We start from the raw sequence: 57,278 nt of genomic DNA, 5'->3' as shown, positions 1-57,278 counted from the left end.
TGTAAAGGTATAGCTGAAACCTGGATTAAGATCAGAAATATCTATTGTTGTGTAAGTTGTTGTGTCACTTCCAATATGATCATCGTTGGGCTGCAAGTTTGAAGGAAAAAAAGAAGACACAAAGAGATAATCAGGACATGCATAATATTCAGGTGGTATAAAGTAGAAGCAGATGATAATGAAAGTACATGATAATGAGACAGCTATTAAAAGTGAACTGAAATATTGCAGATACACAATACTACGGCATGTTCTTGTTTGCCACATGACTTGAATAGGAAAAATTTTTCAGGTGTTTCTCATGGTGTTTGATTTTCCCCTCATTGAAAGAATGCCTTTGTCTCGCATCCTTGTACACTGAAGCACACTCTTTTTCAAAATGTCATATTATCTATACATTGACATACTAAAAAAGAAAACAAAAATATGACCATAAATCATACAAAGCTTTAATCACTGCAGACTATCAAATTTCATGTATTGTTAAAGTTGCACAAATATCAGGAATTCATGGTGTAATATTCTTACAAATATGGCTGTTGCTTCAAAAAACACCCAATTCTTTTTTCTTTCGAAGCACTATATCATGAGGAGGAAAACTTCAAAGATTTCTCATGAATCTACCAAGAATGGTTGACATACCTCTTTTGTACCAACATATTCTATCCGGTACTCCGTGATTTCCCCGTTTGGTTGTGCTGGCTGCTCCCATATCACACGGATTGTGTTCTTGTCGACGGCCTCTGCCACTGGATTCTGCACCTGACTCGGTTCTATGTGTCATCAAAGCAAGTGGAAGAGAAGAACACAGAGTGCTTCAGACAAAAGTCAGCACTATGTTGACAGCACAAGAAATATGGAGAGAAAATTTTTCCGTCATTCTGCATCAACAAACAAAACTTCTAATTATTCAGATCTCGAATGAATGGACTGTTTTCATGGGATTAATCAGGCCTATTTTTTCATCTTTCTTCTTGACTTTCTCTATGTCTTTCTTTAAACAAATTACAACTATGAGATCCTAACTTCCATCATGAACATGGCACACATCATATTGTATAAATGACATAAAGGTGTAATTTATACTATCATCATTTGGTGATGCATATTTTGCTACCCTGATATGCATCACCAAATGATGCAGCTTCTCTTAGAACATGAAAAATCACTGCAACAACATTTTAGTCATCTTAGTCATCTCTCATTAGTTTTTGCATCATCACAATAAGACAGTTAATTCGCTTGCGGTCGTAGGATAAGATGACAGTTTCCTGCACAGCTTGGATAATCGTTCAATCATGTTTCAAACTTTATATCCTCATTCCATCACAACTACTTTTGTATTCTATTGTGCAATGTAAGCAAGTTTGATTTCTCACAAAAAAGCTCAAACTTCAAAAAACTGAACAAGGCCAATGCAAAGTCAGCAATTCCTGTGTTTCTTCCCATTTTGTTCATTACATGCTATAACTAGAAATGTCGCTATGGTGACTGATGCCTCCGCCATAATGCATGATTCTCCCAATAGGTGTATAGTACAATATCTTCACAATGTGTGATGACAGTTTCACATAACTGGCAAAACATTGATATGACAGGTTTGTCAGAAATGTCTTGAATGTTCACTTTCCTCAAACTGGGTTTGCTATAATTGTCTAAGAGTGCAGGTACAAATATTTGGGGAATTGAGAATTTTTACTTGACTTCTGACCGACCCCATTATAAGTTTATGCATTGAGTAATTTTCAAGGTATGAAGAAAGAATGTAATTACGGTACAAAATAGATTTATTTTTTTCATTTAAACCTGACCTTTGACCCTCAACCTTTGACCTTCTGGCTGGAAATTTCCCAGAGAATCTCCATTAGGTAATACATGTATGATATTATGTTTCAAAACTAATAATGCAAGCATTGCATTATATACTAGTATATGAGGGAAACAGTAAAATTTTGAGGAGTTGACCTTGACATTTGACCCCTGACTATTGACCCATGACCCCTAAATTCCCTAGATAATCCCTGCCAGTCAGTACATGCATATGTACCAAGTTCCATGAACATACAATGTACAGTGTACATCAAACCATTTGCGAGATAAGTGCAATTGCAACATTTTCACCTAACCTTTGACCTTTTGATCTTGGACCTTATGACATGAAACTCTCTCTGGAAATTTTTTACGCAGAAGTACATGTCTACACTAAGTTTCAATAAAATACCTTTGGGCATTGCATAGATATGGGGGAAATAGCAATATTTTTAGCATTTGACCTTGACCTTTTGACCTTTGACCTCTTGCCAATGTCACTAAAATCTCCTCAACTAATTGCCCCATCATACATCATCCTTGGACCAAGTTTGGTGAAGGCTGCTTCATCCAGTTTTGCATTATCACGTAAACAGATAAATTTTAGGATTTGACCTTGATCTTTGACCTTTGACCTCTATCCAATTTCACTAAAAAACTTATCATGTAATTGTCCCATCATACATCATCCACGGACAAAGTTTGGTGAAATTTGCTCTACCAAGTCTTGAGTTATCGCGTAAATGCATACAATTTCATGATTTGACCTTGACCTTTGACCTTTGGCCGATTTCACCCAAAATCTAATCAAGTAATTGCCCCATCATACTATATACTTGGACCAAGTTTGGTAAAATTCCAGTCAATATTTCTCAAGTTATCGCGTAAATGAATGCGGACGGACGTACGGACGTACATTGTACGGACGGATGTTATTACAGACGGACGGACAACCCCAAAAACATAAAAAGTATTTTACTATCATTAAATGGAGCATTTAACAATACATCTTTCATTGTAATTACCAACTGTTCGGGTTGATTGGGACAAGTTTGGTATCAGGTTTGGTGGATAAAGTTAGCAAATATTACTGAAAATGTGGATCTACAAGTAAAAGTAGATCAGAATTTTGATGTAGAATTTATAAGTTACCCAACACTAAAGAGTAAGACGCATTTTACCAACATGTTATTTTAAGGTCTAGTCTCAGATCTACTTGTATGTTAGATATAGACTTAGTACCATGTGAACTTTGACATAATGATGATTTATTAAATGACAAGGATCAGCATCATCATTTAATAAAACAAAAAATACACATCATTTTGTTTGGGCATTAGTGTAAGACCCCGTTTACAGTGCGAGGCTCGGCCACGGCCGTGCCCAGACCTGCTTCAGTGTAAACGCGCAAAAGACCAAATGCGAGGCCAAAATTGGCCTCGCATTTGGCCTCGCTCTGGAGGTGGTCAAGCCGCGGCCGAGCCCGGCCTTTTCTTGGTGTAAACGCAAACTGGGCCAAATGCGCGGCCAATTTTAGTCTGGCTTCCAAACCCTCTGCCTGTATCTTTCGCTATTCAGGATATTAACCCCCTCAACGTCGAAAACTAGTATAGTTTAAGGTGGTTTTGTCCTGCAAAGGATTCTTTCCTTCGGCAAGGGCCTTTGCCCTTTTGTCGCCACAGAATTCATTTGGCAAAGGGTCTGAAAACCAGACAATACCAAATTGCATTTGTTTACAAGCAGAACGCCACTACGACAAAATATTGAAAGGTTTGAATCAAATGCGCAGCCTAGCCCGGCAGTGTAAACGGACAAAATTGCGGGGGCCCGGCCTCGCAATTGAGGCCGGGCTCGGCCGCGGCTCGGCCGCGGCTCGGCCCAGCCCCGCACTGTAAACAGGGTCTAATTACCAACACTCTTTACCTTCAGAATAGTCCAAATGCTCTCAGCTATTAAGGGTGCTATGCAATTCACAAGGTACCCTGTGTGGGTAATTCTTACCTTCACTTATGTGTATCATTTAGATAATGTTGTATATCATTAAATCTAAAGATTCATACGCCAGCACTTGAAGCACAAATGAGAGTAATGACTTTGAAATCCTGAACTCACTGTCTGTAAGTGTTCTGGATGACTCCACTCTGCCTTCACTCCTCTCATCTTGACTGACTGTCACCACGGTAACAGTATAGTCTGTCCCTGGAGTCAAGCCCGACACGGTCCCACCAGGGTGTGTCAGATTCCCGTTAACCGTGGCTTGTCCCTCGCTGGGATCCACCATGATGTCATAGCCACTAGACTCCCCATCTGCCCTGGTCCACTTCAGGTCCAACTGTCTCTGGTTAGGTGTTATAACCAGGTTTGTGGCCATGGCAGGAACTATGGAGAACAAATGATGTCATTTAGTTGAATTACCCCCTTAATGGAAATGGTTGGCACAGGGTAAGAGTACCAGTATTCGGTCAGCTACCGGTATTTGGTCACTTATCACTAGTCACCAGCCAGCAAGTTCAACTGTCACAACACACGCAAATCACATCAATTCATATACTTGCACACTCATTCACAACAGGAAACGCCCTTAGATTTTCAAGGTGATATATTTTGGGATTTTGTGAAATTCTGTGTGACATTTGACAAAATGAAAACTGAGATAAAAATTAAAAAATTGATATATTTCACATACACTGTTGTAGATATGATGTATGTATGTATCATTTTAGTTTGAAAAATATTGCAAAAAAGGTTAAGTGACCGAATACTGGGGGTGTTACCCTACATGTACATCATTAACCAGTATCAGGGAGAAGGGTGTTCCTTGAACCATGAATGCTGTGTGATCCAAAAGATTGGAGACCGGAGATTGGAAGAATTACAGTGCTTTTGACCTTGACCTTTGACCTATTGCCACTATCATGTTCATGCAAATTTTTGTCATCATTTACATTATATTCAGACACTCCTAGCTGAAATAGGAACTGGAAATAATATTGTATTTACATGTTTGTTTGCATATTTTTTTTTGCAGTGATCTTCTATCTTGACCACTGTCACTCAATGGTTTAACACCCAAGTACAACTGGACATTACAACTGGACATTACAACTGGACATTCCAAGATTCAGCAGGCTTTGAGTTTTGACCATGAGAGATATTGCCTAAAATCTAATCAGTGAATTTACACCTCTTCTGGGCCAGGTACCAATAATATCCATTGCGAGTTTCTCCTTAAAGTGCCATGACAAGACAAGGAACAGATGGTCAGTGAGAGGGACGATAATTTCGGACAGGGGAATCTGAATGTAAGGAAACTTTCAACTTTCAACTGTTTTTTTTTTTTCTTTCTAATAAATTCACCTTGAACCTGAAGTGCAGATACACTTAAGTATGTGCAAGAAAAAAAAAAAAAAAAAAAAGGCTAGCTCCATATTGTAGTTATCTAATAACATCTAGAAAACATGAATACAGCATAGAATATGCAGAAACATGTTTTAACGCAGGATATCAAGGAGCCATATACTTTAGATTCAGAGTTCAATTGGCGAGACCCGTAGACATCATAAAGGATTCCCATTCAACCATTAAAGATGTTTTTCACTGTACAATATTTGGAATCCTGGGGGGTGTTTCATCAATGTTTGTCAGCGCTGACAATTTCAGCAAAATCCTTGGTTTTGATTGGCTGAGATGCTCTGGTCACTGACTGTTACTATGGTGATTCAAGTTGTCAGCACTGACAAACGTTGATGAAACACCCCCCTGATCACCAATACAAAGACAAACTTGGTAAAAAAATAGCCACTAGATGAGCAGGATCATGGATTATCAGCAACAATAAGGCAAACCATCAAGCATGTAGACTATGATCATCGATAATCATTATTGCACAGTTTTCTTAATTTCTTTCACTCACTTGTCCTTTGTTGAACAGTTTTTTCTTCGCTTGTTTGAATGCTTGGACCACTGGCACCATCTCCACTTATTGTGACCACTGTGAAAATATACTGACGACCCTGGGTCAGACCTGTTACTTCAGCAAAATACGTCATTTGATTGCTGTGTGCTACAATGATTGGATCAGAGCCATCCGGTTCATAGGTCAGGTTGAATTCATCATAGACGCAATCACAATTCTTCAAGGTCCATTCCACAATGACAGCAGTGGTATTGTAGTCTCTGGTGGTCACACTTTCAACACTCTCCGGAACTGTAAGAAATTAATGTGAACATGTTGATGGTATCCATCAAAATACAAATTTGTAGTGACTGTTCCTGACACTATTATTAAAGGACTATACAGTACTAGTTGAGGTGGGGATTCATGTTTTGAGCATTCCTAAGTGAGATGAGAAACCTCTTATGAAATATGAAAGAGCATGTAATTTTAAGAAGGATTCAACGTTTATTTGATGAAAATTGGTTTTCGAATGGCTGAGATATCCCAAACAGTGATAATTTAAGGATCTCTTTGTTTCACCTTGTTTATGGACATCTCAGCCATTTCAAAGCCGATTTTCATCAAATGAACTTTTGATACCCCTTAGAATTGCATCCTCTTTGACATCTTATACATGTAGTATGGTTTCTGAATCTCTCTCAAAATGTTAAAAGCTAAATTCTCATCTCGACCAGAACTGTACGCACCCTTTAAGGGGAAAAAATGGAAATGGCCAGCTACTTGTCTCCTGCATATGAATCACTCTACATATATCATATACTGTATACGCCATATATTTCGAGAGTCTAAATTTTCGCGAATCAGGGATTCCCGAAGATTTCGCGAGTGGTTAAATTCGCGACCGTGGAGCCTTGCACTGAACGGAGAAGTGCACACGCGCATGTCACATTCACATTGGGATCAGAGTCAATATTTTCGCATGTCTTTAATTTCGCAAATAGCACCTGACTCGCGAAATTCGCGAAATATTCAGCGTATATAGTATTCATATATTATGTGTATGTGTAACATACAATTTTTTGATGTGTGAAACCACTTCCTTCGGGGCCTCTAGAGTAATGCAATATGAGACTACCTCCTCCTCCATACACACACACACAAATTTCAGGACTACGTTGAATAGACAAGTTGGTTTATGTGCTTTAACAAACTGAAACACTGCAGTAGTTTAAAAAGACACTGAAATTTGGACAGAAGAGAATCAGAAAATGGTTGATTTCTTAAAATAATTTGATTTTGACATTTCCACCTCGAGCAAGTAACTCATTGCTCACTGGACTCTGTGAGTTCATCGTAGTAATGTGGTGATGGTTCAAATAACAATCTTACTGCATCTCGGCCTGATACTTGAACTCCTGTATTCTAAAACAAGTTGTTGGGCTGCTTTGACTGCCGCTCAAGCTGAAAACAGCCAAACTACGGAATAGTAGGAGTCTGTGAGGGGATTCTGCCTGCAAAGCTTAGTAGAGCAGAGGAACATACTGTACCTGCTCTGAGATGGATCGTTGAGGAGCTGTTGCTAGTTCCCCCAACAAGACTGTAGACAATCATAGTGTAGACTGCCCCTGGCCTTGGGAGGTTCACACAGGATGCATTGAAGAGCCCCAAATCCCCTTCTGTTACTGAGATACTAGGTGGAGATGCGTTTCCTTCGCTACATGATATTGTGTAGTTATCAACAGTTCCATTCTGCTTTTCCCACAGGGCACTGACAGAGGAAGTGGTTGAGTCACCCTCACGCAGCTCCACTCCATTTGGCACTGAAATACATGTATGAGTGTTTATGATTGTGAGAAAAAAGAATCATGCACACATATGTGCACACGCACTCAGAGAGTGTGGTCACGTACAAGTACACACTGTATTTGAAGTCGCTGGTATCCACATGAAATCAAAAACAATAAAAACAACAAAATACTAGAAATGTTGTTAATAACACTGCTATTACAATTATGACACTAAAATGTTTGATGGTGTAAAGGCAACAACAAGATAACTATCAGACTTACATGCAATGATTCCAAGTGAGCTTGGCGCACTTTCTTTGCCACTACTGCGAGACACAACAGTAATGGTATATTCTTCTCCAGGAGTGGGCAAATCAATGCAGGAAGCTGTCAAGGTTTGACCCCTCTGATCATCGGTGACAGAGATTTCACTTGGTGATGCACTACCATTAGAGCATGTGATGATGAAGGTATCCAAGACACTGTCTGGTACCATCCAGGAGGCTGTTATTGATGTAGTGTTTGATGCTTCTTCCCTCAGAGTCACTTCTCCTGGCACTGAGTTGAAAAATGAAATTCCAGGGAGACAAAATTATAGACAGGTATAACGATGTTTCGGTTTTAAACAAATTAGGCTGCGTGGAACTGGACCCAACTATCATCTCTGATATCTTGCAAGAATTATAATCTTGGGACTTGAAAGTTTGAATCATCTTGGGAACAGGTGGCTTGGTAGTACTCTACCCCTCTATTGGGAAGAGCTCATGCTGCTTGACGGTATGGACTACTGGTATGCATAATGTATTCACATGTAGGGCACATTTACACAAGCACAGTAACAGCAACTGTCATGTTTTATGATATGGTGCGCCAAAAGGAATCATGTCTGGTTCTGTTTAAAAAAAAAAATCAGTAATTTGGTACAAAATTACCCAATATGTTATTCTTACGTCAAAATCAAGAGCAACAAAATCACCAGTTGATGAATAATTTTGTAACAAAATTATTAGTGGGGAAGTGATATTGTAACAGAACCAGACATACAGTTGTAGTTCCTTGTAGTGCACCATAGCAAAAAAAAAAAAAAAAAAAAAAAAAAAAAACTGGACCGTTGACGTAACCCTGCTTGGTGTAAACCGGCCTTAAGACAAGTGTGTACAAGTCAGCAACCTAATTATGACCTTGAGTATTGACAAAATAATCCTTATAGCAGATGCAACACAGCTGGAATAGGATAGGTCTAAATATACAAAATACCTTTGACCCTATAAAAGACGGTGCACTGAGGGCATCATCACCAAAAACAGCAGGAGTCTACATTTCACTTTCACAAACTTGAGTATAAAGTTTCTACAATATCCATTCCAAAATGTCAATTGCGCACAGCAGACATCCACCAAAATATAGCTTTTGACCATAAAGAGGCAGAACACATGATCGAGCACCATTACCGGAAACAGGGGTATATCTATGGAACGCCATTAAGGAAACAATACAAAATTCATTTCACTCCAGCCAATATTCATTTCACTTTTAACAAATACATTTCACTCACAAACATTGATTTTACTTTTTATAAAATTACATTTCACTTTTAACAATAATACATTCACTTTTAAATTAAAATTCATCTCACTTTTCACAAAAATACATTTCACTTTTGCACTAAACTTCATCTCACTTTTCACAAAAATACATTTCACTTTTGAATTAAAATTCATTTCACTTTTCACAAAAATACATTTCACTTTTACATAAAGATTCATTTCACTTTTCATAAAAATACATTTCACTTTTAGATACAAATTCATTTCACTCTTCACAAAAATACATTTCACTTTGGCGTACCATATCACTCAGATGAAACCATTTCACTGCGCTAAAACCATTTCACTCTGATAAAACCATTTCACTCTGATAAAAAAAAAATACGTTCCTCTTTTTTCCCGGCCAAAAGGTGGCGCCAGTCTGAGAGGAGTCACAGTGCCATGGCACTTTGTTAGCACTGAGCTGAGGTGAGTAGCCGGCAAGCTGGCCGGCTGGCTATGCAGTACCTAGATTTACTGAGTAGCCAGTCAGTCGGCAAGCCCGAAAAAACCCGTCTAGAATATCCATGTCCTCGCACGCGTGACCTCGAGTTGACCCCGCAGGTCATAGAGAGCGCGATTGGAGAATCGTTTTGAAATGCTCATATCTTGGTCACTGAATTACGTTTTCACATGATTTTTCTTTTATTTGATAGGTAAAGGTTAAAACTTGGATGCTTTCTTGTTGATTTTTCCAAGAACGACATGAAAGATTATCAACTTCGTGGCTAACTAATTGCCGATGTTCTGGAAATAATGGATACAGATATTCTTCTAAAATTCTCCTAAAAGTCTTCTTTTTCATCGTGGGGCACCAACAAAAGTTATATCATGTAAAAGGAAATTTATTCAGCTTTAAGATGATACCTAAAAGTGTAATGTGATGATTTGTAGATGGGTCAGCAGCCTGCTGATATCATAGGGGTGTCATTCCTTTTTTTTCTCGGCACGAAATCGCGAAGTACTGTACTGTCCCACATATAGAAATTGATGTGTGTCCTCGATGCCTTTGTACATGTGTGTTACTGTATGAGCGACCCCAGCGTAAATACACGTGGTCAGTTTCGAGCGTCTAGCTGTGATATCCTGTACTTGTGTCTGTCATTAGACATTACGTACTAATAGTCTACAGCCTCTTGCTGGGCCTCCCTCTCTCTCTCTCTCTCTCTCCCTCTCTTTTTTTGATTATATGTCTTGTTCTTGTTATTCATAATACAATGTATGTTTGTTTTGTTTGCTTTTGTCCATCCTTCTGATTTCGTCAACAGGAAGTGTCTGATTCTCAGTTTCATTCTGCCATCAATCATTGACATCACTCTCTCTCAATTCAAAGCATCCTAAGCATCCACTCAAATACATTATAACCACTACTTATACCGTTCACTCCGCTAAAGTGAACACAGTTACATTATATTGAAATTCCGCTTACATTATCCACTTTTTTTTTACATGCTTGGTTATAACAACATTTTGATATAACAAAAGAAAGCTGTTGATCCCAAGGACTTCACTACATTACTTCACTCTATTACTATAGGCCTACCTAACTAGGCAGAGAAATTTACATACATTATTGCACGAGCCATTCTCATCAATTAATAAAATACCTTTTTTTTTCATTAATAACAACAGAGAAAGGAGCACAATCCACAAGTTTTTTTCTTTATAAATGTATACTAGTATACATCTCCATATATATATATATATATGTATATATATATTTATTACATGTAAGTGTTGAAAGAACTACATGTACACTGCAGTTAAGTTTCAAGGTATCCACCAATCTTCATGACAATGTATCACACACATAACAAAAAAAAAAAATACCTAAAGTAAGTGTTTTGTAAGTGAATAAAATCAAGCAAGAATACCACAAATGTTTTGAGGCAATACTCTGTAAATTACATGCCATCTACACTTTTGGCAAGGTTTCACTCAAATGATACATGTACAGAGATAACTTCATTAATATTTCAAACTGCATGAATGTTTGAGGGTGTACAAATGCCCTTGAGTACTCTGAAGGCAGGTACACATACGTGTATCTACTATAGTATTCACATCGCCATGGTTTCACACACATGAATAGAGGGTGACAGTAAACTGGCAGCTGCAAGAGCAATTTGAAGGTGTACATGTATACATATGAAGTGTACTTACTGGAAACAAAATGAAACATGTACAAAATATATAAACTTCATCAACAGTCCAAACAGCAGAGAATGTTTTGAAGGTGTACATATGCCCTTAAATACTTTGAAGGCAAGTACAATGTATCTATTGGTCACACTGCCAATGTTTCAAACACATGAACTAGCAGCTGCATCAACAATTCAGAAGTGTACATACTACATATGAAGCAGGGGCGGATCCAGGAATTCCGTAAAGAGGGGACACGTTTACAAAATTAAAGGGGGGCGCATGCACCCCTCCCCCCATTTTTTTCTTTTAATTTCTTTTGTTTCAACAAAAAATAAAGGGGTGCGTGCGCCAGTTGCGGTCCTAACTGGATCCGCCACTGTATGAAGTACACTTACTGGAAACTAAACAGATAAAAAATTTAAAGTAACTTTAAAACATCAATATTACTGGAAATCGAAGCAGACAGATTAGATTTGGCCTTATAGCATCTTGCAAAACATCTATGTGAAGAAATCTTTCATTCCCAACTTTGGCATTGACTGTATATAATCTTATCTGAAATGTCAAAAGGCAAACTAATCATCCCAACATCTCTGTCAACTGAATACACATGTATCAGTACATGTACACAAGCAGTATCATACACATTTAAAATATCTGTGTGTCACTCTCTTCATGGTTATGACTGAGTGAATGATACATATGTGTATTCGAACCCCTTACCAGTAACAACACTCGACAACCCTGGGGTGGACTACAGGCCGACATGAAACCCCCCAGGTGTTATAAAAATCTGCTCATCTTACCTTTCACAAGGTCCACAATTTTTCTTTATAGGTACAATTTGTATCTAATAAGAGCATGCCCGTTCAATGCGAACATGTTCAAAATTTTGGTTGATTTGGGGGAAGTACTAATGTAATGTATCATCTATCTAACTGTTGTGTCAAAATCTTCATCTTCCTTATCCCTTCTTGACCGTTCAATTCCTTTTGGTGACATACCTTGTGTATCTTCCTGATCGAACAGAATTCTTACATCTTTGAAACCTCTTCTGAAATGGGTCACAACCAAAATATTAGCAATAAAACATGCATACATGTACTAACTAAACCTCTTATAGTGCTTCAGTGATGATGTACAAATTAAATTCATACCTTCAGCAACAAGACATGCCCCCTGTCGAGTAATGGCTGTACGTCCAGATACTACTTCATACTGTACAATGTACTTGCTTCCATAACATTTATCAAGAATATCATGAAGGATAATATTAAGTTTAATCAGGGCTCATAATTCTGCCATCTGTACAGACTCCAAAGTAATTTATATGCACATAATTTAACATATACTATCTTGCATAGTTCCACACATTGATGTATCTGTAATGGTCGAACTTCATATTTACTACAACAACCGTGCTTTTCAAAGAATATACATGTACATCCTCTTTACTAAAAATGTTACCGTAAAGATGAATGAAGTTGATATACAGTAACATACTGTAATATGTTACAATTGTATATCAACTTCATTCTTCCTATTGTATCATATCACATATTTAGCACCTTTCTGAGGTAGGTTATCATGATCACATACTGCTCTAGGTTTTTCAATGAAATGAAAAAGTTGACAGGTGTACTAATCAGTTGTTTCTATTCTTGTGAGGAAGTCACTCAGCACTTGCAAAACAGCAGTGCGCTCCTTGATAAAAATCTGTCAGAGATTGAATGGTACGTGTGCATCCAAGAAAACAAAATACACTATAGAACTGACAGTGTAGATCTTCTCGTTTATGTCATGCAGATTTTCCTGGAGGCCACAGAGAAGAGAATCACCTTAAATATGCATGCTCCATCGGTGTGATGTCAGGTACTGGGGATACCTACATATACAATGTGGCACAAATAGAGAAAGGATTAGAAAATGCATAACAACTTTTCCAGATATTACTCCAAATTAATCATAGATGATATTATAAACCATTATTCACAATAACATGTCCGAAAACATTATGTTGGAGTAAACCCCAATTCAAGCAGAGAGAAACTACAGACATGCACTGTACTATGGTAAACATATGAAGAGTCTGTTCGCAAAAACCGATAAGTCCATTTTTGAAGATTTTCAAGTACGGTCTCTGTCATAAAGTACAAAATAACACCTTTTAAATGAGATATTGGTCACTACAAACTCTTCATATTATTCTGAGAATAATTGCATTCATTCAGACATCCTTGTAAACTTTATTGTTACAAATTGTAGATGTGGAAGACTTTAATACATCTCTATATTTACCGACAACTTGTATACCAACTTGAAAAATTCAAATAGCCTGGTACTCTATTAGTGTTAACATTGCAGCCGGGTCAACTCTTAAACATGTCATGAAAATTATGTTTACATCAAATACTAGAATCGCTCTTGTGCCTTCTTTCTCCATGCGAAAGAAAAAACTAATAATAATAACAATATTGAATCTATACTGTTCTTGTTTGTATTAAGTGATGAGTAAATCATATAATAAGTAACTACTAAGAGATGAAGACTAAGACCCTGTTTATTATAGACAGCATACATATTGTACACTGTACAATTTTTGTGAATAAGTTGTAAATTCAAATTTACAAATTGCCATTGCCACATACAATTGTAGGCCTACCGCCACCAGCCTACACTGACTCACTGTACACAACACACGATATCACGAAGTTCCAATTGAGCGAATGAACAACGCTAATTTCAATACACCTGTATATGGGACTGACCCTGCACCTCCGCAGAGATCGTTAACAACGGTGCATTTACGGTCCGAAAAGTCCCCTTCCGCACTAGATGCGATCACGTGACCTTCCGGAGGACTAGAATACATTATTTGGCCTCTAAAAATGCAATCTTCAGGCCTAATTTTTAACAAGTTATGCTTCTAGGGCACCGTCGATCTTGGTATCTGCGTAAAGCACGAAGTATTGCCGACCTGATAAACAAAAAGTCACATCAATCCCCTTTTTAGATGGGTCAGCAGCCAGCTATAAACACGGGAATGTTTTGAAAGAGGAAAAATACTAATAATGTCAACTTCGAGATACTATTTAAACGGCAAAAAAATACTCATTTTGAACTGGAAAAAATAGCATGTCGATCACAAGAAGTCAGACATCAAACTTACCCCACAACATCGCTGTTGAAAAGCGTTGTAAAACACACGTTATTCAGCAAGTCAGGCGTAGATTCAATTCTCGATGTAGTATGCATGTAACGGCACGAGCGTGCATGTGAGTGAGGCCGAGGCGAGGACCGTCGACTGCTAGCTCGCCTCGCGTCGCTTCCGCGCCAGCATAGCGCGCTAAATCTAGGTACTGCATAGCCAGCCGGCCAGCTGGCCGGCCGGCCACTCACCTCAGCTCAGTGCTAACAAAGTGCCATGGCACTGTGACTCCTCTCAGACTGGCGCCACCTTTTGGCCGGGAAAAAAGAGGAACATATTTTTTTTATCAGAGTGAAATGGTTTTATCAGAGTGAAATGGTTTTAGCGCAGTGAAATGGTTTCGTCTGAGTGATATGGTACGCCAAAGTGAAATGTATTTTTGTGAAGAGTGAAATGAATTTGTATTTAAAAGTGAAATGTATTTTTGTGAAAAGTGAAATGAATCTTTATGTAAAAGAGAAATGTATTTTTGTGAAAAGTGAAATGAATCTTTATGTAAAAGTGAAATGTATTTTTGTGAAAAGTGAAATGAATTTTAATTCAAAAGTGAAATGTATTTTTGTGAAAAGTGAGATGAAATTTAATTCAAAAGTGAAATGTATTTTTGTGAAAAATGAAATGAATTTTAATTTAAAAGTGAAATGTATTATTGTGAAAGGTGAAATGTATTTTTATAAAAAGTAAAATCAATGTTTGTGAGTGAAATGTATTTGTTAAAAGTGAAATGAATATTGGCTGGAGTGAAATGAATTTTGTATTGTTTCCTTAATGGCATTCCATATATATCTGTATACAATGCTAGGCTGATGCTGCATGCTCTAGAAGTCTTTGTTTACAGTACTTAACAGACTGTGCTAAGCCATTGGAGAACACTCAAGAAGTCTTATTCAAATTTATGAAATTCTTCCGTCGAGATGTTTTCATTGCAACCAATTGACTGATTTACATTGATGTAGGGCACTTTGCCAATCAGTTGCAACTCAAGAAGTCTTGTTTCTATAAACAGCTATGAAATACTCACAAAGAATCCCCCCCCCCCCTTGATCCATTTTGTTACATGTGTTTGTATTGTGCGTGAGCAACTGGCATTTTGCCAAGTATTTCTCCACAGTTTTAATACACAACCAAAAGTTGCATTAAGATGAGTGACTTGCCTGATTTTACACACAAATGCACAAACAGGCAATGGAGCAAAACAGCAGCCATTTTAGTAAGCAAGCCACTAAATTTACCACTTGTAAATACTACAAGATCTATGGAGTGCATTCTGCCTCCCTTTCATTTCCTCCGTTGTAGGGGGGCATACATAATAAACTCCACACGTAGGATCACTGTAACATACATGCGTGGTGAATCCAACTGTTTGCTTGATACTAAAATTGCCTGCATGCACATACTACAGCTAGTCATGTGAGTGATTCGTCTCAGCGCATGCTTTAAGATCTTTTGACATGATTGTGTATCAAAGTATGTCTGGTGATGAGTCATAACTACGTGAATGGTTATGAAATAAGTCTAGCCACTATTAGAATCTTCTGGAAGACTGAATAGTCTAGCTACAGGTAGAATTGAGACTATACCTATATACGTGACCACCCTGCTCAAAACTCATAAAAAGTACTGTAAGCCAAAATGAAATTTTACTCTTGTACATAGTTAGAAAGAGTAAACTCAAAGCTTTAAAATGATAATAGCTATTAGGATCATCCTACCCATTCAAAAAGTGACTGAAATAAGAGAGAGAGATAGGAGGTGCAATTTCATAGAAAAAGGGGAAAAGATGATTTAGAGATAATGGTCACTCAGGCATGCTATACAGAATTATCAAAGAAACCATGCATTAGTTCACTGTGAAAGCAAGGCCTGTTCCTCCCCACCCCCCCCCCCCAAAAAAAAAGAAAAGAAAAAGAAAAGAAAATGGTCCAGAAAAACTGCTAATGTCTCAATATCAGTTTTGTTTTCATCCGTCAAATTTTGACAGCATGTTAACTAAAGTTTACTCTTCCGGATAAGACAAACTTTTTGAGTCTGTCAACCCAGATGGCATATTTTGATATAATACAAAGAATACTCATCTGCAACCTTTTAATAATAATACTACTAATGAAGTACATTTATAATGCATCATATCCATCATAACTGATACTCTCAGCATATGAGAGCCAGTAAGATTCAACACTTGCTGTGGGTTTTCAATTGGGTGGTCACATATGGCCCAAGTTCCAAAACAAAGAGAGCTCTTTCAGACCTTGCTCGTACGAGGTGTATCACCTCCTGCTGCCTGGAAATTGTATGCCTGGATGTGAGCATACATGTACTTTTAAATTATCACTGGATTTTAGGAGGCCTGCGAACAGCTTTAAAGATCTAAACAGGTCAGAATTAAAAGCGGGAATATATTCCTGCACTTGACAAAGCTATTCTCAGATCCTGAACACATATCATGGTAGATGATTACAATTTTGGAACTCTGAAAGCTTTTCACGCATATTTGAGGCTCTGCCTGGGATTTCATCCAACAGGATTTAATCCCATTCTGCCTGTGGATTGTCGGCTGTCAAGAATTTCTGATCACTTACCAAGTACACCCACACTGAACCAGAACAGGACTAATTTACCTCATCACTTGTAAGTTTGTTTGTACATCAGCAATGAGTGTGTAATGATTGTACTTTGTATATTTTAGACATCACTGCAATCTGTATTTTGTGATTGTTGAAATCTTGTCTTTTTGTTTTCAAGAAGGCGACTGCACATAAAGTATCCTACATAATAACTTGTGTTGATTCAGAGTGTTTGTCGTTTTGTGCAATTCCTTTCTGGTCTGAAGTGTATTGTCACAACAGTGTTAGCAATAACAAAAAAATTATCAGACTTACACGCAATGATCCCAAGCGAACTCGGTGCACTTTCTTTGCCATTGCTGACAGATACAACAGTGATGTAATATTCATCTCCAGGAGTGGTCAAATTAGTACAGGAAGCTGTCAAGTTTTCCCCCCTCTGACCATTGGTGACAGAGATTTCACTTGGTGATGCACTACCACTAGAACATGTGATGATGAAGGTATCCAAGACACTGTCTGGTACCACCCAAGAGGCTGTTATCGCCGTGGTGTTTGATGATTCTTCCCTCAGAGTCACTGCTTCTGGCACTAAATTGAAAACAAATATTTGAAGTAGTATGAGGTTAAAGGCATTGTTTAACCACAGTTTGCGATCTGGATGGACCTAGAAAGTAAAATACTTGAGTATGGAGTTTCACGAGCTTTCACAGAGTAGCAATACTGGGGGTAACCATACAAGAAACATACAGGTATCACTGAGGTCATCACATTCACCTCTCTAATGGGTTATACACAGAACTATCATAAAAAGAAATGTTTTAAGTAAATATCTTGACAATTGCACCATTCCCCCCTGAAGCCATCAGTGCTAATTTACTAAAGCTTCAATAAATTGGGGGAAGGATACAACCTAGTCTTATAGAATTGATTCAACAAAAATAAAGTAAAGATTTATCTATACGTCTATGGGAGATATGTGAGGTGATACGATTTAAAATCAGCTCTTTTCAATATTTCTTAGAGTCACAAGTGTTCATCTGCATTTGACACCCGAAGATTTTGTGACATGTTTATAAAATAACAATATCAGGACAATTTCTGTTTTCAGCAAAGCACATAGCATACACAAACTTATGTCTCGACCCTTTTTCCCGACATAAGTAGCTACCACAACAAGCATTCTTTATGATGGGAGGTATGATACCAGTTGGATATCAATCTACACATCTTGTAAATCTATTATGAGGTTCCAGAAAGCAAAATACTGAAATCCCTATACACCAAAAGCTTCAGAGAAAGAATAATGGGTAAGTCCTGAACCATTTTATACTGTCATCTGTCATTTGGTTCTGGTCCATTTTATCACAAAATATGTGGAAAGTCACTGCTGCATTCACTGCCCTAGAACAAAAGAGTAAATGTATGCCCTACACTGTGGAGGGCTAGCAAACTTCTTTTCTTTTCTTTTTCTTTTTTTGCTATGGGGACATCATACACAATAAATATGCGCCCAAAATGCACTCTATGCCATATCAATGTCTTAACGCTTGAGGTATTCCTTTTGTGGACATAAAGCTATGTTTTATTTTGCTTTGTTTTTCTCCTTAAATCTACTGGTGCTAATTTTCAATGAAGTTCTTAACCTGTTGAAGATTAGATCCAAGTATACTGGGGCAGGTGAAATGTGTGTTGTAGCAAAATCCGCCTGTCCTTTACGGGTTAATGTGTTTTTATATCATGGTAGACGAATAACATTTTGGAACTCTGAAAACTTGTCAAGCATATTTGAGGTTCATCGTGGGATTTCAGCACATTAGATTTGAACCCATTCTGACTGTGGATTGGCAAAAAGTCAAGAATTTTTGATCACTTATCAAGTGGACCCATACTGGGACCAAACATTTCAGGGTTATCTAGAATTGGACTAAGTCACCTCACCACCTACAAGTATGTTTGTATGACAGCCACAATTGAGTAGTTATTGTAGTTTGTACTGAATAAACTTTTATTTTTGCAAGTATTTAGTTTTTGTGAATTTCGCAAAAATTAACAACACATGAAAATTACGCCATGTGCTAGAGTAATAGTGCATGAAATAGCTTTGGTGTCTATTTGTGAAAACAACGTCTTGAAAACATGACCGTGACCTCTCAATCACAAAAATATCTGTATAATATGCCAAAATAACAGCTTATACAGTATATTAGAGATCACTGCCATCCTTTTTCGTAGTTGTTGAAATCTTGTCTTTTTGTTTTCCAAACTCTTAATGGAAGCTGCATACATAAAATATCTTACATAATATAAAGTGTTGATTTAGAGCGTTTATTTGTGTGTGTGTGAGTGTGTGTGTGTGTGTGTGTGTGTGTGTGTGCGTGTGTGTGTGATTCCTTTGTGGACTTAAGGGTGCTGTCGTAACAGCATTTTAACAATAACAAGAAACTATTAGACTTACATGCAATGATTCCAAGTGAGCTTGGCGCATTTTCTTTGCCATTGCTGACAGACACAACAGTGATGTTATATTCATCACCAGGAGTGGGCAAATCAATGCAGGAAGCTGTCAAGGTGTCACCCCTTTGATTACTGGTGATGGAGATTTCACTTGGTGATGCACTACCATCAGAGCATGTGATGATGAAGGTATCCAAGACACTGCCAGGCACCTCCCAGGAGGCTGTTATTGATGTAGTGTTTGATGCTTCTTCCCTCAGAGTCACTGCCTCTGGCACTGAGTTGAAAAAAAAATATATATATAATTTGAGGTTACAGCTAAAGCTGTATGCCTATGTTTCCAGACGTGAATGGACCTAAAGCAAGAAAGTTATAGATTTTATGACTTCACAGGATTTCACAAATTTACAGTGATGTTAGAAGCAACCATAGAAGCAACTTAAATGGATCACTACGGCTGTCACCCTACACTTCTTGAATTGGTTTAAGATAAGAATATCATGCAAAAATAAAATGCAGCAGTAAAACTTTCCAACTGCACTGCTTGCTCTTAGAAGTTATCATCGCTAGGTAACATAATACAAGACTTCAATACCACTTGTAATAAGAGGGAAGGACACAACCTAGTCTTGTAGAATTGATTTTTTTTTTTAAAGTAGATAGAGTTCAGTGAAGCTTGCTTACAAGTCTATGGGAGACTTATGGCGTGATGGTATCATCACAGATCAGCTCTTTGGATATTTCTGAGAGTCACGAGAGTAATCCTAGTATTTCGCACCAAAAGATTTGGGACATACTGAAAAAAAAAATCAGGACAAATTTTTGTTTTCAGCACAGCAGATAGCAGACAAAATTGTAGGTCTTAAATCTTTTTTTTTTTAAGATAACTAGCTACCACAGCAAGCATTCTTTGTGGTAGGAGGTAGGATACAAGTTGGACATCAATCTACACATCTTGTAATCTCTTCATTTTGTTCCACAAAGCTGAAATCCCTACACACCACAAGCTTTGGAGAAAGAAAAATGGGCAAGTTCTGAACCATTTCATACAGTGGTCTGTAATTTGGATCTGGTCATCTCTATCACAAAAATGTGGAAAACTGACACAGCCCTGGTACAAAAGAGTAAATGCTAGCTCTAAATTTTGGAGAACTAGCAAACCTTTTCTTTCTTCCTATAAAGGAAGAGATAAAAAATGCCCCTACTGCATCCTATGGCACATCACTGTGTTCTTGCTTGAGTCATTTCCTTTATAGACATAAAACAGATAAGAATAAGTGTCCTTTGCATGAAATTAATGTAGTCTTGTAATAACCTAAAAATTATGACTTTTATGTCAATAGGACTTGTAGTTGCCATTGTTAAAAATCATCTACCAAAAACATTACTTTTGGTTTGTACAAACAAAAGGGAGAATTAAGCTTTAGCAATCACCTCAGGCAACATAGTCAAGGGTACTTATGACTGATTTGCCAATGTCGTGCAGTACACATGACCTAAATATGTGCTGTACGAGCTGAAATTTTCGCATACAGATATTTTCGCAAGTTGCTACTTGGAGGACATTTTCGCGTGTTGTTAATTTCGCGGTTGCGAGGGTCTAACTGAACTTACTAGTAAGTGACAATACTTCAATGTGTTAACTCCCTGATTCCACAGTGTGAATGAATGTGTTCCGCATTCGAAGTACTGTACTTAATAATGCTAGCCACATCATGGCCATATGGCTCAGCTCACGATAGCTGTGTGCTAGACCTACGTACGTAGCTAGCTACGAGTACTAGTAGTGTACTGTACGGCACTATAATTTTGGTGAGATCCTGCAGTACATGGCATGGCTTGATTTTCATTTCCCTGCGTTGTTTTCGCGCATTGTTTTCGCGCGTTGTTATTTTCGCGTGTTGTTATTTTCGCGGTTCAAAGGCGATTTGCAAAATTTGCAAAAATAAAACCACCGCGAAAATTTCAGCTCGTACAGCATTTGCGATTGGACCTATCATTAAAGCTGCCAGACAGTTTTTGTCAACTCACATGCTGTCAGATTCACTGCCGCTGGATTCTCCTGTCGACCGCTGATGCTGGTCACTGTCATCAGGTAGATATCTCCCGGAGTACTCACATTCTCACATGATGTCCAATACAGGTCCTGGTCTCCCAAATAATCCTCAGAGATGCCACCTGGCGTTCCATCACTACATTCTACCCCAAAGAATTCAATCACACCACCAGGGTGTCGCCATACAGCACTTACTGATGTCTCCGTAGACACATTGGGCTCGAGGTCCGGAGGCAAGGGCACTGAAAAAAAGAATAAATCTTTCACATGTTACAAGTACACAAGGACTTCCAGTCTCAGGCATCAATATATTACAAATTATTATTTTCAATATTCTATGTGTAATTCATAGAAGAATACCTGAAGCTTATCACCACAGACTTTCAAAAAAAAAAAAAAAAATGTCATCTTATACAATTGAAGGAGGAACTTTACATACGTTGGTGTTGCTTACCAGCAGTAAGAATTATATCAGCCATATTATTCTGTCCATTGCTGAAGGAGGTGACAGTCATGGTGTAATTGGCACCCGCGACAGGTAATCCCTCACAAGTTGCATTGTATTGCACTTCAGCCGTGAAGTCAATGGATGAAGGGTTGGCCGTGCCGTTACTGCACTCAATGGTGTAGGATGAGACCAGTCCAGCTGGGTTGACCCAGTTTGCACTCACCGAATCAGTGGTAGAGATGTTCTCCACCAGGACCACAGCATTGGGTACTGTGGGAGAGAACCAGACACAATCCGATAACATCCACAACTACATGAGAGTGAATCATACAAGGTACAATTTGTAGTGTAATACACAGATTACTCCCTAAATACTGTGTCATGTCTTTCTTCATACATTCTTCAAACATCATGATTCTTGATGTAAGCATGATTATGCTTCAAGTCCTGTTGAATTTGAACCATAATCAAAATTTTTTTTCCTATCTCCAAAATTATTGATCTCACTGATGACACATATACAAAAATTGCAAAAAACAAACAAACTAGCAAACAAATGCTAGTTTGTTTGTTTATGTCAAGAAGATGTAGGCGGAGGAAGCAATCACAGCTGAGATAACTGTTTCATTGGTAGGGTCACCTGCTCTGAAAACTACTTTGCTCGGTACTGCTGAAATAAAAGAGATAAATCAAAATCAAAATCAAAACAGAATGAAACTAGAAATGTCGCTATGGCGACTGGTATGCCTCAGCCATAATGTATGGTTCTCCTAATAGGTGTATAGTACAATGTCTTCACAATGAGTGATGACAGTTTCACATAAAAGGCAAAATATTGAAATGACAGGTTTGTCACAAATGTGTTTCCCTGTTGAATGTTTACTTTCCTTGAACTAGGTTTGCTATAGGTACCCTAGCTATTGTCTAAGAGTGCTGGTACAAACTGTACATGTATTTGGGAATTTGAGGATTTTTTTCCTGACTTTTGACCCTTTTATAAGTTTTATGCATTGATTAATTTTCAAGGTATGAAGAAAAATGTAATTTCAGTATAGAATACACAATTGTAGGAAAAAATTTGCCTTCTAGCCTGCCCTTTGACCTTTGACCTTCTGGCAGGAAATTTCCAAGAGAATCTCCATTAGGTAATACATATCAAGTTTCAAGAAAAATCCTGCAAGCATTGCATATAAATGGTGAATTTTTGAGGAGTTGACTTGACCTTTGACCCCTGACCTTTGACCCATGACTCCTAAATTTTCTAGATGATCCCTACCAGTCAGTACATGCATATGTACCAAGTTCCATGAAGATACCTTGAACTATTTGCGAGATATGGAAAAAAATGCACATTTTCAACAGACCTTTGAACTTTGACTTCATGACCTGAAACTCTCCCTGGAGAATCTTTATTTAGTATGTCAACATAAAGTTTTAAAAAATACCTTCAGGCATTGCATAGATATGGGGGAAATAGCAAAATTTGTAGCATTTGACCTTGACCTTTGACCTCTTGCCAATATCACTCAAACACTACTTAGTTAACTGCCCCATCGTACATCATCCTTGCACCAAGTTTGGTGAAAGTTGCTTCATCCAGTCTTGAGTTATCGCATCAACAGATAAATTTTAGAATTTGACCTTGATCTTTGACCTTTGACCTCTGGCCGATTTCACTCAAAAACTAATCAAACTATTGCCCTATCATATGTCATCCTCAGACAAAGTTTGGTGAAATTTGCTTTAAATAATCCAGTCTTTAGTTATCGCGTAAACGGATACAATTTCATGATTTGACCTTTACCTTTGACCTCTGGCCTCTGGCCAATTAAACCCAAAATCTAATCAAGTAATTGCCCCATCATACTTTATACCTGGACCAAGTTTGGTAAAGTTTCACTTAATATTACTCAAGTTATCACGTAAATGAATGGGGACATATGTACGGACGGACAGACGGACGTGCAACCCGAAAACATAATGCCTCCAGCACCCATCGGGCGGATTTATAATGATCAACAGATGCAGTAATGCACCAGGGCCCCATTTCATAAAAGATGTTACTAGATGACAACTCTTGCTGGAATGACCACTTTCCACAGCAAACAGCCAATCAGGAAGCTGTATTCTTGTCGTTACCATGACAATAGTCATTCCAGCAAAGAGTTGTCATCAAATAAACTCTTTATGAAATGGGGCCCAGATCATGTGCTTTTATTCTTAGCTGTTATTAGAATTGTCTGGAAAACTAGATAGTCTAGCTGGTAATACAGTAGGTTTAAATTATACATTCAAAGATATAAAGCATGAATAACATTTCAAGAAATTGAACACAGAGTTTAAGCCAGCCTCGATTATTACGAGTCCCAACCTCACGGAAAAGATTTGTGCAACATAAAGCGAAAAGGAAACCATTCTCCTTTCTATTTCGACAACCTACCGAAACTCGCAAAAGATGCCTGATATTTGTGACATCACTGAATGGTCTCAGCAAGCAACAGCAGACTATGTCCTATAGATACTGTAGTGCACAGATTCAAAGGTGCAACTGTTTTCCTACGTGTAGGTGAGTGTTGTATTGCTATTTAGCCAATTAATGCAATACCGATGCAAAGTGAATCTAACACTTTTCTGTGTCATTTATATGATCTGCTTTGAAAACATCAAAAGTAATGACAATCTATCATCTATCAAATAAAAGGTAAAATTCCATGTCTATCATTCACTTGCCCACCCCAAAAACTTTGGCCAAAGTCACTGTCAGCATTTTCTAGGCTTTGCTACTGTTTGAGTTATGCATTCACTTGCGCAGCCGCACCGGGTAGTTTGCTGTTCATTCACATTTGCCATATATGTTAGGCAGGCTTTTCAAACTCCAAAATGGGATGGACCTTGCCTTCTAAAAACTTAAATAGGCCTTTCCAGTGATGGTTTCTAAGCTGGGTGCTGGTATAGTAGCAATTCTGTGCCACCTTTTCTCTTGAAGAATATCACGATTAGCTTAATTCGAAGTAATTTAACTTCTTCAGTAACAATAAATGCACTTATGATATTTGTTTTAGCTCTAATAAAGACACGTCCTCTGTTCCTATTAGACTGGTCTATTTTATTACATCAGAAAAACTTTGCTGAATTTTTCAGAATTCACCCAAAGTGCTTTCATTACCGCAGACATCATATGAATTTTTTCCTTTCTCTGGTTACATTGTTTTCCTGGTTGTGGAAAGAGCAAAAGTCGTACATTTTGTCATTTCCAAGAGTCTTGCATAAACACAGCATACTATTTGTGCCAACTTGTAATTCTCTTTGAATTTCCACTTTAAAAAAAAAAAAAGAATTCAAAAAATTAAATGTGCTGTTGTACATCTGACGGAAGAACTTAACATCCATCTCGTGTTACTTACAAGCAGTGAGAATTATGTCAGCAGTATTATTCTGCCCATTGCTGAAAGAGGTAACCGTCATGGTGTAATTGGCCCCCGGTACAAGCAAATCCTCACAAGCTGCCGTGTATTGAGCTCCAGCCATAAAGTTGATGGATGAAGGGTTGGCTGTGCCGTTACTGCACTCAATGGCGTAGGATGAGACCAGTCCAGGGGGGTCGACCCAGTTTGCACTCACCGAATCAGTAGTAGAGGTACCCTCCACCAGGACCACAGCATTGGGTACTGTGGGAGAGGATTAAACCAATCCAGGGAGGTGAGAGGAAAAGGAGTGGGCACTGGATTAGTGTCTTTTGAACCATCCTTGGAGCCGCACTCCCCAAGAGACCACTCCACTAACTAGATTACTGCCGCTTGGCCGCACAGTGCACATGCGCAATCCTTGTCAACAGGCTGGTGGGTCTCACCCCTCCCTGGCCAGAACCTGGATTACTCCACGTGGTACTGGTGGACGGGTATAGGCTGCAAGCACTAACCATTGCTGTGACTGCAAACAACACTGGTGCATTGTGATGTGTAGTTAACTGGTTGCATGGTCACATTTTGAATTTTGCAGCTAATATACAAGGTAGGCCCTAGCTGTTGGCCTATTAGTAGTATTACTGTATTACATGTCCATGTACTATAAGATTTCTTGGGAACAAATGTACCTTGCATGCTATTATGGTGAAATAATTTTTACATGAAATGGAAACAAATTAACACAGACTTAAAAACATTTAATAATAATGATTAGCAGCACCAATAATAATATACTGATTGCAAGAATATGAAGGAAACATGAACAGTTGAGTAGCGGAACACAGGCCCTAATAATGTCTGATGATAATAATAATTTTGATACCAAGCTAGCACAGAAAATACCAACCACAACAGCAACAACCATCGTAAAAATACCCATTCAGCTTTCAAATAAGAATAAAACAAAAATAGATAGACAGACAAAAAAGCGCCATGGTGAATACTGGAGTATCTTATCATGCATACACTGATACAGGACATGTGAGATAGTTCAGCTCTCACTGAACTCTCACATGTCTTCACCATACACCAGCAGGCAAGAAGGCAAGTTGTTTCACCAAGATTAGGTCCTATAGTAGTCTCCATCATGACCACTCTCTTGTAGATTAGAGCCCTCCTGCCTCAATTTATCCCCAGCATGCAACAAAAAAAAAAAACATTCAAATAGTGTTTTCATCCCCTGGAGAACTAAAATTGCTCACAAAAATATGTTAGTGGGACCAGAAAAAAAACATGTCTTGGCGGATGTACACAAGTTTCCCAAAAAATATGACAAGAGAACCAACAAGAGCGAACAATGAAATGATACATCAGACTAAAGAAAAACCCCGACATCTTCTGATCTACAGGTGAATTTCGTCAGCACTAGTCAGGATTTACACTTGACATTGCATCATAATTTGATTAAGACAAGAACAAAACAATGGCTATTGTTAAACAGTTATATTGTCAAAACTCAACTTCTTCTTGACCGATTTTCAAAATTTTTGTATCTATCGAGAGCTGAATTCTTAGACTAGCAGGTCCCAAGAGTATATGCCGTGTGAGCCTACATAAAGAATGTAAAACCCTCATACACGTACTTGTGAACACACACAAGTCAACTGGCCTGTCCATACTCCTAACGATAGAGGGCCAAATCACCGCGGCCCGAGGATCGAACATCAAACAGCAGTGATAACGATCAGACTGACCTCGTTACGTAAGAGGTCGTTTACTTGTTCGTCGGGGCACTGATCTCTTGTAATCCTGTGTTGAGTGATAGGGAAAACCCTCAGGGCAGAGTGCCCACTCCTTTTTGTCTCACCTCCCTGACCAAACATATCCTGATCACATCCATTACTTCATGAGAGTGAATCACAAAAGGCAGTATAATACACAAATGACTCCCTTGTGGGGTACTTACTTTCTCATGTTTTTCTTGATTATAATTCTTCAAAACATTATGATTCTTGATTCTTATGTTTCAAGTCCTGTTTGAATTTGAACCAAATCCAAGTTAATGGATCAATATTTGCATCTCCAAAATGATTGATCTCATTGATGACATGTATAAAAGTTCAACAAAACTTAAATAGCAGAGTAGAAAATAGTTCTCATCGAACACTAGTATATTCAGACTGGGGAGATAAGCAGGTAATTCTGCATGTCACACTGCATTGGATACATTGAGTGCTGCACCACTCATGAATCAATCAAGACTAAAATCTTGCTAGTTTTGCTTATCACTATTAAAAAGTCACATACATTTGTATTTCTTGATAATTCTAGAAACAATATCATTTTTTTTTCAATATTGTGCAAAATCAAGCAATAGCTAATTCAAGTCCCTGCACTGGAGAGTTCCATTTTGAGCTATTAAAATCGCATGGCTCACAGGCAAGGAAAGGCAAAATCCTTTTTTAGCACTGAAAAAGAACCCAAAACAAAGCAGCAAAGAAACGCTACTTTGATGTTTGAATTTTCTTCAATTTGTATCCCCCTAACAATTGCTGATCAGAACATGTCGGAAAAAACTGAAGAAAATTCAAACCTCAACCTTTACACCTCTACTCAATATTCTCTTGCATTTATAAATGCTAGTTTGCTTGTCTGTTTATGTCAAGAAGAAGTAGGCATCATGGCTGGAAACGCATGTGAAAAACTAAGATATTACAATATGTATGCCCTTCTAGGGGAAAAAGAACCAGAACCAACAAAATGGAATACTTACAGGTAAAAAGTGTGATGGTAGCTTCATTGGTCTGGTCACCACTAATGCTGGTGACAGTCATGATGTATTCATCTCCAGCTTGGTAGAGTCCAGTGCAGGATGCATTCACAGGATGGTAACTGTTTGCATCTATAGTAGCTGGGGATGCAGTGCCATTACTACAGCTGATGTTGTACTGATCTACCACTCCAGCAGGTTTATACCAGCTTGCAGTTATAGTGTCATTGGTAGGTACCCCTGGTATGAGAACCACTTGGTTTGGTACTGTTAAAACAAAAGAGAAAATTTTAGACTATAAATCAAAACAGAACAAAAGAATTAACATATACAGTATTGAAGCAGGTCATGCGCCTTTATTCTAGCTGCTGTTGAAATAGGTCTGGGAGACTAGATAGTCTAGATGTTGGTAAGTTTTAACATTCTGGAAGGGGAGACTTGAAACTGCATACATGTACATTAGCTAGACTTCCCAAACTAGGAGAGTCCTTCAAGACCTTGCTCGTTCTGGAGGGTTATCACTGCCTGCTACCTGGATATATGCCAGGATGCCAGCATACATGTATTTCGGAAATATCAAAGGATTTTGGAGGCATGTTCACAGCTTTAAAGCTGCAAACAGAAAATAAGTGCAGCAACAAGTTCCTACACTTTGTGGAGCTTTTCTCGTGTACGGTACGCATATGATGGCAGACAATTATGATTTTGTAAAGTCTGAAAGCTCATCATGCATAATTGGGGATCTTTGTGGGATTTTAGCACAAAAGATTTTACTGGGTCTGCCTGGGGGTCATCAACCATTCAGAAATTTGGATCACTTGTTAAGCGGACTGGGACTGAACAATACATTTCATGATTATCGAGCATTGGACTAAGTCACCGCATCCCACGTATTAAAGTTTGTCTGCATAACAGCCATAATTGTAATATGCTGGGCCATTTACCATTTGTACTTTGTAATTGTTCAAAACTTGTCTTAAATCAGATGTTCTTGAAAATGATACAGTATACGAAATCTCCCCCCCCCCCCAATATTTTGAAAATCTGACATTTTGATGATCCATGCAGGCCTTATCCTTAAACCATTATGACACACAGTTGTGGTCCTTTGGTAGACCTTCAGTTGTTTCCTGAAAGCCTCAATGTTTTCTGGGCAACTCCCACTTCTCCTCCTACCAGAATTGCCCTTGTTTACTAAAGGCTTGCTATAAGCTGTTTGTATTTGTGCACATTTGCCCCGACAGTCTTTCTGGATGGAGCATCTCTGTCTAAAACCCACAAACAGAATGCCTACCTTGTCTCCATTCTATTAACGGTAAAAAAAAAACGGTAAAAAAAAAAGGTTTACAAATTTGTAAGTGTTTAAATGTAATGAAATGTTGTCATCACAAATGTCCTTCATTTCACTGTAAGTTACATCATGATTACACATCAGTTGCTGTTGCTAGTCACCATTCAAGACTACATTTATCCTGCTTGACTACTTGCAGCAACTACAATGTATCAAAGTGATGTGTACTTATTTGACAGTGCTGCCAGGCCCTGTTACATGAAAATGCAATGAATGAGTAATCGAAGAATGCCATTCATTCAAAAGAATATAGGGTAATGCTTGACTGACATTGGAGCTTAACGATTACTCCGTCAGATGACAATGTAACAATTAATGCAATTTATCTCTCCTTTCATTCATTCTAAAGACTGTGGAAAAGGATGTGCTTTCCAAAGACTGACATTAGACACTGGTCATGTTACACAAGACCATACCATTTCACTAAAATCAGATTAGCTGTAAAAGAAAAAAAAATACAGACTGTATGATTGAACCAAAATCTTGGTAAAAGTAATTTTGTACTCTTCACCTACAAGAAGCCTATCTAACTCTGTGGCCCATGATAAAGTTGATGTATGCCAGGTGCCAAATTAAAGCTGACCAGCTACACATGTACTTCTTATTCCAGTGTATCAGTTCCCAGAATTAACTGTGTACTCTCAATGTAGTGGACTATTGAACTTCAGTTATCTGCTTTTTAGGAGCACCCTGTACTATTAGCAAAGAAATGTTTTGATAAATAACTTAGCAACTGAACCCCTTCCCCCAAGAAGTAATGATTGCTAGGTCATTACAGGAATTCAATAATTAGAGGGAAGTATATACAATATGACTTTAATATATTTATATTTTTGATCAAACAAATATAGCTAGAATTCAAAGAAGATTTGTCTCCATGTCAATGAGAGACTTATGAGGTGATGACATCATCTGAGATCATCTTTTTAAATATTTCTTTGAGTCACAACAACTTTAAATACACAATTTTTCGGAGAATGGCCCTATACAATTGTAGCATCTCCCAAAGACATGATTTTTATGACACTTTCACATACAGGCGAAGGGGAGAATTGTGCTGTTGCGATCAACACAGGCAACACAGTCAAGAGTGCAAAGGATTGACTTGCGAGGTGTTGTAGGACATGTGACTTATACATATTCACCATTGAATACATTCTCAAAGCTGTCATGCAATTCTAGTCAACTCACATGCAGTCAGGTCCACTTCCGCTGGATTCTCCTGTTGCCCGCTGATGCTGGTCACTGTCATCAGGTAGGTATCCCCAGGGGTACTCACATTCTCACATGAAACCTGATACAGGTCCTGATCTCCCAAATAACCCTCAGTGATGTCACCTGGTGTTCCATAGCTACATTTTACCTCAAATTCCTCAATCACACCACCAGGGTGCCGCCATACAGCACTTACTGATGTCTCTGTTGACACACTGGGCTGAAGGTTCGGCGGCAAGGGTACTACAGAAACAGTACACAAGAATACCCAGTAAACATTAACAGTATTGCAACAGTTCATGTCCCCTTATTCAATACACATTACATAAGAATTGTTTGTGAGTTTGCAAACACAATTCCAAATCCAGACACGATGCAGATACCAGCAGACAGAGCAGTGTCAGAATAATGTCAGTTGCTCTGGTCCTGCTCCATTTTTTTTTTTTTTGACATAGTGTATTGCGGATATTATATGCAAAATTTACTTTACAGCACTTCTTATGTTTTAGTGCTAAAACATGCAGCATTTTGCAATGCGCAGCAAGTGATTTTGGCCCCTTATCATTTCATATTTTTGCCGCTTACCACAATTACAGCAAAAGAACATATAAAGAATATCCATATGTCAAAAATCTGATATGTCAATACTTCCAAAAATCGGAACGTTCCATTTTTCATGGTCTCAAAACATCAGAAATCAGAACAGTTCCAATTTGATTGGGCAGTTGGCAAGTACAACTGTACTAATGGTCGAGTGTCAGCTGTTTACCTATGTTGGCCTAATAATCTGCATATGGTAAATAATCACAACGCAAAATTTCAGAGCCCACCATACCTTGGCGATTGCTCCACTGATCTACATGATATACTAATGTAACAAAGGGTCTATGTCATCTTCTGTGACCTATCATAAAGCAAAAGCACAGGTAACACATAAGGAAATACATTTTCCATCCTAACAGTACCTAAGAGTTGATAGGCACAACTTCACTCACTCATACATATACATTGTACATGTACATGTGAAGTTTCATTGGAGGATACCTCAAATGGTTTCTAAGTTACGCTGTCTTCAAAATTCATTATGGACGGACGGAAGGATGAATTGTTGGAAGGACGGACAATCCATAAACAACTAGAGCACTCGCACAGGAGACCCGTTCGAGCACATGTATCCCCTGAACCCGTCTCCCATACACCATCCGGATTACCTTTTAGGCCAGAATGTTGTATAATGTGGCAACTGTCGCAGTACACAATAAATCCAATGAGAAAGGAGGCTAGTATATAGCACACACAAGGAATATGACATGTCATCCTATAAAAGTTTGAAAATGAGAGCGCTGGCAATGAAAACTTTTGTTACCTAGAATACTGTATACACTGTTATTTTTGCGTTCAGATATTTTCGCAAATGAGGAGGTCACAGACATTTTCGCAAGATATTGTTTTCGCGAACTGACGTCGACACTAATGTAAATGAACTATTACCCGAGCGCATGGAGACATTTTCGCGTGATGTTAAATTTGCGATCCAACTGAGATTCGCGAAATTTGTGAAAATCAAACCCTCACGAAATTCGCAAAAATTAAACCCTCTCAAAAATAACAGCTTATACAGTAACTCCCCGTAGACCTCAACAGCAAGTTTGAATAAAATCTGACAAGAAATGTGGCTTATATGCAAGAAATGTGACATGGCCTCCAAGTCGGAACACAGAGGGCACCGTCACCACAAACTGTTGGGTCCTTTATGTAGAATGACCACCCATACACCTCCTTAGCAAGTTTGAGTAAAATCCAGTGAATAAAAATCAAGTTTTTGCCTGAATAAGCATTTTTGCAAATTTTGACATGATCAGGGTGACCTTTGACCCTGTAAAAGGGGGAACAGTGAGAGCAGCATCATCAACAGGTATAGGTGTATAGATTTGACTATGATACATTTACATACCAAAAAATCGATCAAGAAACAAGGCCAGCGTCACACACACAAGCAGACCCTGTTAAATTTACATTTTCATATATAAAGATGGAACAAGCGATGACGCCATCACCAAAAACAATAGGCGTCTTCGTTTTACCATTATAAACGTTCATGCTAAATTCAAAGATGATCTAAGAAGAATTGCAGCCAGTAGAGTGCTCACAAAAAAATCTCTGCGGCAGATGCGGCGGCAGACGCGGCGGCGGACGCGGCGGTGGCGCAATGAGGCCAAATCCATAGTATCCTCCAAACTCTGTTCGGGGGATACAATAATGCCTCTGGTGACACTTCGTGGCAGAGGCATTAAAAAAATTAAATGAAAATGTGATGATTTATGTTTGATGGAAGATTTCTACATGCATTTGGCGTTGCTTACCTGCTGTGAGAATTATTTCAGCACTATTATTCTCCCCATTGCTGAAGGAGGTGACAGTCATGGTGTAATTGGCACCAGGTTCATACACTCCTTCACAAGTGGCATTGTATTGAGCTTCAGCCGTGACACTGATGGATGAAGGGTTGGCTGTGCCGTTACTGCACCCAATGGCATAGGATGAGACCAGTCCAGCTGGGTCGACCCAGTTTGCACTCACCGAATTAGTGGTAGACATGCCCTCCACCAGGACCACAGAATTGGGTACTGTGGGAGAGGATTAAAACAACATCATCCTGATCATACACTACTGCATGAGATTGCACTGTACTCAAGGCAGCATAATTACATATCCTCTTGAAATGTTTGCTGACACTTACAGTGCAACAAACAATACTGATACTTAGTCTAGGAATGATCAAAGGTAGGATGTATAGCTCATTCAAAATAAAAAGATAAGGTGAAGAATCCTATTCAGCGATACAGCACTCACAAGTGACAGCTATTCAAAGACAGTGCACTCACAAGTTCTAAGCATGATGCTAGCTTCATTAGTCTGATCACCACTAATGCTGATGACAGTCATGATGTATTCATCTCCAGCTTGGTAGAGTCCAGTGCAGGATGCAATCACAGGATGGTCACTGTCTGCATCTATAGTAGCTGGGGATGCAGTGCCATTACTACAGCTGATGATGTACTGATCTACCACTCCAGCAGGTTTATCCCAGCTTGCACTTACAGAGTGAGTGGTAGAATCACCTGGACTTAAATCCACTTGGTTTGGTACTATTAAAACAAACGAGAACACATTAAAGATGAATCATGACTAGACAAGAGAATGAAGACACACATGCACACAAATACACACTCATATATAATGTATAATAATTACATCGGTAAATGTATCCTTCTTCAATGCCAAACTGACTAGAATTTTCAGTCCTTAACCCAACAGACATACAGATTTCTTGAACATCAACCTGTATCTTTAATACTAATCTATTGTATAGCAATTGCACAACTGCAAAGATCTTCATAATGCTTGAAGCTTCTTCATAACTGGGATACACACATACAATACATACATGTCAGAAAAAAGAAATAATGCATTTGAATACATCGAACATACATGATGTACCTGCCAAACCCAAAATTCAGAAAATAGGAACTGAAAGAAAATGATGCAAAAATAGGAATTTTCACCCACCTCCTATAAATCAATATTTCTAGGCATTGAGAAAAAAGGGAACATAAGGTTGAGTAAAGCCTTTTCTTTCCTCTAAGAAATTAAAAGAATGTTCCTATCATATGAGAGCAGTCGGCAGTTATGCATGTAATGACACACTTTGAAAGTGGACACTTTCATGGTGTGGAAAACATTTCGCTCGACATCACACTGGTGCAAAAATAAAACCATGCATTTCTGCTTGTTATACAATGTATGCACTGTACATTGTAACACTACAGCTGTACTTTACGATGTATTTGATTCCACAGAATAAAATGCACATGAACTTCATCTAACCTAGCTGAGAGCAGAAAATTACACACAAGAAAAACATCCACTTTTACAGTATCTAATTTGATCTTGCAGCATTCCACTGCTAAAAATACAAATAATTGTCTTGTATGTTACAGAGACTGATACTGAATATGAAGTTTGTGAGTTGCATATCATATACAGATATAATATGAATCTGTAGCAGTCCAAAATCTGAAGACTCCAAATGGCTTGCACACAAACCATCGACTACAATTCCTCGTTGTAAATCAATCAAAATTGTACTCAGATATACTGATTAGTCAATAACAAACAGTCAAGAGGATAGACGCAGTCACATTAGAATCAACTATCTTAAAATGTTTGGCCATGGGCAGAACATAACACAACACATAATACAGCTGTGGATAGTGTAATATAAATTTTGGAATGCTGTATGTAAGGCCTACTGACTTGAGGTACTTCAATAAAAAATTTGATGCTGCAAAGTCCACTTTGAAATTCGCAAGCCTGCACAATACCATTACCAAAAGAGCTTTTGTGACATAATATAGATACATACACACTGGTCACATCAGCCATAATGCTGGTTTTGGACATCAGAAATGCTGTACTGTAAAACATGATATTTTTTGTGACATGAAATTTTCGCGTATTGGAGCCTACAGCCTTTTTCGCGGCATGAAATTTTCACGAGTTACCTCTATTGACATTCAAGGCATATAGTGTAGACAAGAACCTTTGCATGCATTTTAATTTCAAGAATCTTGGCTCTCTCGAAATTTATGAAATTAAAATGCAAGCGAATGCTCCTTGTTTTACAATATATGCCAGTCCTCATATTTTGCAAGGTTTTTATTTTCTCAAGTTTTGCAAGCCAGCTGCTATTCGCACAGAATTAACAACACACAAAATTATTAACTCTGACCTTGATATGAATGCCAGATGCACGTGTACGTGTACGTACATCTCCCCTTTACTGTTCTCCACAATCACAAATTTAACCATTCGCTATACTGTCATGAAATCCCGATTCACGAAAAATTAGATTCACTAAATGTATGGCATATAACAGTATACAGTTAATAATGTTCTAACCTTAGACTTTGACATTCTACAATATTTTGGAAGACAACAAATCATTTGACGAAAATTCCTAAATAGCATTTCAAACGTCTTGGATATGGAATATCCTGTATACAGCAAGATGAATTGTACACTATGTAGTTGTATAGATCACCAAATTGTGTCTGTTATATCAATTCTCTGGGCATAAACTGTTTTGGGAGTCATGAAGCACTGGAATGAATCACTATCTCATCCAATATGCAGTGTCATCATGATCAGTTGTGAGCAGTGTCACAGATAACTAGAAATATCACTTAAGGTGATTAATACCCCCGCCCCGTGAAGACAGTCTTACCCAAGGAATGATCTTTCCTTGATCTTCTGCCATTTAAATGCCATTACCATGGCAACGCAGCTTCCGACACGTCCGAAAAATATGTCTGCACATCTTCCCACCAAGACTATTGTGTGTGCCACATTTCATAAGCTTTTGTCAAAAACTGAGGAAGTAGTTCAATCCACAAGATCTTTCCTTGATCTTCCGCCATTAATATGCCGTTACCATGGCAACGCAGCTTCCGACACGTCCAAAAAATATGTCTTGCACATCTTCCCACCAAGACCAATGTGTGTGCCACATTTCATGAGCTTCAGTCGAATACAGAAGAAGTAGTTCAATCCGCAAGATCTTTCCTTGATCTTCTGCCATTTATATGCCGTTACCATGGCAACGCAGCTTCCGACACGTCCGAAAAATATGTCTTCCACATCTTCCCACCAAGATCAAGGTGTGTGCCACATTTCATAAGCTTTGGTCAAAAAACTGAGGAAGTAGTTAAATCCGCAAGATCTTTCCTTGATCTTCTGCCATTAATATGCCGTTACCATGGCAACGTACTTTCGGGTACTGTCAAAAAATGCGTCTTGCACATCTACAACCAAAGGCACACATCTGTACCAAGTTTCATGGAAATTGGGCAAAAACTGAGGAAGTAGTTTGCAACACAAAATTTTCCATCATTTTGGCTCATAATATGTGAGCTGTTACCATGGCAACATACTTCTTGTCACTGTCAAGAAATGTGTCATGCTGACCTATATCCTAAGACAAACATTCAATATGAATTCCATGAGAATTGGAAGAACACTGATGAAGCAGTTTTGCCATGAAGCATTTTGCCCTATATTTTACCAATAACATGCCGTTACCATGGCAACGCACTTTTTGCCACTGCGGAAATATGTGTCTTGCACATTAACATATTCAGATGAACATCTGTACCTAATTTCATAAAAATTGATCAAAAACTGTGGGAGGAGTTCGCGACGCAAGATTTGTACCCATTTTTGCCCATAATATGCCGTTACCATGGCAACGTACTTTTGGGTACTGTCAAAAAATACGTCTTGCACATCTACAACCCAAGGCACACATCTGTGCCAAGTTTTATGGGAATCGGTTGAAAACTGAGGAAGTAGACGCGACGCAAGATTTGCAACGGACCGACCGCCCGACCGCCCGACCGCCCGACCGCCCGACCGACCGCCCGACCGACCGCCCGACCGCCCGACCGCCCGACCGTCCGCTGATTCCTATATACCCCCTTCAAACTTCGTTTGGCGGGGGTATAATGACTGCATTGTTTCTTGAAGGAGGGAAAGTACCTGCATTAACTGCAATATCAATCTCAACATGTACTGTTGACAATCTCTTACGAACAAATATGCAATACCACTTTACTTCTTTGGGCAATTTGTCTGGGACTCAGGACTGTCAACTTATCTGAAAACAAACATCATTCAATACAAACCAGATATGGATGTGTCTTATTATGGCATGCATACATCATGTATTCATAGAACAAGGAAGTCTTGCCAGATTTATTGGAGTGTAAGATTGTCACAGCGATCTTTATACCTTTATACATGCGTAATGAATGAAAAATGCTTCATATAGCATAAACCTATTCACTTTTATTGAATCTCACACTTAGAAACATCAGTACTGGACAAATACTTATCATAAATTAACAAACATAACACAAACAAACACACAAGAAAGAGAAAAAAATACACTTGTACATACATGCAAAACAGGCGCCAGTTTTATTGATGGTTGGCCTTAAAAACACAATATCTCTTCTTTTCCCCATGAAATAAGAGGCATACTTACTTGAATGCTGCATCTATGTGTATGTACTTTATCTTTATCCATGCATTGCAATATATCATCCTGTTTCTCATCAGCTGTGTGTTGCGTTTGTGTTTGCTTTACATAGTCTAATGAATTATTAGTTGTTTTCATCGAGATAGCCTTCATCAAATGCATTCTACATATCAGCACTCTGCTACATCTAGTGCCCCTTATGGTCTGTAAGGTAAACTTGGCCAACCTCTTTCTACAGGGACTCTTTATGATAAATACAGTATGAGTATTGGGCTCACAGTCCAATCTTGTAACACCACAACTTCCAAGAACAGAAAACACTGATATCACCAAAATTGACCATATCCTACAACAAGATGAATGGACCAGCTTGTAAGGTGGTATAGAGAGCACTACAACCACATTTAAACTGCCCTGTAATCCATTAATTTCTCAACAAATATCAGACTAATCATCTACATTGTGCTGCACACATACATTCAGAGCAATACAATCAAACAAAGAAACACAAAAACACTGCACTGTTTTATACAGCACACAGGTACTCCATGATTGCTTGCATACAAATGTACGCCTCCATCTGGAGAACAGGGGTCCATTTCATGAAGTAATCATGTAAAAGTCTTTACATTTAAATCTCAAAATGGCCAAAGTCGCTCATATGAAGCTATATGAAGCAAAATCCATTTTGTAAAGTCTCACATACATATAAGTGTGTCTTGTGAGTGATAAGGCTTTGTTAAGATTTTCACAAAACAGAGTCCATGTCATGAAAGTCTCTTATGAGAGACTTTTTGCTCATAAGACATACTTCTGAGAAACTTGTTCATGAAATGGGATTTTTCTTCTCTTTGAAAGTCTGGCACAGCTAAATATATGTAAGAGCCACTTGGGCCATTCTGATATTTATGTAAGGACTTTTATGTAATGACTTTCATTTCTATCTCAATACTTACATGTACGGCCCTCCTCCTCCGCCGAAGATGAGTTCGTGCCATTGTATGCGGTGACTGTCACGATATAGAGAGCTCCTGCTGTCAGATCTTCGATCAGGTATTGTGATTCTGAGCCATTGAACACAGCATAATACATGATGTCATTTCCATCACCATCGGCAAGATACCAGCTGACATTTTGTGACTCTGCTCCACTCGGGGGTGTCCACGTCACATTTAGAGAGTCCGTACTGCCTTCATTGTTTATGATCAAGTTGGCTGCAAGTACGAATAAGAAAGGGAAATACACATTTTTTTTTTATAGTTATTTCTGGCATTTTAGAGATAAAGCAATCAGCAAAATCAGCCTGCTTCATCTATATGCCAACTACAACATTGTATATTTTAACTACAGGAGATGAGGAATTTACCCTCCATAACAGCATTTACTGGTACATTACACATGCAGGAATGCCAACCTTGTAAAGAACGTTGCAGTATTTAAAGGGCTAAAAAAAAACATTTTTTGTTGTTGTTGTGGAGAACAGTACTTTTTCCTGTCCTGCAATGAACATGTGTTGTAAATGAATGAAAAAAAAACCCAGTATTTTTGGTGATAACAATACAAAACACTGAAAAAAATGTAATAGTTGGCATGTTGTATTGGTGTCGGGAAATGATCTACAATGTACAGGACTGTTGCAGCTGGGCCAATCACAGATTCTAGCAAACTATCTCACCAAAAGGGTCCAATTTCCACACACCTGAAACCAGTTTGTCGGGTTTTTTTAAATCAAAATTTGCATCATGATGTAAAAACTGTTAATTCTTGTGTGTACAAAAACAAAAATCATGAACTTTTGCGATACCCAATGTGATGCAAAAATCAATTCTGCTTGATTTTTTTTTAAAATCAGAAACTCTCACAATAATTTGTCTTGCACAGTGTGTGTAAATGACACACAAAGAAACTAAAAATATTTTAAATCCAATAATGCAACTCTCCATACCAGTCTGAGGATTAAAAGTACTTCGTTGCAGCTCAAGGATTTGTTTGTTGTTGCTTGTTTCTATGTTGTTGTTGTTGTTGTTTGCTTGTTTTTGTGGGTTTTTTTTTTTTGGGGGGGGGGGGCATGCGAATAGTGGCAAATAAAACAGATTTTTTAGCATCGGCTGATAACTCTTGTGTATGAATGTGGCTTAAGACACTGATCCACACTGCTGTCCATTCAATACAAGCAACATGAGTAAATAATCATACCAGCATTTGTCAATCTGTTAGAGAATTTAAATTAAAATAACAAAGTCATGCACTTACTTCAAGATAAAAGTACACTGATATTTGAGAGCCTGTATGTATGTTTCACTGTAGCATGTCTGACTATAGGTTCTATTCATTAAGACAATATCTTAATGAGAAAAAAACCCAAAGTTTGGTAGGACACATTTGTGCACTAGAGGAAATAGATGTAGAGTATGACTAACCTGATAAATATTGTGGCAATGCCCATTTCATGGTAGTAACACTTAGGTGGCAATCAACAAATAATGCCCCATCACTCTGTATTATGTGTACATGTATTACTGTTTTTGTTTTGATTTTAGAATGTAAAGGATAATATGTACTGGAAGGCCAAATTGGCTCTTGAATTTTTCCAGTGTATGTAATGACCCATGGCTGATAATAAAATTGCAAGTACCCAATCTACTGGCAGTTGTTGTTGACCATTTGTGTGTCAATAAATGGGACATGAGTTGACAATCATTTCACGCATTATAGCACTTACACAGGAAGAAGACAGAAATGTGCTGCAATTACACTCATTCTTGTCAAATTTGTAGAAGGAGCCTGTCAAATACATAGTCCGCAAAACTCCACATTCTCTACTTCCTGGGACATAAAATCAATGTGAAAACAGACATTTTCTTTTTTCAGTTGGCCAGTTCACAAATGTTTTTAAATTCAGTGGCTCTTTCTCACTGAGGAGAAAGTAACAAGCTTTTTCATCCATACTGTTTGTAAATATTCATCACACTTCAATACTTTTGTTTGCATATAAACACCAATTGCCACTGTGTAAGGCATATTTTGACAAGGCTGTCTGATTTTCAGGAACAATTTGTAAAGGTGTATGCATGCATGAATTTAGAATGTACCTCAAAGGGTCTATTATGTATAATTATAATAGCTACAGTGTAATAAAGAGCACGGAGAGACAGAGTAACAAAAACAAACTCTATAGTGCTTTCTGGGAAATGAAATCTAAAATGACCCAGGCACAATCACAATTTATTCCCATTTTGATAGATGTGACACTACCTCTAGTAAGGGGGGGGGGGGTGGAAAAAAACCTCTCATTCTGTACAGCAATTTGATACATAATAATATCAATTTACACAGTGCAAAATCAATGTGAATATATTGTGGGCTGCAAAAGCTTCTGATATGCTTGTCAATAATGCACAGTTAAATTAAAAAAAGAAAAAAAATGTGACTTGAGTCTTGATTTGAAGACTGCTACAGATGGGGATTTCTTGACTCCTAATGTTGAAACAATCCCAATGCCATTACATATGGAAAATATTTCTTTAATGATGGACAAAAATCTTGATATTCATTATACATCCTGACAATATTGTAGGGTTTTGAAAGTTAAATCAATAAATCTAGAAGATCAAAGAGCAGGTGCACTCTTGTTGGTAAAGATGAACTTCTGTCTGCTGGCTCTAACAAATGATACAAATTGTAGGCCCACTATCGTGAGGTATGCCTTGTCATACCAGGGAGGTGGGAAGGGCCACCTCCCTGGTCATACTGAGCTGCATCATGGAAGAAGTTCTTTCATTCCTATAAAGTTACTGAATTACAAAGTAATTACTTCTTACAATTGTATATCCCCCCATAAAACTTTTTTTAAACGTATAGCAACAGCTGCATGGTATATCACATTTCACACACAAGAACAGAACAAGAACTTACTTTGCAGGGAGTAATTTTCCAGGAATTACTTAGCAATTTGCTATGCATTTTGGGATATGACTAAGTATAGTATGTCATTTGTGTAGCGATTTAATCACATAGAATTCATCATTTTGTTACAGATATATATCCAATAACCAAAAATAGCTATCAAATTTTGAGAAAGGAAATTACTCACTGCTCTAGAATCATTTAAGAGTCCCTTTAAACCCAAATCCTTAGATTCACTGAAATCCTAACATTCAGTGCTGCTTATCTTACATGTAGCACCAAGTTCAATTAACTTTCTTCAAACAATTCTGGAGTTATCTCATGAGCACCACTGTCATACCCGTTGTTAATCTAGAATTTTTACACATACCATTAAAATCAGCATTTATTAAATTGATTGCCACTATCTTTGACAGTTTATGTTCACACTGAATTCAAGCTCACTCCGTGTTGTTTCTGCATGTACCAACAATTGTACAAGTCTGAAACTCCATTTCTTTTAACCCCTGTGGATGTCTTTATTATTTTTTTGTATAATCAAACATTGAATCTAAATAAAAAAAAGAAAAGAAAGAAAAGAAAAAGGACATGCATCTTTGTCAGTCCAGAAAACCCAAGATTATCAAAGTTTGATGAGCCATTCTCCTCTCATGACAGTAACCTTGGCACACATCACACACGTACTGGTATTGTGTCAATGTTAGGGCATAAAGGAAGAGACACGCCTCTTGGACTTTGGATGTTTGCTATGAAGGTACCCAGAAGAGATGCTACTTTGCTATCACCATACTTGCATTTCAAAAGTAATCCTGGCAACAGTGTACAGGTAATTAATCGAATGACTGTAACACAAGTACTGAAACATATTCAAGTGTTGTGCTGGATTTGTTTTTGTTTTTGTTTTTGTTTTTTTGGTTTTTTACCTTCATTAGGCTGAGATAGAAAAAACAAAATCATGGAATATATCAAGCAAGATAGTTTAAGTATTTACATTGTATTTCACCATGTCTACAACAGATAAGGTTACAAATAACAGTTTTGAGTTTTTTTTTAATTATCTAACTTTCCTCTTACATTCTAGACACTTCCTTTGAAAATGATACAGAAATATGATGAATGTATTTCTAGAATGTATGACCAGTACTGATTCAGAAGAACGTGGCAAATGTTAACAACTTCTTCTCCTTTGCCTCCTCCTCATCCTCCTCATCCTCCTCCTTCTCTTTCTTCTTCTTCTTCTTCTTCTTCTTCTCCTCCTCTTCCTTCTTTTTCTCCTTCATTATCTTCTGTTTCTCCTTCTTTCTCTTCTCCTGTCTGAACACACCTCCAGGCAGAGCCATTATCAGATACTGAACTGATTTAGGACTTTCATATGGAAACAAGATAAGAAAGTCCATGACACGTACACAAACAGGACATGTTCAAACATGATATAAAATAATCTATAGCAACATGATGGCATGGGACAGAAGATATGGGACTACGTCACTTAGCAAAATCATAGCATATCACTTCCATTAGAAAATATATAGAAATTATTATTTCCTGGAGGAATAACTTTCATAGCTGGACCATGACCAAACAGTCTTCGAGATCTTGTGGAAAAAATATAGATGTATTGTTGATTTTGAGCTTAATGCTGGTCATTGCTCACTGGCTATTCATACATCATATTGGAACAGAGTACCAGTTAACATTTTCATTGCTAGCCTTACGTAATGTGTACATAGGCTCAGCCTTGCAATGTACGTGAGGTACATGTACATTTTATTCAATCTTTTGTAATAATGACATCAATATTGCAGAAAGAGTAGACATACATTTCTGTGGCATCATTCACACAGGGATCTAGCCTATACCATCGGCCTTGCTATAGCAACGTTGGCTGGATAAACTCAGCATACACATGTATGTTATAGGGGCCACTCCCAATCTCAACACACAAGGCAGTAGAGTGGAAATTCTCTCTGTCCAGTCTGAAACTTTGTTTAATGGTACAGTTGGGCACAAGTGTATTGGTGTTTTGAAATCACACACTTCATTCCACACAAATTTCCTTCTTGAAAGAAGTTCATGAACCCTTCCTTGGAAATTAATTCCTGTTCATAATTTCATCACTCACAGAAATCAAATGGGTTTTATAACCCCTGAGCTATCATAACACTATGGTTTTGAAGCATCATTGTGGACTTAATGCAATTTAGTTGCCAATAATAGTACGAGGGTCAAAACAGTCACTAAGAACAGCTAACTGGCTAGTTGATATGTCCCCCCTCCCCCTCCCCCCCCCCCCCCCACCACCACCACCACCACCACCAATTAATTTGGGGAATTTCCCCTTTCACCCAGCTCCTTTTGAATGGTCACTAGATCTTTTCACTACAAAATAAAGGCTATTGTTGAAGTGTACCACCTTACAGTGGAATCCATAACAAAGTTATTTCCTAACATGAGTCAATGATTAGTCTCTCAGATCAGACCTTGTTCATCAAATGTTTGTTCTGGGAGTTGCATGAAATATGCAATGTTGAATTTTGCAGTTTTACACTCAGAATGAATATTCTTTTCATCTCCCCATTCATGTTTTAAAGATCAAACCTTTCAGATAACACATACATTGTACATACCCAGAATGGGGTAAAACCTGTTTGGAAAAACAACCTCTGTGTCCACACTGGCCAAATAGGATTTGCGAAATGTAGCCATCACAATACATGTTTTATTGCCAATCCCTGGAGCTCATTGAACATTCAAATTTCACAATTTAGGTTTGATTTCAAGCTGATTTGAAGACAACTCAGCTCAGTGTAAGCCCTGCTATATTACCATCCTGTTCAGATACCAATACATAGCCCTGACATCTTGAAAGAAACAGCCTTTGGTACACATGCTTCTCTGACTTGTTCGAAACAAATACCAATTTCCATTCCCCCATTAGAAATATGACCTCAACACACTACACTCCTTTCATTTCCTTTTATCTTGGGATGAATATTGGTCTGAAGATTTACCCAATGCAATAGGTAATGCTATTTGTATGTTATTGTTTGTTTTTATCTTTGAAGAAGTACAATTTAAAAAAAAACCCATCATAGAATAGCTAGTATCAAACCTCACATAGTTCAGAACATTATTCAAAGATATACAATGCATTATCAAAACATTAGACAAAATAAAATCAATATACCATCAATTAAACTGTAATAGGGGATAGCCCACTTCAGCTCTATACAATTACATGATTGATTTGTTCCTCCATGAGGTCCATGATTTATAAGCCTGGCACAATTAACATGTCTATCAGTTTATTTAAACCTTAACATTATTGTGAAACCAGAAATATTAGCTTCATGAATCTTTTATGAATCGGAGCTGACTACCTTTTTCATGGCATAAGATTTTCGCACACTGCCCGTGGCATTCAATGTATAGAGTGTTGAATATGAACTTTTGTGTGCATTTTAGCTTTGCAAATCTTGGATCTTGAGAAATTCGCGAAATTAAAATGCATGAGAAGATGTCTGGTTTTACAGTGCCATTTAAGCTGTGTTCAGACGGAGACAGTTTTGGTCGGAGTAACTTCGGAGGAAGGGTCGGAGGAAGCTTGGTCGGAGTAACTTCGGAGGATAGGTCGGAGTACTGCCCGTCTGAACAAGGTCGTGGTAACTTCCTCCGATCGGAGGAACTTACCACGACCTCTTCCTCCGAACGAGATACTCCTGAGTTTTCTCAGGAGTATCTCGCTACCACGACTAGCCGGTTGGAGTAAATTGCCCGTGCGGACAAGCCCTCGGAGTATCTATGAACTTACAACACCTTACGACCTAGGTAAAACTTCCTGGGTCAAATCGCAATGTTGACATTTTGCGAGTACACGTGCGCGTGTAGTGCAATTCTAACCTAATCGATCGCGACGAAGAAGCTGCCGCTCTTGCCAAAATTTCCATCAACAAGAATGGAGAATACAAATGCCACTGGTAAAAAACAATCACATGGTCGGCGTGCGCGGCGCAGCCACTTTCGGAAGTTACACCGACCCTCGCACATAAATTGGTCGGAGTTTCTTCCCACGACCGTCGTGTGGACACAAGGGTCGTGGTAAGATATGCATTAATTTGAATTTTAATTGCCAAGCCGTAAATTCTTACTCCGACTTGAAATACGTCTGAACATGGCTACTCCCACAAAGCCTGTTGGAGCATACTTAAAACAATTCTGTTTGTTCCCTTCCCCTACAAGTGTACCCCCTCCAGGGTACTCTTACACGCAGCTGGTCTCTGGCAACTGCAAGTAATGCCTCTGATAGAACATTCACTGCCAGCACTATACCACAGCATCTGTTTTTAAGGCTGCGTTCACATAGAAGTATACTATTCGGGTATTCGGGGCTCGTTTTCAAGGGCACGCGAATAGCTTGAATCGAACGATAGGATTTCCTCACACCGGTTCACATAAGAGGGCACTATTCGAAAGTACCGAATAGCATAGAATAGTATAGCATATAGTGGGAATCGAGCTTGTTCGATTTTCTTGCAGCGTATACCGTCTCTCGTTTATGAAATAATGACAATTTTGGTCTGGATTTGCCCTTTAGCAAAAATAAGCATGTAGACTGACATTCTGATGCAGTTTAAAAATTGATAATGAGATTTGCTGGGATGTAGGAGGAAGAAATCCTCACTGCATGGGATGGTGAGTTGACGGTGCGGGTGAGTGTGTACTGGGTGCCCGAATAGCGAATAGCGAATACCAAATACCGTATACTTCTATGTGAACGCAGCCTTACACACACCCTGTGCAACTTTTCTCTCACGTTGTAACATTATACCTGTAGTAATGTTTTGCAATTTTCACTATTATCTTGTATACCACTTCCCAAAACTGCACACAGACCTTGTTTCATGTCAGGGAGTGCCTATCATCTGGGCACACAAGTGGTGAATGGAATGTAAGGCATGACTAATCAACCACAGGGAATATGAAGCTAAAAAACACCATAAAATATTCCAGTGCACTGTATGCTGCAGCATCTGGCATGCGAACAAAATTTTACGCGCACTATGTAATTTCCTCTTTTGCTCGGATGACTGAATACTGTCCCCTGATTGCTCTCTTCTCCCCCTCCCTCTCCCCTTCCCCATCTTATGGCATCCCTTTGATCCCTTGTGTTACGCATGTTTATTCAAAATGATGTACAGTGTAATATGCTACGATAGAACAAAAAGTATAACAAAACGTCAGTGCTCCACGAGACAAGCTAATTGAATTGTTCATTCATAAATAGACCTAATATGATTGGTGTAGAATGCTGCAAGTAAGGGACAGACTACTCATAGGGAATGACAATTGAAGGGGATCAATCCCTCACAAAGCCAGTCAATATAGGCCTATTATTCTAAATGTGACCCTGCATCACAAAACCAACAAAAATTTGCCAGATCAAATGAACTTTTAGTGTAGAGCAGATACTAAAAGAGCAGACTCTAAGCTTTAAAATGATGTATAATTATTCAATTTAGTGAGACCTATCTAAATATTGGAAAGAAGGCACATGGTTTATACTCTGGAAAAGTGTGAACTGAGAAAAGAGGCTCTGAAGTACAGGGACAATTCAAGGGGATGGTATAGTTTTGGTTGAGATAGGGCTTAAAGGGTGTGTACAGTTCTGGTCGAGGTGAGGATTTAGCTTTAAACGTTTTGCGAGATATTCAGAAATCACTCTATGAGATGTCAAAGAGCATGCAGTTCTAAGGGGTATCAAAAGTTTATTCGATGAAAATCGGTTTTGATATGGCTGAGATATCCAAAAACAATGTGAAACAAAGAGACCCTAATAAAGTTGTGGCATGTCGCCTTTTATCATTAGCACTTTTTGGGATATCTCAGTCATTTGAAAACCAATTTTCATGAAATAAACGTTGAATCCTTCTTAAAATGACATGCTCTTTCATATTTCATAAGAGGCTTTTCATTATCTCACTTAGCAATGTTCAAAACATGAATCCCTACCTCAACCAGTACTGTATAGTCCCTTTAAGGTTTCCAACTTCTTTGTGAGATAATGAGAAATCTGTCAAAGATCATATAGTTCTAATAGGGATTAAAAGTTTATTTGGTGAAAAATGATTTTGAAATGGCTAAGATATCCAACACAAAGGGATCATAGTAAAAGGTGGGATGCACCTTTTAATTTGCTTTCTTTTATTTTGTTTTTGGATATCTCAGCCATTAAAAAAAAAAAATTTCACCATATAAACTTTGAACTCCTCTTAGAATTGTATGCTTTTTATCAAACATTTCACGAAGTGGTTTCTAAGTACCTTGCCAAAAAAGTTGAAAGCTGAATTCTCACCTCAACTAATACTATACCATCCCTTTAAAACAGGAATCTGAGTTCTGTGACCATGGTCTAAGCCAAATGGGGTTTCCCCTGACAGGAGATGAGCAGGCCATTCATGATGAAAAGAACTTTCCCTTTCCTCTTCCCTGGACCCCCCCCCCCCCCCCGATAATCCCTCACTTTGTCCTTTGTCATCAAACAAAGATGAAGAACTAATACCCCTTTCATAGGATGTACATTTGTATAGCAAATTTCCCCTGTGAGATCTTCTGGAAACTCATTAATAATGCTGTAGGCATGAAAGGCCTGGCTGGTAAACTCCTGGGTAAAATTCCCGATGACTTTCCATGAAATCTTACCCCCGAACCTTCCCTGGTAAACTCATGGGTGTCCCTTCAAATTCCAGGGTGATGCTGTAGCATGAAAGGCATCGTGAGTAAACTCTCTGGTGAAAAGTGAAGGTTTAGCATACTAACAACATCTTGCAGGCCATTGAATCATGCATGTGTCATAGCATGCACTTGCATGGCAAAAGAGTAGGCAAGTAATATTCATGTGGGAGCTCACACACTCACTAATAAGTAAGAAATTTCTCATGGGTGTTCCCAGCTGTTCAATTTCCATGGTGATCATCCAAGTGACTGACGTGATAGGGTATTCCATGAAAAACTATTAAAGTAAGGAGTCTGAGGAATTTGAAGAGACGCCAAGGTCAAAGAGGTCTAGTAAGTTTTTACGGCAAGTTCAGCATCTCCTGAGAGAGCGATGCGAGGGACTGATGTTCTTCCCTCATCCAACAGTAAAGAAGCTTTATCATTTTCAACTTTAAATTGTGCGGTCTGGTGCATATCAATCATAATACTTGGGTTTTTTCTGATTTTAAAAAAAAAAAGAAGATTGTCCCAAAATGCAACTTTTATGGTGGTTGGAAGTCAAGACTTTTGTTTGCCTGTTTTGGGATTTTATTTTGTTGTTGTTGTAAGGAGTGAGAAAAAAGCTTCACAGGCGTGTGAGTGGGGTGACTACTGCAAGAGACTTGGAAGATCTTAAAGGGGAAGGCTAGTAACTGATCAGTGGGAATCAGTGGAAATGCTGGGAGATGATTGTTCCAATCCTTATGGGATTCATTCAAGAGTACATTATATATCTATTGTTGTGTGAAAATTATTTGCTTCAGAATGGTCTCATATTCAAGTAATGTGCAGTTTAATGTTTCCAGGTTAGCATGCCTGGTCAGTGACGGGGCATTAAACTGCACATTACTTGAATATAAGACCGTTCTGAAGCAAATAATTTTCACACAACGATAGATATATAATGTACTCTTAAATGAATCCCACAAGAATTGGAACAATCATCCCCCAGCATTCGCACTGATTCCCACTGATCAGTTACTAGTCTTCCCCTTTAAGCTTTGTATACTACCTTCCCCTACCTACAATGTATGTAACCCAGAAATTCCAGTGACATTACTGTAGTTGCAAAATCTGTGTTGCAAAGACTCGTGCTGTCATTCTTGATTTTTCCTTTCAACTTTTTCTCATCCCCCCCCCCCCCCCCCGAAAAAAAAGAAAGAAAGAAGAATGTATGACTCCATCATACAGGACTCTACAGGGGAACTCAACTCCATGCTGCAGTTGTAATTCAAGGCACAGAGAATCTTTTCTTTTTACATAGTTTATGGATCTTGAAATCTATGAAAATCAGCTCCATGGCATTGAAATAATGATATGTTATCAAAACAACATCTACAGCACCAAAAAAAATTGATCTGGATCCTGGCAACATCGTTGGCATGGTGATCTGAAAAGGTCAAATTCATAGGGATAGTGCGACACAAGGGGGGGGGGGGATGGGAGCTGCTTTTGCCCTTTAGCTTCAACCTGCACTCTCCGAGCCCTACATTCATCTTCTCAAGCCCCCCGACAGAATGCCAATTTACAATACTTGCAGCATTGTACAATATGTGTACAGTCTGTACAAGAAATAAGTGTACAAATCCTTGCACCAAACAGCAACTCAGTGGTAGAGTTCTACATCTCGTTATTTAAAGGCAATCAAGTTTTCTTCATTACAGTTCTGCGGTGAGGGCACTTTGTCGTTGTTTTTCCTGAACACTGCGATGAACATATTCAAGTATCTCTCTTTAGGGCTGGGCTATTGCAACTTTCAAGAGTGGTGCCAACTAGTACATGTACATTGCACAATACAAGCGCAGCTGTTTCACTTCCTTCTTCACTTGAAATAACAAGCACAAGCGTCCGAGTGAGTCACATTGTTTTAAATCAGTTTTCAAACTAGGAATTACAATTGGGGATGCATGCACTCTTCAATGCAAGCTTTGTTGGGACAATGATATTCTTGGCAATGAGTGCTGCCTTACTAACCCGTTGAGGATGGGCTGATTCTGTTACAACACACATTTCCCATTGACACGTTGCCCAAGTATACTCGGGACTCATCCTCAATGGGTTAACACCTCACTTCCAAGTGTTGCGCCAGATTCCATTCATTAGCTTCGATGTTCACATCACATCTACCAAAACTTCAAAATGATATCATGAATTTTTTTTTTCGTCATTTTCCACTGACAACATCTTTTCAAACTGAGAAACATTATAATGTAATTAATGCAAGAATCTATTTTTTTGGTCAAAACTGAAGAATAACTGATATCAACAAGAACTGTATGCATTTTGCATTGATCATGTTGTTGCCACTGTCTTTTTAATATTCTTCTCACAATTCAATAGGGTTGGTGGTATACCAATACTCTTACACCACTAGGGGAAACTAAGTCAACCTTAAAAGCCTTTCAGAATCCACTCCAAATTGTAAATTTACAGAAAAATTCCTTTGTCACTCATTTCATTTCATTTATCAATGGCTGCATGAAAAAGTCTCCTAAATTGTCATTAATTCAATATGGAGTTAAGATACCACTATACCCGTAGATACACAAAGCACACCATAATCTTGATCCTAATTTTTCATATTGACTTCAATTCTTTGTGAACCCCCGGTGGGGGGGGGGGGGGGGGTTGATGTTTGTTATTTTGAGGGTTTGCTAATCTGAAAATGAAGTAAGATTTGTTATTCTGAAAGTTCATTATTCCAAAACAAGCAAATCCCCTAAACCTAAAGGTTTGTTATTCCAAAAATGAAAAAAAGTTTGTTAATCCGAACATACAACGTATGGGGCATTATTCTGAAGGTTTGTTGATAATGCAAAAATTAAATACTGTTTGTAATTACAAAGTTTTGTTTTATATCCAAAGATAACATAAGGTTTGTTATTCTTGAGGATCTACTGGAAAAGAAACAAGGTCTGCTAACCTATGTAAACCAAAACAGATGGCACATACAATGTATTTGGAAAAAAAAGACCTTTGGAATTATGAACCTTACACAGTATTTCATTTTCATTTTATCTTTTTTTCAACTATTTACTAACAGTGTTGAATGAGGCTGAGCAAACGCTTCTCATTTACGGGAGTCATGTTTCTATTCATATGTAATTGTTTACTTTGGTTAAAGAATTTCAAAATGCCTCCTGACAGCTACATCTTACAAATGATTCTACATGATTTGCAACACATTTTTTGAAGGAGGAGTTCCTGTTTCGCTCTCAAATAAGCAATAATTTCTTATATTTCTTTCTGATTCTGCACAGGCTCAATGGATCCCACAAGTTTCATCAAATCTTCCCCCAAGACAAGATTTGCAGTGTCATTCAAATAGTACCAAGTTTTGGGTGGCAAGATGAGAGAGTTTCTGAAGCAACATTTCAGAATAATGAAACTAATATCGTTCTTGGAATTATGAATCTTCAGAGTAATGCCACAAACATTCAGATTTATGAACCCTTACTCATTTAAATTGGGATTAATAATCATCTACTTGTAGGTATAGGGAATTTGTGTGTTTTGGAATAACGAAGAACATTTAGAATAACAAGCCTTGTTTCATTTTCAGGTCAATGGACCTTTGGAATAACAAATATCACCCAATGTTGCACTATTCTGGATGTTGGCCATTTCAATATAGTTGCCACTTGACCTGACTGACTATTCCTGCATCAATTTATATTAGAAAAATAATATTGACTGGAACATGACCATTTCCCTTCACGCCAACCAGAAATAATGAAGAAAAAAGAATATCAGTGAAGGGGTCTATTCAGCACATCATCAGCTGGAAACCCAACTGGTATTTGAAGGCATCACACTCCATAAAAAGTTTCTGTTTAAATATTGACTTTAATAGAGATGTCATAGTTTTGGTTGCAATGGGGCTTCATATCTTGAGTGCATGTGTGTGTGTGTGTGTGTGTGTGTGTGTGTGTGTGTGTGTGTGTGTGTGTGTGTGTTTGTGAGATGAAAAACTACTAATGAAATATGACAGAGCATACAATTCTAAGAGGAAAGAATAGTTTATTTGATGAAAATCAGGTTTGAAATGACTGAGATGTTAAAAAACAAACAAACAAACAAACAAATAAAGTTAAACCATGTGGTCCTAATAAGAGGTGGGAGCCTTCTTTTATTAGGACCACTTTGTTTTTGGATATCTCAGCCATTTCAAACCGATTGACAGTGTACATCAAATAAACTGTGAATTCCTCTTAGAATATTTTTTTGTCATATTTCATAAGGGGATTCTCATTAATTAACTCACAAAAAAGTTACAAACCTGAGGCCCCACCTATACCAAAAACTCTACCATCCCTTTAAAGGGAACACAAACCCAAAGAGCAATGTGGATTGAGTGAAAGCAGCAACATCAGTAGAATACTGTTACACATCAGTGAAAGTTTTAAGAAAATCGGACAATCAATGCAAAAGTTATGAATTTTTAAAGTTTTGGTGTTGGAACCGCTGGATGAGGAGACTACTAGAGGTTGTGACATATGAGTAGACAACAATATAAAGAAAATATAAAGAAAATTCCACAAATATTCATTTTTCATGAAAATTACAAATTCCATCAACTTGATACTGACATGTGTTATGGGTAGCAATTATTACCCCTGCTTTCTCAAAGCGGTTAGTCAAGTGCTCTTTTATAATGCTAGAAAAGTGCATTTTTGTTGAATTTCCTTTATATTTTCTTTGTATTGTTGTCCACTCATACATACGTCATAACCTCTAGTAGTCTCCTCATCCAGTGGTTTCAACACCAAAACTTTAAAAATTCATAACTTTTGCATCGATTGTCCGATTTTCCTCAAACTTTCACTGATGTGTTCTACCAATGTTGCTGCTTTCACTCAATCCTCATTGCTCTTTAGGATTGCTTTCCCTTTAAAAGGTGGTGTAAACTTAAGCTCACAGAATGGGAATGTTCAATTGAACTGGATCCCCTATCCCACCCCCCCCCCCAAAAAAAAAAAATAGATACAGCTTGACAATTAAGAAAATTCATATTGGAATAATAGACTTTTAGATTTTCCCACAATTTTTCACACTCAGTTGATTCTGGTCAGAATCACTCCTGTAAAATAAGATGACTTGATGATGTCAGAATCTTACAAGTTGTACACAAAAGGAAAAGTCATTTTTATTGATTTTTTTTTCTCTGCAAAGGAAATGGAACTCTGTTTAAAAGGTCATTAAAAATGCTCTGTAGTGATTTCATGTAAAATATTGTTCGAATTCTCTTTTCTAAATCTCTTTCAAAAAATCAAATACAGCCAAGACTGGCATGCATCACACTGGGCTACTTGTGTTCAAGGCAGAGGCATCATTACCCAATAAATGTAACCAGTATCACTATTTTTTTTAAATGAAAACATGTGAAATCTAATATCCCATAACTTCCATAATCTTTAATAGCCAGAAGAAGGCTAGTCCTGAGTATAGTCGGGCAGGTATCTATGGGAAATACATGTGTTATAGCAGAATCAGCTCATCTTCAACGGGTCAAAGAAGCCTTCACTATTCTGCCTGTTGAGTTCATTTTCTAATAATCGAACTTAATTTGAATGTGGCACTGAGTTTCTGCTCTATAACATTGTACAAGAAAAATGGCCCCTTTTTCTTCGTCTCGTTTTCAGGGGGTTGGTTTTACTGGCCCTTGATCAACACAATATAATGAACGAAAACTGGAATATCACATGACTGATACTGTAACAGTATTATTCACGTCAAGGGCTACTTGAAACTAGGGATGAATAGAATAGGAGGCAATTGGCCTCACATTTTATTGCACATACAATGTATGTATTCTGTATTAAGGAAGTTACGATTTCAAGACCAAAGCATACACGAACCACTGCATACTGATGAATTATAATGCTACCAGTTTCCCGCTATTGTGTGATCCCTTATGAACGCCACGACTGACCATTAGTACAAATGTAGGTGGTTGTAGAATTTTTTTTTTTCAAATGTCTATCACAATCTGCAGCACTTTTGAAATCATTGGCATCTCAATCATGTAGTAGTTGTGGTTGTCGATAAGAGATCTTGAGGGCCTTTGTGGTAATCGCATTGATTGTAGACAAGTTTTGGACAGTTCAAAAATTCTCTACGATCAACGTGATTGCCACTACTGACTTCAAGATCTTATACTTGCAACCAAGTCTACTCCAGGATTAAGACCATGATTACAAAAGTGCTGTAAACTGTGATAGACATACACACAAATTCTAGTGGGATCAGCTACTAATGGTCAAAAATGATCATGATACTATATTGATAGTGGGAACATACGAGGCATTGTCTATTGTGAGTCGTGTGTAGTAAAAACAGTTCTGTTTGTACCTTTATTTTATTCAAAACAGAATATCAATGACCAACAGAGAGGGAGTGTGGCAATGTTGTATAGTGTTTGTTTTCTTTCCATCCATATACTGGGCCTGCAATGTGGTAACCTTAGGGATCTATTCAAGGTTGAAGGCAGCATTGCTGTGGTCTTTGGAGAATTTTTTAGATTTACATAATGAAAAGAAAAAAAAATCACTGAAGGTAATGATACCATAACAACCACACCTTTGTCATTAATCGCACTAGCAATTCATCACTAGAATGACTGCAGTGGCTTTCATACAGAATGTTTGTGCAGAACATGGGAGGTTATATTGATGAAGAAGGAACTCACGGTGCACATTTCATTGTACAACCCATTCGTTAAAGGAGATTAACACTCCCTCAGTCACGTGGTACACAAAATGGAGGTCCTACTCAAACAAAGATACCATGCTTCCGGGTCTCATGCCTTGTACAAGTGTAAATAAAAGAGACCATTCCCTGATCTCACCACCACAAATACATGTACAGTGTAAAGATACTACAGTTGTACAATCTTGAGTTTGCTGTGTGCACAAGTAGCTGTGGCGAATGAGGAAGAATTTCTCCACAAACTGTAGTCCTACGTGAAAACTAGAATATTAGTCCTTCTCTTCAAATAAAGCAACATGGTGACTTTACTTGAATCTTCTTTGGCAATCCACCACATGTTGGGCTATTCTATTGTAGGTTACTCATGTACCGTAATACATTTATTGTACAGCGTGAGGAACTACCACTCGCAGTTTGCAAGAAAAAGATACCCTTCACAAATACTGTGTACAACTAAAACTGAAACTTAATGGTTCGATATGAAAAAATACACAAAACACCTTGAACAGCCTGTGTGTTTTGTAAAACTCATTGGCCTTTTCCCCTAAACACACATCCATAAAGGGTGTGACTAGGGAAAGGACCGCACTTTGTTTTTGCTTTATGACAGATACACCAGGTGCTCATCGCAATGAGCATTAGACAACGACTATTTTCATCTAAACAGTTCCCATTGACTCCACAAATAGAAAACATTTTTTTGCAATCTTCTGCTGGGTTGACACTCTGAAGCAATGCATCACTCAATATGCGATTGATGTAATGTCCTCACCGGCCCCTGCATGCACCCACTTGCAATGATGGCGCATGAATGTGTGACACCCATTGTACTTACAATGAAATATGCATGCATGGAGCCAATGCATTCCCACTTTCAATTTAGTGGAACAATTAATAATAAATAGAAACAATACCCATAGATTATTGAAACACACACATGTACGCAGACAAAGATTGTGCATTTAAACAAATACATTTGTATTTCCTAATTTCTGCAATTCTGAGACCATTTGCTGCCTACATGTGTTCACAGAGATCATACTCATGCTATATAAAAATTGTCATATGTTTTAAAAGCAAAAACAGACTAAACAAAAGTCTTCTTTCTTCCAGACCAGTTTAAACTTTATTGGAAAAGAAAGAGTAAAAGTTCAAAATTCTAATGTCAAATTTTATCTACATTGGATTAAAAGTATTAAAGAAAGTTATGAAATTTTAAATATTTGCAAGTTTTAGCAAAACAGTTCCCACACACTTGACATCAATATGTAGATACAACTAAGTGAGCTGCTAATGTCACCGTCTCACAATTTTCCATTAATCCCGTGGAAAAAAAAAATGACAAAAATTCAATTCTTTTACTTCATAAACTGGTGCAAAATACAATGTCATTTCAAGCTGAATACCTCAACCGTAGTTGTGATCAGTCAAACATCCACTCACAATTCGAGACTGGAAAATAATTGCACTTGAATAAAAGGAAAAAAACTTAGCATTTTGCGATCTTATATATATCTAGGGCAAGTTGCGGTGAAGCAATGTTATTATCAACCCACTATTTGCATTATTTTCCATATGGACTATTAGAAACAAAAAAAAATAAACTCTTTGATGAAAATTAGCAAAGTTTCAAATTTCCTAACTTCCCTTTAGTTTTATTCAATTCTGATCAAAGTTTTACTGTTGTGCTTGTAAAATCTTACTTTTTTTCTCATACTAATTTTGAACTGGTTCAGACTTTGCCTTTAAGATATTATGTCGTGACCCCTGTTGGAGTGTATGCATCTCCCTTCAGCCCTCTTAGGACCAGCGTTTCATAATATTATAAAACATTCTGTGCAAACATTTTACAAATTTCTGGTACACGTACACGTACTGACAGGGTCAATCCCTCACAAGGAGCATGGTGTATAAACACATGCCGCAGTGGCCTCTGTCATGTGACTTCCATCAAGGAGCTCCAATTGCTTCGAATTCCTCAAATCGTGCAGCTACATAATAGCTGCCGAGGCTATAATTGATACACCATAGCCATAGCTGCATGCAGCAAAACTTCAAGACCAATTCGTGCATGCGCACTGTAGTGGTAAGAACTTGCCCCTTTTCTTAAAGTG

General features: G+C 38.0%; 2 protein-coding genes across 2 annotated transcripts; both read right to left on the bottom strand.

Moving 5' to 3' along the window:
- Window positions 1-5,714: 5,714 nt before the first annotated feature.
- LOC139727143 (receptor-type tyrosine-protein phosphatase beta-like) lies at window positions 5,715-28,196 on the bottom strand. The gene is made up of 9 exons (XM_071638122.1): window positions 28,136-28,196; window positions 25,363-25,626; window positions 21,965-22,228; window positions 21,486-21,752; window positions 19,456-19,731; window positions 17,442-17,588; window positions 7,777-8,052; window positions 7,255-7,527; window positions 5,715-6,016 (listed from the first exon to the last, which is right to left on the bottom strand). Exons 1-9 carry the CDS (start codon window positions 28,194-28,196, stop codon window positions 5,715-5,717), a joined length of 2,130 nt encoding a protein of 709 aa, XP_071494223.1.
- Window positions 28,197-30,651: 2,455 nt separating this feature from the next.
- LOC139727142 (receptor-type tyrosine-protein phosphatase beta-like) lies at window positions 30,652-43,043 on the bottom strand. Its single transcript, XM_071638121.1, has 5 exons — window positions 43,028-43,043; window positions 38,754-39,011; window positions 33,584-33,847; window positions 33,062-33,325; window positions 30,652-30,941 (listed from the first exon to the last, which is right to left on the bottom strand). Exons 1-5 carry the CDS (start codon window positions 43,041-43,043, stop codon window positions 30,652-30,654), a joined length of 1,092 nt encoding a protein of 363 aa, XP_071494222.1.
- Window positions 43,044-57,278: the final 14,235 nt, after the last annotated feature.

The sequence above is a fragment of the Diadema antillarum genome, unplaced genomic scaffold (genome assembly GCF_040938485.1).
Source record: "Diadema antillarum isolate AM-2024a unplaced genomic scaffold, OU_Dant_1.0 seq00000119_RagTag, whole genome shotgun sequence".
NCBI lineage: Eukaryota > Metazoa > Echinodermata > Echinoidea > Diadematoida > Diadematidae > Diadema > Diadema antillarum.
Note: the sequence above shows the minus strand (reverse complement) of the source record. Positions and strands in the feature narration are given on the sequence as shown.

Bases quoted from the DNA above. Each gene is read 5' to 3' on its own strand.
- LOC139727143 (XM_071638122.1), bottom strand. From the start codon at position 28,196: ATGACTGTCACCAGCATTAGTGGTGACCAGACCAATGAAGCTACCATC. The intron at 21,753-21,964 runs GTAAGCAACACC...TCTTTTTTTCAG, and splicing joins TGATATAATTCTTACTGCTG to TGCCCTTGCCTCCGGACCTC. The intron at 19,732-21,485 runs GTGAGTTGACAA...TTTTCAACTCAG, and splicing joins GGCAGTGAATCTGACAGCAT to TGCCAGAGGCAGTGACTCTG.
- LOC139727142 (XM_071638121.1), bottom strand. The intron at 33,848-38,753 runs GTAAGTATTGAG...TTGTTTTAATAG, and splicing joins GGAGGAGGAGGGCCGTACAT to TACCAAACCAAGTGGATTTA. The intron at 33,326-33,583 runs GTGAGTGCACTG...CCTCTCCCACAG, and splicing joins TAGCATCATGCTTAGAACTT to TACCCAATTCTGTGGTCCTG.